General features: G+C 45.9%; 1 protein-coding gene across 2 annotated transcripts; it reads left to right on the forward strand.

Annotated features, from left to right (window-relative positions):
• The first annotated feature begins 22,501 nt into the window (after positions 1–22,501).
• TRIB2 (tribbles pseudokinase 2) lies at positions 22,502–50,909 on the forward strand. Of its 2 annotated transcripts, XM_068993669.1 has the most exons (4): positions 22,502–22,967; positions 23,141–23,396; positions 28,178–28,470; positions 48,469–50,909. In XM_068993669.1, exons 3-4 carry the CDS (start codon positions 28,316–28,318, stop codon positions 48,935–48,937), a joined length of 624 nt encoding a protein of 207 aa, XP_068849770.1. In that variant the 5' UTR covers positions 22,502–22,967; positions 23,141–23,396; positions 28,178–28,315; the 3' UTR covers positions 48,938–50,909. The 2 variants fall into 2 exon arrangements, with proteins under 2 accessions (XP_068849770.1, XP_068849696.1); XM_068993595.1 differs by having other exon boundaries at positions 22,844–23,396.
• Positions 50,910–72,089: the final 21,180 nt, after the last annotated feature.

Below are 72,089 nucleotides of genomic sequence, written 5' to 3' on the forward strand. Positions count from 1 at the left end.
GGGGCCATTTGAAGATCACATATCTGGTAGCAATCATTCATGCAATTCTCAGGACATGACCTTCCAGATTCAACTTTGATACATGTAAGCAGTGCAATCACCATTCATACCTGACTGTGACCCTTTTCATTTTAGATGACACTGCTCCATGTGTCATTTCCTTGAATTTACAAAGTCACCTGTGAGGAAGATAGAGCAATGTCACAATTCTCCTGAGATTTATGTAGAAAAAATAGAAAAAGAGCCATATTTCCCTTTTTTACGTTTTCTGCGGCCTCATTTTAGCCTAAGTACAATTTCATAGGAATAACAGTATAAACATTAGATTCCTTCTCTGCCCAAGGCTGTTGAAGTTCAAAGGAAAATGAAATTGTGCAAACTTGATCAATTGAAAGGAAATTTTATTGTAAGGATCATCTTTTCAGCCTAGATATACAGGTAACATCATCCTGCCAGACTTCATAGGACCAGAGATGAAAACTAAGGCTGTCCTCTCTTCCCTCCAAGGGCTACCTTGAATTTCTTATTTCTGCTTTTCTTCATCTCCTGTTTGGTTCAATTGATTTCCTCCAGGACCTGCCATGGTAGGCAACCGCTAGCTCTCCACACACAACTGCATAGCTAGAGCTCTACCACCATTGGGTAAGTAGTTACAGGGCTTCATAAAAACACAGAAAACATAGATGACTCAACCCTTCCTATGAATGGGTTCCCTCGGGACAAAGTGTCATCGTCCATCCTCGGCTACGGATGGGGCAATGAGAAGTTTTAGAACAACGTTGGAAAATTAAACATCTAATTAACCTCTGTTAATATTTTCCATGTGCCAGACACCGGGCTAAATATTTAATACATATATTTTAAAATTTGTCTAATTGACAAACTTGTAGATAGCGTTATTATTCTTATTTTACCAGTGAAGTAACTGATTCACTGACTTGTCAAAGACTGCAGGTTAGAAAGTTGTGGAGTTATTCTTTTTGTTCTGGGCAACTGGTTCCAAAACCATGCTTTTATTCCCTCTGCCACATTGCATTTCATAATGTCTAAATGCAATACTATCTAAACCTTAAGGAACCATTTTGAGACATTTATGGAGCTTTTACTTTTGAGGCCAAAGTTTATGTGGATCCCTAAATGTCTGCTGCTGCTGCTACTAAGTCGTGTCAGTCGTGTCCAACTCTGTGTGACCCCATAGATGGCAGCCCACCAGGCTCCCCCGTCCCTGGGATTCTCCAGGCAAGAACAGTGGAGTGGGTTGCCATTTCCTTCTCCAATGCATGAAAGTGAAAGTGAAGTCGATCAGTCATGCGACCCCAGGGACTATAGCCTACAGGCTCCTCTGTCCATGGGATTTCCCAGGCAAGAGTACTGGAGTGGGGTGCCATTGCCTTCTCCGCCATAAATGTCTAAGAAGTATTTTTTTAAAAAAAACATTGAGAATAAAAGGAAGACAACAGTGAGACACTCATATCACACATTCACACCCAGTGATTAAAACAGTGAGGCAGTATTATAAGGTGCAAGGTAATAAAATAAAGATTACAGAAAACAACCCATCTTATCTATGAGTACTTAGCATATGATGAAGCTAATAATTCAAATCATCAGAGAAAGAATAAATTATTTCCAAAATGAGGCAAAAACATTGCCCAAGAAAATAGAGTCATATTTCACAACATACAGAATTTTAAATTTTAAATTCTGGACACATAAAATATATATGTCATTTATTTAATACATATTTATGAAATATCCCTATTACCTAATGCTATACGTGGCAAGCACTGACTCATATCCAAAATGAGTCTTATGTCAGTTTTGTCATTTCGATAAAACTGATTCTCTTTGAGTCTAATTTTTTCACTCACCAAACATTTACTGAGCACTTTCTCTCCGTCATGCACTAGGATTGCAGTCAATCAGCACAGTCTCTGTCTTTATTTACCACCTCTGTTATTCTTCCATGTTCCCCATAGTACCCAGTTTCATTTTCAGAGTTTTGAATAGTCACTATGGCTGAGAACTTTACTGTATTGTAAAGCACACAGAAGAAAAAAAAAAGAGGAAAAGGAGAAAGAGGAGATGGAGAAGGAAGAGAAAGGGAAAGAAGAAAGAAAGGGAGGGAGGAGGGAGAAAGGAAGAGAGGAAGAAAGACAATTGATTAGCTCTTGCATTTAGGAGAAGTATATTCTAATTGCAAAGGTGCACAAACAAGTTACTTCACTACAATGTGATAGATGCTAAAAGTGATATAATGACTGGCTGCTAAGGATGCACAGAGAAAGAGCGTTTAGCTGGGATGTAGGGATCCCAGGAAGATTTTCTGAAAATCATGATGCCGGAGCAGCGTTCTGAAGGCCAACAGAAGTCAACCATTGGAAGAAAAGAATAGGTACAGATTGACTAAGCACATACTGAATTGATTGAATAAGTAATGAATGATTGATTGAATGGATCAATAAGTAAGAGGATGGAGGGATCAAAAATGTCTGTGAGTTCTGACCTCTCGACTTTTAATTAGCCATTGGAGAAAAGAGATAGAAACAGAGGGATCCAATTATTCTCCCAGAACAAATCTAAAGAGAACTTCTCTGTTAGAACGCTTTTGGGTGCATGTAACAGAATATAGGACAAAACAAGGCATACATAGTAAATGAATCTCTACAGATGCAAATTCTTAAGACAAGAATTTGGTTGTTTCACAGGTCAGTTACACATCAGGCCTCTGGGCAATGTCTCTCTAGTTGTCTTGTATAAAAACAACATTCCCGGTGTGTGTTTCCTCCATTCTCACACTACTCCGCCACACTACTCACTTCTGACACTACATGCATGGAAAAGTCCACACATCAAACAATTCTGTGTCACTAGTATTAAAACTTGACATTTTTTACCTGGAACTTCTGAAGACAGCATCAAGGGATCCATCCCACGAGATTGCACTCCTCCCACCAGACACACACACACGCATACTTCAGACACTAATTACAAGGCCACGCTGTTATCTGTGCTTCTGATCAATACTCTACAAATTAGAGGTCCCCACAAGCCCCTCTCAAGGATTGATTAACTTATTAGTGTGGCTCACAGAATTCAGGAAACCAGTCTACTCCCTAGAATTGTCGTTCAGTCTCTAAGTCATGTCTGACTCTTTGCAGCCCCACAGACTGCAGCACATCAAGCCTCTTTGTCCCTCACTATCTCCTGGAGTTTGCCCAAGTTCATGTCCATTCAGTCAGTGATGCTATCCAACCATCTTATCCTCTGCCACCTTCTTCTCCTTTTGCTTTCAATTTTTCCGAACATCAGGGTCTTTTCCACTGAGTTAGCTGTTTGCATCAGATGGCCAAAGTATTGGAGCTTCAGCTTACTAGATTACCATTTTATAGCAAATGATATTAAAAGCAACTAATAAACAGCTGGGAGAAGAGATATGTAGGGTGGGGACCAGAAGAGTCCTGAGCACAGGAGTTTCTGTCCTCATGAAGACTGGGGTACATCACTCTCCAAATACAAGATTGCCTTCTGGTTTAACCTGGAAGCTCTCTGAAATGTCCTTTTGGGGTTTTATTTGGCAGCTTCATTACATAGACATAATCGATGAAGTCACTGGCCAGTGATGACTGAACTCAATTTCCAGCCCCTCTCCTTTCCCTGGGGGTTAGAGGATGCAGCTGAAATTCCTAATCCTCTAGTCAAGGTTGGTTCCCCTGGCACCAGTCCCCATCCTTAGAGGCTTTCCAAAAGTCACTTCATTATCATAAACTCAGGTATATGAGAGTGGCTTGATATATGCAACAAAAGACATCCACTTCACAGCTATTATGCAGTTTCAGCAACTGAGAACCAAAAGAAACATTCTAACAAAAAATATCCTTCATTCCATTAGGCATGACTGTATCACATGACCCTGCTTAGCTACAATTAAGGCTTGAGAAAAAAAGCATCTGGCATTTCAGTCTCTTCAGAGGGAATTGGATGTGACCATCATAGAAGAAGTGTGTTGCTGCTGCTGCTGCTGCTGAGTCGCTTCAGTCGTGTCCGACTCTGTGCAACCCCAAGGTGAATACTAAAGAGAAGAATTGCCAGCACATACCTGTGATACCCTCTGTATCCCAATAAGACACATATGTACATCAGTTCCTAAATATGAATAGTAAGGGATAATCATTTAGATGTATTCTGTAACTTATACTATGTCTTATACTTCTCTTAGGCACAGGATTGGTCTCATAATAAAAGAAGTGCCTTTCTGTTAAAGGGAATATAGATAGCAATACAGAAAACATCTTTTCTTGTCACTGGTCTTCCACCTATGTCAACTTTGAGGAAATCAATGCCTCAACTATAAAGATGGTGCTGAGAGCAAGGGAACATCGATTACATGCTGGGCTCTTTACCAGGAACGTGACACGCATCGTCTCATTCATTTCTCACACTGACCCTATGAAGCAGCATTAGACCGGAACTGAGGCTCACTGGATCAACTTTTGTCTCAAGTTAGAGAGCTGAGTGCCGGTAGAGCTGGGTGTCCATCCATGGCTCATTAAAGAGCATCCTTCTGTAAGAACATCCACCTGTCAGGAGGTGATTTCACACGTATTTAAACATGCTAGGCATTCTTCTTTTGCAAGCACTCCTGCTGGGAATCTCAGCACTGAGGAAAGCAGGAGATGTCTCCTTAAAGCCCCCTCTTCCCAGATGGCTCAGTGGTAAAGAATTTGCCTGCCAATGCAGGAGCCTCGGGAGATTCAGGTTCCATAATTCCATAGACAGAGGAGCCTGGTCAGCTACAATTCATGGGGTCACAGAGCTGGACACAACTGAGCAACTGAGTGCACACACGCACTTACTTATTCACTTTTTATATCATGGGGTCTCACATAGTAGGGCCCATCTTCCTAGTTCAGGATATTTACACAGCTTGTGCAATGATAACCATCAGTCATACTCAAAACAACTATGAGAACAAAAAATACCAAGGGTTTGCCTGAGCTCTGCACAATCTTTCATCCGAAAGATTATGTAATTTGTTTTGAACCTACACATTCATTACTCATTCAGCAGATATTAACAGAGCATGCCCTGGACATTTATAGATGTTTATAAATGTGGATCTGTGATCAGCCTTTAATTTACCAAATATTTCCTGATTTTCTACTATGTGCCAGATGTGGTGATAGATTCTGATAGGTTAAAAAAAAAAAATCAACAAAACCTGGTCCCTGCCCTCAGGAATTCTGTGACTTGAGAATCATTCTTCAATCACTCCAGAAAAATAAATTAAAAATGTGTGCTCTGCCCTTTTCCCTAATGCAAGAGCATAATTACATGTATAAAGTCATAGAGTATGTGCTGATATTTCTGTTTTCACCCACTCCAGCTGCATTCTTCAGGCTTCTTTGTGCTGTTCCAGCCCCTGTGGCCTGTTGGATCTGAATTCCTTTGCCTGATGGCACCCAGTTGGGTTTGGCCAATGAGACTCACCAGTGGGAAACTGCAGCAGGGAGGGGATAAGACACAGCAGAAGTCATTTCTTTTCTGTTCCCTCTTGAGTCACCACTGCGTGTGTGGGAGGGACTGTGTCTGCTGGGGACTATGGCTCCCACTGGGTGGCCTCCTCCAGACCCCTGGGTGGGTTCCTCCAGGGTTCCAACTCTTCAGTAGGCGCCAGTAATACTGCTTTTCCTTTGCATCCTTTTTGCCGTGAGAGTGACAATGGCTTCCGGACTTTATGGGTCTCTGGGTGCCTTATTCTTTCTTATTTATTCTCTTAACCTGGCACAGACAACTGTAAAGAGTCTCTGTGTTAACATTTCCTCATTTGAAACATCTGGGGTAAATGCTGTTTCTTACTGGGACCCTAGCTAATCAGAATATCAAAGCTGACCACATTTTAGGAATCATCTAATCTCCTTTCCATTTTACAGGGACAGAAATCAGGTCCAGACAGCATGGCACTTGAATGAGCTTGCCCACGGGAAGAATAAAACCAGCTCACCTGCCTATCCTGGCTCCTGCGACAATGCACCCCAGACCACCTCCTGGCCTCGTTTCCTCTGTAGGGTCTGATCTTCCAAGTTTTGGACAGTGTTCCCTTCTGCCAGTGTTGAATGCTGCAAGCTAAGGACATGAATGAACTGAGTCATCTCCACAGAGCTTCATTAATTTCAAGGCAATTTAAGATTTCTGAGTCATAGGTTTCAGCCACTTAGACTTTCCCAGCCGGTACTGCACTTGCCCACACGCATTTTTCTTTCAAGATCGCATCTGGCTCTAGCTGTGTGGCTTGCCCACTCTTCATCAGTTTCAGAGAGAATCTAGCCTCATAGAGTGATCTGTGCTGGGCTTGCCTTTTCCAATTGCCGTGTGCAGTGGAGTTTGCATGAGGACTTAATGGAATTAGCCGTGTGCAGCTTGATCCAGACTCTAACCACCAGAGACACGCACATTTCCACATTCTAAAGCCAACACCATATTTCACCCAGCCTCCCAAGGAAACTCAGTTCTACCATATGGTGACTCCACTCTCTGAATAATACTTAGCAACTTGATGAACAAAGAATGAATCATATCTTAGCCATCTTGGCCAAATATTGTTTCATATAGCCACGGCATTAGTAATATATATGTTTTCTTTTCTTTTCTTTTTTTTACAAGAGGACTTCCTGCAACGCCCACTGGAAATGAAGACCTCACTGGAGGGAGACTGTACCATCAAAGCGTTCTCGCTCATTAGCGTTCTTCAATTCCATATTGCGTTGTGCGTATGATACATTCAGCTTGTCTGCTTTTTCATTTCCTTCAGAGCAGCTGCTGGGATTGAGCAACAGTCTCCCGGGGTAACACAGCAGGGAATCCTGGGGCATTTCCCAGACGCAGAAAACAAAGGATGTGTATCCAAGGGGAGGTTTAGGCTGGAGCCTTTCCCTACCATCAGGGAGAAGTCAGTCTCAGGATCTGGGGGGGAATCTTAGCAAACCTCTGTGTGTGTGGTGGAGGGGGGAGGGGGCGGTGGGGGAAGGGTGGTAGTGTGGTTAGGTGATCTTAAGAAAGTCACTTTCTTTTTTAAAATTTCTTATTTTGTATTGGGGTGTTATTATTATTATTATTTTTGCTTTTGTTTAGTTGCTCAGTCATGTCTGACTCCACGACCCTTATGGACTATATAGCCTGTCAGGCTTCTCTGTCCATGGGATTTTTCAGGCAAGAATACTGGAGTGGGTTGCCATTTTCTCCTCCACGGGGTCTTCCTGACCCAGAGATCAAACCCACATCTCCTGTTTGTGTCCTGTATTGCTGGCAGATTCTTTACAGGCTGAGACATCCAGGTAGAACTGATTAACAATGTTATGACAGTTTCCAGTGAACAGAGAAGGGACTCAGCCGTACATATACATGTATCCACTCTCCCCCAGAGGCCCCTGCCATCCAGGCTGCCACAGAACATCGAGCCGAGTTCCATATGCTACACAGTAGGTCTTTGTTGGTTATCCATTTTAAATATAGCAGTGTGTACATATCCATGCCAAATTTTCTAACCATCCCTTCCCCCCAACATTCCCCCCAGGAATTCTCTAAGTCTGTGAGTCTGAAAATCACTTTTCTTTCGGAGACATAGTTACACAGGGATAATAAAGAACCTTTGACAAACGTTTGATAAACTGGAAGACAGTAGGCAAAGGCTACCTCAGCCATTTATAATGTGCAAGCACTGTTGAAGCCTTCTAGGTGCTAAAATAGATAACCAACAGGGACTCATTGTATAGCACAAAGAACAATATTCAACATTTTGTAATAACCTATAAGGAGAAAGAATCAGAAAAGAATATAGATAAAAAGCTGAATCACTTTGCTGTATGTCTGAAACTAACACAATATTGTCAATCAACTATACTTCAATTAAAAAATGTAATCAGAAACAGCAGTATAAGAGTAGATACAATCCATTATTTCAATGAACTAACCAGTTGAAAATAGGAATATGCAGGGATTATTTTAATGAAATATGGCTCAGCTAAGATAGAGCTTTGCACAGTGGAGAGTCAGCTCAATCTGAGAATTCCTGAAAAAGCTGGTGCCTAAGATGAATCTTGCCAAGATTTATGGAGATGAGAAAGGGATTCCAGACAGTCAAGAGCCTGAGCTGTAATTACTGGAGAACAGAGTGCATCAAACAGAGTGGCCGGAAATAAGGCTACATTAATAACTATGAAGAGATATGTTATAATTTTACTACAAGCACTGGTGTGTGGGTGCTCAGTCTCTTAGTCCTCTCCAGCTCTTTGAGATCCCCATGGATGCCTCTTCTATGGGATTGTCCAGGCGAGAATACTGGAGTGGGTTGCCATTTCCTCTTCCAGGGAATCTTCCCAACCCAGGGATTGAACTGGCGTTTCCCAAGTCTCCTCCACTGGCAGGTGGACTCTTTACCACTGTGCCACCTGGGAAGCCCACAAGCACTGGTGGTTTTTGAAAATCAAGAGAGGAATTTCTGGGAGAGCCCTCAAGGTGTGGTAGTGCCTTTCCTCACATCCACGGCAACACTTGGGTTCATCTTCATGGGAAGTAGTTTGCTGTAAAGTGCTGATCTTAGAATTAAAGGAAAGGAACCATCCTAATCCACTATTGTCTGAATGGAATTGCATTTTCTCATCAGGCATCCAATGCTGTGACAAGAACAGAACAGAGGAGAAAGGAGAAGGTGTGGCCCTTCCCCTTGGGGAGCTCCGGATCCATTGAGAAAAGTCATGCTCACCTCATATAATTATGGCAGATTAATCTGAACTGCGGTGTCAGAGAAGACTCTTGAGAGTCCCTTGGACTGCAAGGAGATCCAACCAGTCCATTCTAAAGGAGTTCAGTCCTGGGTGTTCTTTGGATGGAATGATGCTAAAGCTGAAACTCCAGTACTTTGGCCACCTCATACGAAGAGTTGACTCATTGGAAAAGACTCTGATGCTGGGAGGGATTGGGGGCAGGAGGAGAAGGGGACGACAGAGGATGAGATGGCTGGATGGCATCACCGACTTGATGGATGTGAGTCTGAGTGAACTCCGGGAGTTGGTGATGGACAAGGAGGCCTGGCATGCTGCAATTCATGGGGTTGCGAAGAGTTGGACAGGACTTAGTGACTGAAATGAACTGAACTGAACTGAACTGAATCTGAATTCACTGTACAACCATCATTCCATGTTTCCATGCCCATCAGGAAAGAGGATATTCCCTTAGCCAGATGCATCAGAAGGAGGGCTTGAATGCAATCTGTGTTTATTATGTATCATCTGACAATAGGAATTATTTTACTCCTCTGGGAAAGATTTCCTAGAGGAGCTGCCTAGCTGACCCAGAAAGATGACTATACTACCTCATTCCAATTTTCTATTATATTACTGAGCAAAAAACTGACCTGATACTTAATGGTGGAAAACAACCACCACATTATTACATTATGATTTTGTGTGGCAGTAATTTGGGCAGCTGGCATAACTGTGTTCATTCAGTGGTATTCTGTTGGCTACTGGTCTGGTCTGGAGGGATCGAGATGGCTTTCATTCTCCTGCCTGGAGCTTTGTTAAGGTTTGGCTACACTGAGCCCCGCTCCCTTTCCATGTCATCATGCAAGCTTTTCTGTGGGTTTTCTCCAGGAGGGTAGTTGATTGGATTTATTGTATGGCAGCTCAGACCTCCAAGAGACTAAGAAAGAAGCTTTCAGGCTTCTCAAAGGCAAGACCTAAAACTGAGTCTGCATCACCTCCACAATTCTTTATTAATCCAAACAATCTCACACAAGTTTATATTCAACGGCAGGGCACTAGAACCCACCTCCTATTGGGAGGAGTGTCAAGACTCTGTAGCAGTAGTAGTGTTAGTAACTCAGTCGTGTCCAACTCTTTGTGACCCCATGGACTGTAGACCACCAGGCTCCTCTGTCCATGGAATTCTCCAGGCAGGAATACTGATGTGGGTTGCCATACCCTTCTCCAGGGGAATCTTCCTAACCCAGGGATCGAACCTAGGTCTCCTGCATTGAAGGCAGATTCTTTACCATCTGAGCTACCAGGGAAGCCCCCTCTACAAGACTCTGTGTCCATCTTTAGTTTGGTACATTTACCCCTCACTGAGGTCATTTCATGTATGTAATGCAATCTTGGTGATTTATGGCCCAACTAAACATGAGACAGGAAAAGAAAAGCAACCTCAGATGAGGAAATAAGGCTGTCTATGAGAGACATCTGTCATTATACTATGAGTTCCTATATGATCAACTATGCTCTGCTCCAGACCTAGTATGGTGCTAGAAACATGGAGAGTGATCCATCAATAGAACTCAGCTAACTGACAGGCAATTTTTTTTTTACTACATTTCTAGTTATGTGAGTGACTTTCTCACAATGAACCTTCCAGGAAAGGTGCCAGGGGAATCTTATTGCAAAACTAGCAGTTTATTGGGTTGACAAAGAGAATGTTCAGTTAAGGAGATTTTTGCAGAACACAATGGGATAATTCTAGTTGTGAAATGTGGACTTAAAAAGGAATCATTTAGAAATGTCCAAGAAGCATTTGAAGATTGGATGACAAGATGTAGCCTCTTCCATTCAAACACAGACTGAGGGTCAAGGGTGGGCACAGAAGTCCAGGCAGATGTGGGACAGTTTCAGGTCTCCCTGCCCAACTCCAAAGGTCCATTACACCAGGTTTCCAAGAGACTGATCCAGAAAACAGTGGTAAGACCCACCGTGCATCCATCACTGTCCTAGCACTGTGGTCATAGTTCAGTTCAGTTCAGTCGCTTAGTCATGTCCGACTCTTTGCAACTCCATGGACTGCAGCACGCCAGGCCTCCCTGTCCATCACCAACTCATGGAGCTTACTGAAACTCATGTCCATCGAGCTGGTAAAGTCATCCAATCATATTATCCTCTGTCATCCCCTTCTCCTGCCCTCAATCTTTCGCAGCATTAGGGTCTTTTCCAATGAGTCAGCTCTTCACATAAGGTGGCCAAAGTATTGGAGTTTCGGCTTCAGCATCAGTCCTTCCAATGAATATTCAGGATTGACTTCCTTTAGGATGGATTGGTTGGATCTCCTTGCAGTCCAAGGGACTCTCAAGAGTCTTCTCCAACACCATAGTTCAAAAGTATCAGTTCTTCGGCGCTCACCTTTCTTTATAGTCTAACTCTCAAATCCGTAAATGACTACTGGAAAAACCATGGCCTTGACTAGACGGATCTTTGTTGGCAAAGCAATGTCTCTGCATTTTAATATACTGTCTAGGTTGATCATAGCTTTTCTTCCAAGGAGGAAGTGTCTTTTAATTTCATGGCTGCAGTTATCATCTGCAGTGATTTTGGAGCCCAAGAAAATAAAGTCTCTCACTGTTTCCATTGTTTCCCCATTTACTGTGAAGTGATGGGATCGGATGACATGATCTTCGTTTTCTGAATGTTGAGCTTTAAGCCAACTTTTTCACTGTCCTTTTTCACTTTCATCAAGACGCTCTTTAGTTCTTCTTCACTTTCTGCCATAAGGGTGGTGTCATCTGCATGTCTGTTATTGATATTTCTCCCAGCAATTTTGATTCCAGCTTGTGCTTCATCCAGCCTGGCATTTCTCATGATGTACTCTGCATATAAGTTAAATAGGCAGGGTGACAATATACAGCCTTGATGTACTCCTTTCCAGATTTGGAACCAGTCTGTTGTTCCATGTCCAGTTCTAACTGTTGCTTCTTGACCTGCATGCAGATTTCTCAGGAGGCAGGTCAGGTGGTCTGGTATTCCCATCTCTTTAAGAATTTTCCACCATTTGTTTTATTCCACACAGTCGAAGGCTTTAGCATAGTAACTGTGGTTATAGAAGGAAATTAAAACATGGTGCTATATCTCCAGGGCCTCCGAGTCTCCAGATGGAAGCATTCTCTGCCCATCCCTAGATTCCAGGGGAATGTTTGGGCATCTTGAGGTAGATCAAGATGATAGGGGGCAGAGAGGCTGAGATTGCCATTGCCCAGCCCTGGAGCCACCATGCCAGAGGGAAGAATTCTTGAAGAATAGCAGAAGTTGTACACATTCTCTCAATGTAGGCCAGCAGCTGCTGGCTTCCACCCCTTCCTGCTAAACAGAATCATATTTACCCCAAGAATCTGGCATCCTGCCCTAGAGAACAGAAAGGCAGACAGCTTCTAAAAAGGCTCCTAATAATTCCTGGTCTTCACACCTGCTGGAATCCTCTCTTGTTCTGTGGGATGGCCTTGGTGACTTGCTCTTAACAAGCAGACTGTGGCAAAATGATGTCACTTCCAGGATTAGGCTACAAAGGACTTGGACATCTGTCTGGCTTGTCCTCCGTCTGGGTCTTCTCCGGTGTTTGCTCTAATCAAGCAAGATGCCATGCTGTCAGCTGCCCTTTGGAGAAGCTCCTGTGATTCAGACTGGAGGGTGGTTTCCAGTCAATATCCAGGGAGGAAATGAGACCCTCAGTCCAACAGCATTCAAGGACTTGAATCCTATCAATACCTAAAGGAGTGACCTTGGAAGCTGAAGCTTTGGGGGGCAATTTGCTGTGCAGCAATGGTTGAATAACACAAGTATATAAAAAAAAGAAGAAAACATAACTAACTCAGCTCAAGATCTAATGCTCTTCCTATTCCATACACCACGTGCTTTCTGGCTACTGAGGATCTTTCATCTTGAGGCCAGGGCAACATCTGGTCAGTGGCATGAAGTCCTAGCATTTAGCTCAGCAGTCACATACCCCCACTGTCTGACCTTGTCTCCCAGTTGTCCTCTGTACCCATAGGGGGTTGGTCCCAAGACACCTCCCCAACTGCCCTTCAGATACCAAAATCCACAGATGCTCTCTCTATATATAGTTTTTTTTTTTTTAATTTGCATATAACCTATGAACATCTTCCTGTATACTTTAAATCATCTTTAGATTACTTTAAATACCTAATACAATGCAAATGCTATGGAAATAGTTGCTGATGCAGGCAAATTCAGATTTTGCATATTGGAACTTTCTGCATTTTTTTTCTCAATTATTTTTGATCCACAGGTGATTGAATCCATGCATGTGGAACCTGTGGATATGAAGGGCTAACTGTACTGTGGCAGCGCTAGTCCTCTCTACCTCCAGGCCCTACACAGAGCTTCATTCTCCTGTTCACAGTTCTCACCACACGCTACAAGGTCTGTACTATGATGGCGCCATTTTAAGGAAGCAGAAACTGAGGTTTAGAGATATTCTGGAATTGACTGAAGGTCACAGAACTACTGAACTTCAGAAAAAGTGCACCATATACACTTTCCTGACCTCTTGAGTGATGATTGGTTGACTTTTGTATCTCACTCTTTTCTAGATGCAGTTCCAGAGTCTGTCATGGGTCAAGGGCTGTGGTCACTGAACAACTGTGCGGTTTAGAACACGGCTTACTTCCCTGTAGCAAAATACCCTAAAATCATATTTGCTAGCAGACTCTTTTGTTATGCAAATGAAGATAATGAAGCCTGAGACTTGATGCTTACCTCATATTTAGAACAAGGGACTGTATTTCTTCAACCCTCCTCCAGTTTACACCCCACCCAGGATCATACACCATCCCTCAGGTCCACACGTACGGATGGACCCATTTTCTAAAGTGTTGGGTTTATGGCTAGGAGTTACCTATCCAGTGAAAAACAAGTCTCAACCTTTCTCAAAATGTAAAAGATATAAAATTTCATGTTTTCCCAAGGGATACAAATTAGATATATGGGAAAAATACTATGAAATCAGTTAGTTGTTCACAGTTTTAACACTCAAAGCACTCTTGTATATTTGAATGTGAATTACACAGATATGAATGGGACATATCATTCATTCCATCTATAGCTCACTGAACAGACTGCCCACATAACAGTGAGTTTCCATACTGCACACGCTCTGCTCTAAGCCCACCTGAGGATCCAAGGCTCACAAGGTGGAAACCACCATCATATAGATACTGCTTTTTTTTATTAAAATGCACTTTCCTGGTTTGCAACCATCCAGTGAAACCATCAAACAAAGTTCTAGGTAAGGACCTTCAAATTGTTTTAAAATTAAAACAATATTTGGACACAGAAGGAAACAGAGGAGAGAGGAAAGGAAAGGATGTAAGGGCAAGGCAGAGGAGAAGGTGGTGGCAGGAAAGAGAGCTGTGCTGTAAAATATCAGAAGTACTGGGTTTGTGGAATTGCACTGAGGGACCAGTGGTTAAGAACAACTGCCTTGCAATGTAGAGGACACAGGTTCGATCCCTTGTCTGGGAACGAAGATCCCACATGGTGTGGAGCAACTAAGCCTGCCTGCCTCAACTACTGAGCGCATGTGCCACAACTAGAGAGTCTGTGCGCCACAGTGAACAATCCCGCAATGAAGATCTTGTGTGCCACAACTAAAAGACCCGATGGACACAGACAAACAGTACTGGCTTTGTGCTCATGAGCTAATTGCCTTGAGACTCAGTTTCTTCTGCTGAGGTTTGTAATGAAATCTCCTTTATGGAGCTATTGTGAGGATTAAATGGCACAAAATACATAAGAATCTTTTGCAAATTGGTGAGGCTATGGCACATATTAATTCTTAATAGACCTTAATCTGAGCAATCAGGGCTGTCCAAGGTCATGTGACTAATTGACCAAGTTGGGGCTCAAATGGGATAAAAGCTCAATGTGTCCTTGTTCAGACCCTGGTCTACTGGTGACCAGCTTGTTTTTCCCAAACTGAAGGTGGGCTTTTAAAAGCTGAAGAGGGATGTAAATGATCATTCAGTTCAGCTTATTCTCTTTGTAAGGGGGGTATCAGTTACCTCCACTCCATGAATGGTAGGGGATTGAAGTGTCATTCAAAGGCCTAAAACTCAGAAACAGAGTGCGGTGCAGGGGGACAGAGGGTGGGAAATCATCTCCCTTGACATTTGTCTGTGTGCCAGGTATGGAAACACACACTAGACTTACCAGAACACCCTTCAAACTGAATCTGTTTTTACAGTAACCTAGCACTGTAGATAAATGTAAATTTGTAGCACTTGCTGGACGAGCTGGATTATTTTTACCAGTTTTCACTTTGCTTTATTAGCTGCTCCACAATATATAACAGGATGGCAGACACTTTGCAATATTCAGAAAATTCCCATATAGTAGGTAACCCATCCTCCTCTAATTTAATTTAAAAGCAACAACAGCAACAAAATTCTCCTATATTCATTTCACTTGTAAGCAATCAACAACTATTCCCTTGGATGGGAAGAAAAACAACAAAACCAGGGCATGGGGGAAAAAATTGTTTCAACATGCCAATTTCTTTTGTATTTATACACTGGACTTCTGCTAGTAGACCACTTATCCAAAGAGAAAAACAGACCCCTTACCTTGCCATGGTAAAACAAACAAATACAAAGTCACTTTTTAATAGGTCCTGCTAGGAATCACCTTGGACATAAACAATCATTTTTCAAAGATAAATTGTTTAGAACAAATTGAGAAAATAATCACTATTATGGAAGGATTACAGGTGAGCCATTCAAGCCAAAGGTTTAGACGTCTAAAATAGCCTGATGACAGGCAACGTGATGTATGTAAACCTTATTCATTTCCCTGCCCCATTCTTCCCTCATACACACACACAGACACACACACACAGACACACACACACGTGAGCAGCACAGCCATTGAGTAATGGGCAACCATGGAGAAAGTTAATGAGTTTTGTTGGGTCCTGGTCCTGGTTCCTTCATCAGAAAAGTGGGGGTAATAATATCTATTTTGATGAATTTTGTATAAGAAGCAGAGAGAAAGATAGTGGCTGGTGTAGTGCTCAGAAGGCATAATTGAAGTATAATTATTATTAAAGTTAGTAAAAGAGAAGACTCTCAAAGTAATGGGGCAATTTATGACATAAAGCTTGGAAGCAAGCCACAGGCTTCATACCACTGGAAATGCATCTCTCCATCATGCTGCTGCTGCTGCTAAGTCGCTTCAGTTATGTCCGACTCTGTGAGACCCCATAGATGGCAGCCCACCAGGCTCTCCCATCCCTGGGATTCTCCAGGCAAGAACACTGGAGTGGGTTGCCATTTCCTTCTCCAATGCATGAAAGTGAAAAGTGAAAGTGAAGTCGCTCAGTTGTGTCCGACCCTCAGCGACCCCATGGACTGCAGCCTTCCAGGCTCCTCTGTCCATGGGATTTTCCAGGGAAGAGTACTGGAGTGGGGTGCCATTGCCCTCTCCATCATGACTGTATCCAAAGCCCAGGGTCACAGTGAACTTGGCCAAATGCATCTCTGAGGAGTGCAGCAGTGAAGCTGTGTACCCTCTCCCCTGGATCTCTCCCTTCCTCCTTACACAAAGGATGATGGAATCTCTTTCTAGAGTTAACTTGGAGGAGTAATTAGGGGCACTTACCTTCCTGGTGACTGGTACTGACTCTGATGCTAGGTGATCTGGAGATACTGTCATCAGGAATATCTGGATTACAACTCATGTCTTTACACCACAAACCTCCTCATTCTTGACGAACCACATCCACACCACCTTGATTCTGAACAAATCATTTGTAAAACCTGAGGCAGCCATAAAACCAGATAAGAGAAGCAGGGAACATGATATGAACGTGAAGCTAGAAGGAATACCTTGGAAAGGAGTAACTTCAGGCAAATACAGAGGTCCTAGTCATCAAGCAGGTGTCATAGACACCCATGTCAAGTCATTGACATAGACATAGCGTCCACAGAGTGGTGTGAGTGGCCAGTGGGCACGTAACCAAGAGAAGTGGGAGACGAAGTTGCTGGGAATTTCTTAAATTCCAACTCCCTTTATCTATGCCCAGATTTCCAGGTATGGCCAAGAAGATCGTGTTTTGCACAATTCCAAGGGTGACACTCAAAAAGACCTCAGGGGGGAATGGAACGTTCTGCATTTGTGCACATCAGCATATGGTAGCCACATCTACAATTTGTCCTGGAAGCTTGTCACAGATTTTTGAGCTTAGGTATGAAGTGAGAGTTAAGAAAGAAGACTATCATCACCCATGGTATATATCAGCCTTCAGGTGACATAGTAGTCTCAAGAGTTGTTATCTGATCAACCAACACATCACTTAGTTTAGGGCTTCACACTTAGCAGCTACCTACTGAGCATTTACTAGATGAATGAACTAATGAGTGATGAAGTGAATTACGGAGCAGTTACATGCATTTCAAGATAGAGGACTTTCCGGAAAACATGCACAGCAGATTAGCAACCTATGGCAGCTGGATCTGACTGTTCTACAGAGTGGACTGGTTAATGTGTTCTGTGCTCAGTCGCTAAGTCATGTCCAGCTCTTTCCAACCCCACAGACTGTAGCCCACCAGGCAAGAAGAATACTGGAGTGGGTTGCCATTTACTCCTCTAGGGGATCTTCCTGACCCAGGGATTGAACCTGTATTTCCTGCATTGGCAGGCAGATTCTTTACCGCTGAGCCACATGGGAAGCCCAGGGACTGGTTACTATCCCTCTGTAATTATATAATCCCTAGTTTAATTGCTGTATCATCTTTTATCATAGCTACATAATTTGTATTTAACCATACCTACAACTGTTATTTTAACAACTCCTATACATTTTATTGATATTTTAGGCATTTTCTCTATTATTATTATTATTATTATCATTGAAAGTTGAATTGCTTCCTGTGGACACATTCAAATAATGACAATAGTAATATTTATATTATATGCAAGACATTATGCTAGTTCCCTTATGTGCTGCTGTTCAGTCGCTAAGTTGTGACTCTTTGCAACCCCAGGGACCGCAGCCTGCCAGGTTTCTCTGTCCATGGGAAATCCCATGGACAAGAATACTGGAGTGGGTTGCCATTTCCTTCTCCAAGAGATCTTCCCCACCCAGGGATCAAACTTCCATCTCCTGCATCGCAGGTGGATTCTTTATCACTGAGCCACCAGGGAAGCCCATTTTATAATTAAAGCATTTCAAATTCATCTAAGGTCATATACCTAAAAAGTGAATGAATGAAGATTCCCACAAAGATCTTCCTATTACATTTTTTTTTTTAATCTAAGAAGAATTACTGTGAATTCAGATAAAAAGATTTAAGGCACTAGGTATAAATTATGTAATTTATTCTGCACTACAGTAGTTTCCAAAGATCATGAATTTGGCCTTTAAGAATCAGCAGGACTGTGGCCACCATATAATTTCATCAGAAGTCATGAATGTACCATCAGTCATGCATAGCATCCATTGCTGTGCTATGCTTAAGTCTCTCAGTCATGGCTGACTTTCTGTGACCCCATGGACTCTAGCTTGCTAGGCTCCTCTGTCCATGGGATTCTCCACGCAAGAACACTGGAGTGGGTGGCCTCTCCCTTCTCTAGTTCATCTTCCTGACCCAGGAATCCAACAAGGGTCTGCTGAATTGCAGCAAATTATCAGCTGAGCTACCAGGGAAGCTCACAGCATCCGTTATGTACCACTATGTTGACCATTTTCTCAGTCTCTCCAGGAGACAGGGCTTTCTTTTTCCTTGGAAGCCCACTGATATTTACTTCATATAACCTTCAGTATGATCTTTCTAGAACCCCAATCAACCATGTCAATTCCCCATTTAATGGCAGCTTTCACTCTGCATCTCATCTACTTTGGCTGGTCTGTCTGTCCCTTCTCATTCTAATCCCAGTTCACTCTCTCTGCCACATGCCTGGCCGCTGCTCCTAAGCTGCCAGTACCAGAGCCATGAGAGTTACTAGAAATTTCAGAACATCCCATTTCTTTGCTTCTGTACATTCTTTCTCTCCACCAGAAATGCCAATGACAATCTCTTATTTATCTTATTGTATGACTCACAGAACTGTTTCAAAATCCATGAGGATAGGAAAAAAATTCTTTAAAATAATTGTATCTCAAAACTCAGTATCTGATGCATAGTAGGTTTCAATTAAATATTTGCTTTGGATAAATTCAGGGTGAAAAAAATCACTTTTTCTGGAAAACTTCCTGAAGCCCAGGAAAAGGGGATGCCTTGATCTCTAATAGCCACACTGTTATACAATGAAATGATGTATTTCCAAGTATTTCTCTGAAGCTGGACTCCGAGCTCCTGGGTGGCAGAGACCAAATCTTACTCATATTTGGATCCTTAACACCCATCCTAGGCCGGGCTTATAGTAAACCACCATAGATTTCCTGGAATTGAAAAATATAATTCTAAAGCAGTCATGTGAGCTGAGCTGGACGGTTGTTAGGCTTCTCATTTTACAGCTGAAAAAAGGGGTAGCCAGGGAGGAGAAAAAAAAATGTCTTGACTCAATTTTCATTGGATATCAGAGGCCCAGACAGGGCTGGAACAGGGTCTCCTAAACTCCTAGTTATAAAGCACTGTTGGTGGCCACTGGCAAGGGAGGCTGGTGCCTTTCTTTCTGACTCCTTAGTGGAGGAACAGAGGCCTGTTCCTGAGATGAGCACCAGCAGAGGAGCCTCGATGGGCCAAGATTCATGAATGGATCCTGCTCACCACTCGTGGTGACGGCCTGGGGGAACACACAAGTCGCCCTAGTGTGGGGGACTGAGTGCCAGGAAGGTCTTCCAGAAGTCACTTGGTGAGAGGGAGTCAGAAGACATGGGAGCACTTTCTTGACCCTTTTTTCAAACCCAGTGGCCCTGTGGTGGCCTGTCATACAGTCTAAGTTCTCTTCTGCCAACCTCCCAGGAATGGCTTATCTCTGGAGTTTGTGTATAATCATAAATTGCAAATATGCTCCAGTGGTCATAATCCTACAGAGCTCTCTTTTTTTGACTCAAAAGTGTCCTACCAAGGACTTCCCTGGTGGTTCAGTGGTTAAGAATCCACCTTCCAATGCAGGGGATGGGTGGAGGGAACTGATCCCTGGTTGGGTGGGTGGGGAGGACTGAGATCCCACATGGTGCCACAACGAAGACCAGACACAGCCAAGTAAATGTTTTTTTTAAGTGTCCTGCCACGGGCAATACATGATATAGTCCGCTTTTCCTCCCAGACTAGAAAATATGCATGTGCCTGCTCAGCTGTGTCCACTCTGTGCGACCCTGTGGACTGCAGCCCACCAGACTTCTCTGTCCATGGGATTCTCCAGACAAGAATACTGGAGTGGGTTGCCATGTCCTCCTCCAGGGGATCTTCCCAGCCCAGGGATGGAACCCAAGCCTCTTAAGTCTAACCTGCATTGGCAGGCAGGTTCCTTACCACTAGTGCCCACTGGGAAGCCTGAAAATATGCATGCTGCTGCTGCTGCTGCTAAGTCACTTCAGTCCTGTCTGACTCTGTGAGACCCCATAGACAGCAGCCCACTAGGCTCCCGCATCCCTGGGATTTTCCAGGCAAGAACACTGGAGTGGGTTGCCATTTCCTTCTCCAATGCATGAAAGTGGAAAGTGAAAAGTGAAAGTGAAGTCGCTCAGTTGTGTCTGACCCTCTTGGACCCTATAGACTGCGGCCTTCCAGGCTCCTCCGTCCATGGGATTTTCCAGGTAAGAGTACTGGAGTGGGGTGCCATTGCCTTCTCCAGAAAATATGCATACATGGGTATAAAAGTTCAGAGTATTCTAAACTCCCCTTTCTCAGCCCCTTGGGTTTGTTTGTTTTGGTCCCCAATCAGATTGCTTGGTTTACCAGGATACATTAGATTAAGGCCTGGCAGTCCAGGCCTCTGTTCAAGTTCTAGCCTAAATCAGAGGATTGGCACCTCTTATGGAAATTGGGAATAACTGGAGTGAACCTGCAGCCCTCATCTGATTCCCAGTGCCAAGTGCCTCTGTGGTCCACGTGTGTTGAGGGAGGAAACTTAAAGAGAACAAGAGAAAGGGACTCGGACTGAAGGGGCCCCAAGCTTCGCAGAAGGTATGCGCCAGCATTGTTTGCCTGGGCCAAAGCCCTCTGGGCATGTCTTGGGAGCGGAAGAATTAGTGATTACCTGCGGTCTGAGTTAAAAGATGTCTTTGAGCTGGTATTTGGCAGGCAGAAAAATACTAAAAGCCTGATGGTAGGTGGGGGGTGGAGGGGGACACCAACTAAAAGCAAGCAATCTGTTTTTTCTTATACGGGGAGGAGAGTGTTGGAAAAAGATAATGAAACTGATTTTTGAAACTCGGTGCGGCAAGCACATCTTCAAGGAAAAGAGCTATGTGAGCAGCGGTGTCCGAACGCTCAGAGGATGCCCGGCTTGCTGGGGAGGAGCACCCAGGAAGATGAACGAGTTAGGAAGTCCACTCACTAATCCGTCACTGATGGAGCTTCTTAGGGACTTGGCGGCGGGGCAGAAGTCGCCCCGCCGCCTGCAGCAGGGCGCGCAGTTAGCCGGTGGCGGCGCCGGGACAGTCCCTCCCTGGTAGGGTGCGCTACCTCACCGGCTCCGGGCCCCGGTTGGATAAAGCACTTTGTTTACCTCACCCGGGCTGAGCCATCCTGGGGGGGGCAGGGGGAAGGCGAGCGCCCGCGCCCGGAGCCGGGAGCTGCAATGGCAGTGGCAGCCGCCTGCGGGCGCGGGGAGCTGCCAGAGGAGTGGCAGCGGAGAGGCTGATTGATGGGCCTCCGGCTCAATGAGGGGGGGCCCCGGGCGTGGGCGGGGCGGGGCCGAGGCTGCGCTCAGCCAGTCGCCGGTGCCGCCGGGTGGTGGTGGAGTTGGGGGGGAGAAGGGGGCGGAGGCTCAGTGGAAATGTGTCGGTGACATTGAATGGTGAGACCGAGCGCGAGCGAGGCGCGCGCGCGCACACACACAGCCCCGCTCGCTCAGAGATCCCCGGCCACGTAAGTAACTATTAATACCGCCTCGCCGAGAGATGCGGGCGTGCTGAGCTCGGGGATTGGCCTCGGGCACCGTCGGCCGTCCCCTTCCATTTCCAATACACGTTTCTCTTAACCTCCGGGTGGGGGGAAGAACAAAAATCAAAGAAGAGAAGCCGTCAATTTTCTCCAAAACAACCCCGCCAGGCAGTTTGGGTTGAGGGTAAGGGGTGACGGAGCGGTGGCAAATTATTCCAAGGCGCGATCCAGTGAAAAGAGCGAGAGAGGAGACGGCGTGGGTTGACTGGGCTGGAGGTGCATCCCTTTCCTGCGCCGGGAGGACCCCCCGGAAGCTCGTGTCGGGGACACCGGAGACCATTGATCTACCCTCGTCCTTCCTGCGCGCACTTCTCGCTTTCTCCGGAGGCCGATCCAGAGCGCGAGGGAGCGGCGACGGCATGAGCCGGTGCTGACCTCCGCCCGGCGGGCCAAGCCCTGGGCTTTGTCGCATACCTGAGCCCGGCCCGCAACTCCGTGCCCGGCTTTTGCAATCTTTTGTTGGCAGCGCTGACCGCTCTAAGTTAAATGCTCCCTTGCTATTTTTTTTTTTTTCTTTTTGTCTGTTTGTTTAAATTTTGGAGAGCTCTAGCGATCTTGGAAAAGCCTCAGACGCCATCTACAGTTAAAACGTAGGTAATTACCCTCTCCGGACCCTCTCCGGCAACCTCCCCCCCCCCGCCCGCCTTCCACGCCCCCCACCCTTTCCACCAAAAAAGGGGGTGCAGCGCGGATTCAGTCTGCGGTGCGGCGCGAGCCGGTACCCGGGCTTGTTTCCTTTTCCTTTTTGTTTGGTTTCTAACGCGCCGAGACCAAGCGGCGGCCGTGTGCGCTCCCCGAAGACTGCACAAACTACAGCGAGGCTCCTCCGCCCCGTCTGCTTCGGGAGCCTGCGTGGGGACTGCTTCGGGAACCCCAGAGCTGCAGCTCCTCACCTTAGCAATCCGGTTATAAGTCCAGATCCACGTTGCAAAAGGAGCGAGCGAGCGAGAGAAACTAAAAGTGCGAAGATTCTGCAAATCGCTGGCGGCTTTGGGGGTAACAAAAGGACCCGAGTTGCCGCCGACCGAGGACCCCCCCGGGAGTCGGGCTCGGAGCAGACGAGGTGCCCGGCGGCTGCCGTTTGGTGGGTGCTTCTAACTCTTTCTCCACGTAGCCCCCTTCCCGTCCCTCCCCTCTCGATCCCTTTTAACATCCGTGGCACGGAGGCGCCTGCAGCCGCACTCGCCCGCGACTCATCTCTCCAGCGGTTTTTTTTTGTTTGTCGAGTGCGATCCCCACACTCATGAACATACACAGGTCTACCCCCATCACAATAGCAAGATATGGGAGATCGCGGAACAAAACCCAGGATTTCGAGGAGTTGTCGTCTATAAGGTCTGCCGAACCCAGCCAGAGTTTCAGCCCGAACCTCGGCTCCCCGAGCCCGCCTGAGACTCCGAACTTGTCGCATTGCGTTTCTTGCATTGGGAAATACTTATTGTTGGAACCCCTGGAGGGAGACCACGTTTTTCGGGCCGTGCATCTGCACAGTGGAGAGGAGCTGGTGTGCAAGGTAAAGAGCCCGGGGTTTGCTTTTGGCTGTTTTGTCTTTTGAAAAGATGCCCCGGCCTTTGGGAGGGGGCGGGAGGTTGCCGAGCCCTGCGGTCCGGGGGAGGGAGATTCGCCTGATTAATTATCCGTGGGCTTGTTAAATGGGGTTCTGAATTTATTTGTTCGCGTTCGACTAGTCGCGAAGTTTTTAGAGCGTTGCAGACAATGGGGCGGGCTGCGGCGGGGGCGTTCTGGGGAGAGCCCGCCGCGGAGAAGGCGGCGGGACTGAGCGGGGGCCACGGCCACGCGTGGTCCCTTAGGCTCGTGGAGCCCCTCTGCGTTACGCCGGGTCCCGCGGCCCGGGGATTTCTCCCTGGGTCCAGCCCCCTCCCCTGCCAACACCGTGTAGGGAAACCCCCGGCTAATTTCTAGGCGCTGATGCCTCGGTTCCTTTCGCAGCCATTGTTCTCAGCAGCGTGCAGGTGTGGAACCTTTGTTCCGTAGGTGCCCTTTAAAAGAGACGCACAAAGGTGTCCCCTCTGGCTGAGCCCAGGGGCCCAGCGCGGGGAAGGAGTTTACAAAGAGCCTCCTTTCTGCCTGGAGCCTTGAAAGGAAGGTTGGGGGCGGAAATCAAAGCCACCAGCGCACCTCTGGGTATTGGAAATTGTGAATCCTTAGGGTCTTTTTCTCTTGTCTCTGTTTCTTCTCATCTCCAGCTTTCCTTGCCTGAACTCCCCCCCGCCCCCCTACCCATTTGCCCGCACTACCTACCCCCCAACCCGCCCAACATACACCTTTGCCTGTAGGGTTTAGAGGCCAGCATTTGGAGCCTTGGGGATTCACAGTGCTAATACAGAGATGGGTACTTCAGTTTCCTTTTCGTCTTTGACCCTGAACTGGTTTGTGTCTCTGTGTCTTTGTGTGCGTTCACAGGGCTCCAAGACAAGGGGATGAGCAGGGGAATAGTTGCAAAAGAAAAAAAAAAAAAAATGAAGACGGTAGAGCAGGCTACCCAGGAATGGGACATAGATGAAGAATTCATTGTCACTTAATTTTAGCTTAGCTTAGTGTCGGTTTTGTTTGGGGAGGGGTTAAGGAGATAGTTCGAAGTGGGGATACCCCTCCCTTTTGAAACGGGCACTCTGCATAACTGTGCTACAAATAATGCACCACATAGGCTGCTTTGTGAACTTGCTTTCTTTCACATGGGACTGGAGTATTTCATTGTGAAAAATGGGTTTTGTGGAGGGTCTCCAGTCTGTTGTGCAGTTGTTCAGTTGAGACCTCAGGGGGAAATCAGAGACTCTTTAAACACTACTCTCTGCTTGGACTGAGCATTTGGTATTTTGCACCTTCTCCAAGTTATTGAGACTCAGAGCAGCTATTCCCAGTTAACCAAAATTCAGTAAGCTATTCAGAGCTGGGTTGAATTCTCAGAAGACCTACAACGTTGTACAATAGGGTAGTCATCCTCTGAAATGAATGAATTCCACAGAGCTGCCACTCTCATATGAAATATGCACAATCACCCAGCAGTGTGTTTTCACTCCTTTTGCTCAACTTCAGTAGAACATTTTAATATTTTTCAAAGGCTGGAGATGCTTTTAACTAAAAGGAGTCTGCCGCCAAATTCTGTAAGAACATCTTGCCCTGTTATTTCTTTGTTTAAAGACAGAGGTGACTCTGGCCCCTGCTGTTTCTTTCTCTCTTCAGATTTTTTTCAAGACATATGTCACTTTAGACTGACCTTACAGTGTCATTCGTAGACTTGCTCTCTGGCCTGAAACTGTACTTAATCTGCTGGTTTAGTTATGGCAAAGATTGAATCAGCCCCTCACCAATTACTGTGCTGCTGCAAGTGGATTTAAGTGCAGTATCATTGTTCTGCTTGACAGAGGTCATCCCTTTAAGACACAGCAGCTCTGTTTGCCTGCCTTTTCACCAGAGGTGATGTGGGTGACTTCTTATGCAAGCATAGCTGCATGGTTGTATATATCCTGGGAAGCTCCAAGTGGTTTTTATAAGGCTGCTTCTATGAACTACCCTCATAGACACACTGTGGACTCTTGGCTTACTGCAGGCTCAGTGAAGTCTACACATTGAATCCAGTTCCTTTTGACATCTTAGAATGTAGAGTTCCTGTCTCCTAGCTCTGTGTTGACCCAGGAAAAAAGTCTTTGTAACAATAGATCCAGGGCAAAGATGCTACTCACAGGAACTCTGTGGAATTCTATAGGACATTATTTTGGGAGAGAGAGAGACTGGAGCGTCATTTAACCAAAATAATCATGCCTGTTTATTGTCTTCCTGTGTCTGTGTTAAGCTAGGCAGATGAAAGAAGGGGACTTTAGGGTGTCCTTAGCTTATCGTTTTCATGGAAATGCTTGTAGTCACTGTGCAGATTGACATAATTACTATCTTGGCAAAATGGGCACTTTTTTTTTTTTTTTTTGCAAATACTATGAATGATGGCCTAATCTCACTGCCTTATCTGATCTGTCACATTATATAACTAAGGATCTAAATTAAACATTTAAAAGAGGCTGGCACTGAGGCTTATGGCTTGATTTTACACTTGAAGGTGATGGTTTAAAAACCAGTCCAAGCTCATAAATGCCTGTTACAGCTAGTAATAAAAGTTTGGTTCCTACCCATTTGGGAAAACATAAGTACTTGCTTTATTTTGCATATTATGTCCACCATCTTGGAATTTGGTCTCTCCTACAAAGGGTATGGCTACATTTTGAAGGTGCTATGAATATGTTTGACTTTTAATTTTAATGTTCATTCAGTTTTTCAGTGGGACAGGATAATAGACTAAGGGTACTGAGCCAAAAAAAAAAAATCACCTTTTATTTTTTTAAAAATCCAACTCAAAGCAGGAAATATGTTATAAATAATCATTACCCCATGAGCATTGGCTACAGAGCCTGCAGCCTGGTGCTTCAGATCCCAGCGTCCTCCTTATATAACGCAATGTTTACATTAGTCACTGCAAAGCCTTTATTACTCTGGGAAATTTCTGAGGCTTTCCTGGGTTTCTGCAGTCTGGGTGTTAAAGTTGACTCAAGCATTTCAGATGCCTAATTGAACGGACCTCTGAGGTCACTGCTGGCAGGTCATCATTTGACAGTATCAGGGTATGATTTGTGGTCTCTGGGGACACGGAAGTATTCATTCTTAAATTCTAGGTTATAGTGGCAGCAGCTGCGCTGCTTTCCTGAGATGCCTCATTATGGTTCATTCACAACGTTACTTTGCTTCCTCACCCGCGTTCGCACCAGCCCTCCCGAGGTTCTTACAGGGCCGTTTGACTCACAGATTTGGGGGTTTTGTTTTTTGAAACGAAGAGAGGCTTCACTCAGGGATTCTTAAATAGCAGCCTATGTCCCTGACTGGGTTATGGAAAGCTTGTAAGTCCCCTTAAGACAAATCTATTATTATTGTACAAGCTTTTGAGAATGGGCATCGTCAGCTAAGAGGGGCCAGAGCTTTCATCAGATTCTCAGGTAGGGTCCAGACCTATAAAGGTCAACAGTGTTTCCAATCAGTGTCTTCAGTTTATGAAAAGGAGGGCAGCCGAGTGATCCTGAACGCTTTATCCACCTCCTCCAGATTATCGGTGGCCAAGCCAGGATTATATACTCAAATTAGATGGTTTCTGGGCCAGTGTTTTTCATTCCCCTCCACGCACCACAAAATGATGATCAAGAAGAGTGTGTTCTAACTAATGAAAGAGAGACCGAAGAAGCTAAATGATGGTGAACTGTCAACATTCAGTGTATTGTTAGAGCAATGTTGGCTCTCCATGCTTCCCAGCAAGGAACACCCACACCCGCCCCTCACTCTTGCAGACACGGAATAGACTCATCATACCCGCATTCCCCGGGCAGATAGGAAAGCCACATTCCAAACCCAGAGACTTGTATCCCTGATTTAGTGGAGGTCTTGAATGAAAATGTTTATTTTTTTTTTAACCTGAGAAAATCTCTGTAGTGTTAATTCTTATTAGATCTGTTCCCAAAAGGTATTGAGGGTGGATTTGCTTTCGAAATAACCCCACATTGAGGTGGCATTTCACAGGCTCATTTTGATTCATAGAAAATCATTGCATAACTGATTCATTGAGCTAGATATGTGTGGAGAGAAGAGAGAAAGGAGCGTGGCTGCTTTCTTAATCAGGACTGTGTCCTTTCTTAGCTCTGCCGCTGGGGGCTTGATTTGACTTGTTATCCAAGCCTCGATTTCCACATCTGTGAGATGAAGGTACTGAATTACGTAACCTTCAGTCTACACATTTAATCTATTAATTGCTATTATGTTGTATACTGCTATGCAATCCAATTCTGTAGCAAAATTATTTTATATATGGTTGCTAGAGCTGTGTAGTGTTGGTGTATGGATGCTTTTTTTTCCTTTGAAGGTAAGTAAGGTGTTGTCTGTGCAGCTTGGGATGTCTCAAATTTTGCCTTAATTTTTTTATAAACAGAGGCGATTAGGATAGAGAGAAAAACATAACAAAACTTACCATTTGTGTATTGCATTACATCTTGCTAAGCATTCTGACCTTCATTTTCTCATATAATCCTCCCAACACTATGAGTCAATCACTTGCCCTTTTGCACATGAGGATTTGGAGGCTCAGAGAAGTCAAGCGACTTATTCAGTGCTGTACAGCTGGAAGGCAGGGCCAGTGTGATCAGGGGTTCAAGCTCAACCCGTGTCTACGGGAGGCATCTGCATTCTGTGATCTGGTTGTATAGGAGGTATCTCTGACTCTTGATATTGTTCATCCTGCCCTAGGTGTTTGATATCAGCTGCTACCAGGAGTCCCTGGCCCCCTGCTTTTGCCTGTCTGCCCACAGCAACATCAACCAAATCACCGAAATTATCCTGGGGGAGACCAAAGCCTATGTGTTCTTTGAGCGGAGCTATGGGGACATGCATTCCTTCGTCCGTACCTGCAAGAAGCTGAGGGAGGAGGAGGCGGCCAGGCTCTTCTACCAGATTGCCTCGGCCGTGGCCCACTGCCACGACGGGGGGCTGGTGCTCCGGGACCTCAAGCTGCGGAAATTCATCTTTAAGGACGAAGAAAGGTGAGTCTCCTTCCTGTCCAGGCCCATTTGTTATGCCAGGCTGCTCAGAGCAGCTTGCCAGAGAGGCTGGAATGGACATTCTTGGACTGCCTGTCGTCCAGGTGAGGAGGAGGGACTGTGGAAGGACAAAGGGAGAAATACTGCAATGTTTTAAGTGCCCCTGAGAAGCGGTTTGTTGCTCCTCTAAGAGATGGTTATCAGAGGCTCACAAGTGCCAGGATATTCTGTGATCCTGTAATTAATTTTGTTTTGGTGTCATGAACTCTGAAGGTGGCTGCCGGCCTCTGTGGCACTTTCAGCGTGAATAAGGCAAACTTTTGAAAATTCTGCCTTCAGTAGTGTCCATGCCTGGCATCAGTTGTTTATCATTCATTCATTCAAGAGATACTCCCTAAATCTGTTCCTAAGTTTGAATCACAAGTCTCAGGACTATGAATATCAAGATGCATTAGCTAGTCAGTGACCTAATACGGGAAGTGTTACTGGCCCACATACAGGTATGTGCTGGGTCAGATGGGAAATGGGGGCTGGGGTGTCAGTTCTAACGAGGACTTGAAGAGTCAGGAAAGTTTTTAAAGGAGAGGTGAATTTGGAGCCAAGCTGAATGTGTTGTAGGTGATATGGGAAGGACTGGCGTTCCAGGTGAGGAACCTGCCTGGACACGTGCCTGGCTATATGAAAGTCTTGGTTGTTTTAAGAGACAGCTGGACAGGAGGCTGGGCATCTGGGCTTCATTCATGGTCCTTCCATTAACTCATTACATCATGTTTAGCAGACCCCCACTGGGACCCTGCTTTCTGCTCCAGCTGACTTTGATTGTAAAAAGTCTTTCAAGTTCCTTTTTTTTTTTTTCTTTTTAATAATGTGCTTTTTTAGAGGAGTGGAAGCAACTGATGCATATTCATTGCTGACTATTCCAAGAATTACTGCAGGGGCTCTACATACGTGATGTCATGGAATTCTTGTGACTGCCTTGGGCTTTCCTGTCTCCTATTAGCAAAGTGTTTGGTGAAGTGAAGGTTCCATTGTCACAGTCCTATTCAGGGTCATCTGACTACAAAGCTAGGGGGCATCATTCATTCACTTGCTCAGCACACATTCTGCAAGTACCTTCTATGCATCTGGTGCAGATTTGCTGTCAAACCTTTCCACCTTCCAGTTAGATTAGCCCATCTATCCCAGTGGCCTGTGATGTTTTTAGGTGACTGCTTATGGAAGCCTGATGGCATCCAAATGAGAGAGATCTAGTGATGTGTGCTCTGGTTTTTCTATCTTTGTGGTCCAAGCTAATCTGGCAGTAAATGTCTGGGAAGCATTTGGGGATTAGCACAGGTCAAAGGGCCTGTGGTTACTTAGTCCAAATGGAGTAATTTCATGAGCATTTATAATCCAGCAGAGTAGACAAAGTGCAGAGGGCCACTGGATTTCCCAGACCCACGGAAGTTGGTTATTGTTCCATATTTTTACCCATAAGGGAGTACCATGGGCCTCTGTGGTGATTAATATCCTGGTCCCCGACAGTGGATGGCTTTTACCTTCATTAACAAGCTAAAGAAGGTAGGGGCACTATTTGAAGATCTAGAGTGTGGGAGTGCTGGTTATCTTTCTCTTTCTGCTTACCTCCATCTGCCCTTGGATCCTGGAGACCCAGGTCCTCATCCTATTTTTGCACTTAACTCCTCTCTGTGACCTTAGATTGGTCCCTTCCCCTTGGCCTCAAGTTCCTCATCCTTTTCTTGTCCTGACTCTGTTGCCCTGGCTCTAAGGTATTCCTGAGTTCAGACACTCAAGTATGTGCCACTTTGAATATTCTCATATACACCTGACTGAAAGATATACACCTGACTCCAACGAGATACTGACAGAGATATCCTTTTTGCCCTTCAGTGTTCTATCTTCCTTGAAGATCTAATAACTAACTAAAAAAATAAGAGGTATTATTTAGTGACCTATTTAAGAACCTTCTGTGGTGGCTCAGTGGTAAAGAATCCACCTGCAATGCAGGAGACAAGGGAGACACAGGTTTGATCCTTGGGTTGGGAAGATCCCCTGGAGGAGGAAATGGCAACCCACTCCAGTATTCATGCCTGGGAAATCCCATGGACAAAGGAATCTGGCGGGCTACAGTCCGTGGGGTCACAAAGAGTTGGACACCACTGAGCGACTGAACACGTACACACGGGATAATGTTATCTTTCAATACTTAATTCTCTCTGCAGGTTGGAGAGGTGAGTATTAGCATGTCATTGGGTAGATGAGGGGTCCGAAGTGTAGCTGGAGAAGTCTCAGTTACAGACACAAAAGAACAGAAGACCCATTCTCTGTTAAGTCAACTCTCAAGAAATTCATTTGGCACCACAGGGATTCAGGACAATCAATGCCCTCTCTCATGGGGATCCTCAATTTTAAGCATCATCTTTGATGCTTTGTCTCTGTAGAGAGGAATTGCAGGCATATTGGCTAGGATGTGGGGTGGTAGCCCGTCAGGTCCTAGCACAGCGGTGGTAGATATAGATGCGCCAAGTGGGTCCGAGTAGACTGGATGTTCCCGGGTCACAGGCTATGGGAGCAGAAGTCTGCGTTAGAGATACTGTACTTCAACCTGTTTGTTTTGTCATCAGCGAGCAGAGCCCCAGAGGTGAGTGAGGGTGCTTGTCCAAGAGTCCACGCTATTCTGGAAGCAAATGTGGGCTGAATCTGTTGGGAAGATCCCCTGGAGAAGGGAAAGGCTACCCATTCCAGTCTTCTGGCCTGGAGAATTCCATGGACTGTATAGCCATGGGGTTGCAAAGAGTCGGACACGACTCAGCGACTTTCACTTTCACTGACCTCCTGTTTGATGGTGCGAACTTCTCCCCCAGGACTGCTTGTCTTTTATGGGGATATGTGTAAGATAATTCATGTGTGATGGCAAAGCCAGAGTCCTTGATGTCACAGGGGCCGAGGAAGAAATGGTCACACATAGGAAACTATGATGCTTGGTCTGGAGTTACGTTTGGCTTATGCAGAAGAGTGTGACCCTTTCTAGAAAGAACTAGAAAGAAGTATCTGGTGTGAATGTGAAGCCAGGACACCACAGAAGCAGGTGGTGTCACGTTCAAAGGTGATGTCAACGTTCAGTCCTGAGCGGGGGGTGGGGGGATGAATTGAGCCATTGGGATTGATATGTATGTACACTGTTGATACTATGTATAAAATAGATAACTGATGTGAGCCATTGTATAGCACATGGAACTCTGAATGGAAGGGAAATCCAAAGAGGGGATATGTGTATGTGTATAGCTGACTCACTGTGCTGCACAGCAGAAACTAATACAACACTGCAAAGCAAATCTACTCCAACAAAAATTAATTTTAGAAAAAGCTCAATCCTTTTTAACTTTGAAGAGCATTTTCCTTCTGAAAAAGACAGTGTAAATGACAGGTAAGAAGCTGGCCATCGTCTGTTGCCACCTATCTGAGAACCTGAGTCAGAGCAGCCCTGCCCCGCAAGGGGCCGTAGAGAAAGGAGAGCCCCTTGCCCCAGGCCATAGGCGAGGCAATGGGCCACACAGCAATAGGTGACCTTGCTCAAGGTCCCACAGTCAGTCTGATGATGGAGGCAGCCTAGAAATCCTGTCATTTCCTTCCAGAGCTCTTTCTCTGCCCTGATCCCCAGGGAGGCCCCAGTGGATTTGCTTTGAGAAGGTTGCTTTCCTTTTCAAGGACATCTTATACGTTTTCATCAGTAGGCGATAGGACCTTTCTCATTATCACCCAACCATCAACTTTTGGTAAAAGATGAATAATGCTTAGCAGCCTTCTTTCATCTTGTTTGGGCTTTAACCTCTCCATTTGGACTGTAAGGCTGGTTTTGTCACTCAGGATATTCTAGTTCCCAGGGGCCACTGAGTTTCATGGCAGTCTCTTCGTTGGCCTGCTGTATGGAGACCACTTCTGTATTTCTGAGAGGGACAGGAGCCAGGGGCTCTGGGATCTCTTCTGGGCCTTGCTGCTTGCAGCCTTCACTTTTGGTCCCAATCAATTGGACCTAATGAATAGGTATTTCAATAGGACGAAAACTTCTTCCTCTCATAACAACCTGGAGGTATGAGAAACAACCAGTTGGATGTGAAAGGCTTTGAAAAGTTAAAACAGTGGAATCTGGGTCTGTTTTCTGATTATTAAGGCATTGGTTCTGTGATGCCCGGGGTGGGGGTTGCATAGAAGAGACCTTAGGAAGCACTGCTTTATTAAGCTTCAAGCCACCAGACATCTCTTTTGCACTCGTCTGCATCAGTCTCTCTCTCTCTCAAGGATGTGCTTCTTGTTCTTTGATGATCTTGAAAGTGATCAAAGGGGAAAGCATTACATAGTAAAATTGGCTGATGCAAAGAGCCGACTCATTGGAAAAGACCCTGATGCTGGGAAAGGTTGAGGGAAGGAGGAAAAGGGGATGACAGGATGAGAGGTTGAATGGCATCACTGACTCAATGAACACGAGTCTGAGCAAACTCCAGGAGATAGTGAAGGACAGGGAAGGCGCATGCTGCAGTCCATGGGGTCGCAAAGAGTGACCAACAGGTGGTTCAGAGAGAGACCTGACTCTGGGTTGACTTCTTATGCACAGAGTTTCCATTCTAAACCATCTGTAACTCTCAAGCCCATGGTCATCCATGGAAACATGCGTAATAGAACTGTCATCACCCTTAAGTCCAGCTTCCTACAAGTGGTTTTGCACACATTATACATGGATGACACCTGATATTCTATGAAGACTTAATGCTAGGGTGCCTTCTGCCTCTGTGTTGAATCCGCAGCACCTCAGATTCTTCTGCTCCTGTTCTATTTGTTTACTGTTACTTTATTTACTTACTGGCTGCGCTGGGTCTTTGTTGCTGCTGGGCTGCTCTTTTGTTTGTTTGTTTTTGCAATGCAGGGGCTTCTCTTTGCTGTGGCTTCTCTTGTTGCAGAGCATGGCCTCTAGGCTCATGGCTACAGTAATTGCAGCATGCAGGTTCGGTAGTTATGGTGCTGAGCTTGGTTGCTTCTCGGCAAGTGGAATATTCCCAGACCAGGGATCGAACCCATGTCCTCTGCATTGGCAGGCAGATTTTTATACACTGTACCACCAGGGAAGTCCTATTTATTCTGTTTATTTGAACTAGATTCAAATTCTGTCTCTACCACTTGTTAACTACCTGATTAAGTCATTTCATACTTCTGTGCCGCACTTTCTTCAAAGCAGAAATAATAGTTGCATCCCTAGAGGGTGGTTATGAGAGTTAGATGATCCTGTGACTCACAGGCAGGGCAGGCGCTCACAGTCAGTAGCTGGTCCGAGAGTCACCCATGGGGCTTCCCAGGTGGCGCTAGTTGTAAAGAACCGCCTACTAATGCAGGAGATGTAAGAGATGTGGGTTTAGTCCCTGGGTTGGAAAGATCCCCTGGGGAAGGGAATGGCAGCCTGCTCCAGTATTCTTGCCTGGAAGAGTCCATGGACAGAGGAGCCTGGAGGGCTACAGTCCATGGGGCCACAAAGAGTCAGACACGATTGAGCACACCAACTACTTAGAGTCATTGATAAAATGATACCCTTATGGGAGAGCTTCCCTGGTAGCTCAGTTGATAAAGAATCCGCCTGCAATGCAGGAGACCCCAGTTTGATTCCTGGCTCGGGAAGATCTGATAGAGAAGGGATAGGCTACCCACTCCAGTGTTCTTGGGTTTCCTTGGTGGCTCAGCTGATAAAGAATCTGTCTGCAACTCTTTGGGGCTCTGCCTGCAATCCCCTGGGTTGGGAAGATCCCCCGGAGAAGGGAATGGCACTCCAGTATTCTGACCTGGAGAATTCAATGGACTGTATAGTCCATGGGGTCTCAAAGAGTTGGACATGACTGAGTGACTTTCACTCACTTAATGGGAGAGCAGTTCCCAGAGAATGGAAAATGTAGCAACCATGTCCTTGAAGGTTGAGCCCTTGGGATAGAAAGGTTAGATTTTAGCCATATCCTCCCCTCTCCTTTGTTTAATTATAATCGCTGGATGCGTATTAGGAGGGCAACTGACAGGTCAAGTACATATGGTGTGGAACCTGCTGCTCAGAAGGGCTAGGCGGGTCACAAGCAGTGGGAAAGGGAAGGTGGACGAGGGCACTGGCAGGGTGGGAGAGAAGGGCTGATTCCACCCCTCCAGGCCTGGACCGGCCATGGCGCTCCCACCCCTGTTTTGCTGCCTCTCCTCTGGGCCGGGATGTTTCTTTAGGGCTGAGCCTCAGCCACACTGTTTGTGTTTTGAGGAAGTTAAAGACCTACCCTAACTGAACTCGCCCTGGACACACCCTTTGCATCCCCAGTTCCTATGGTAAAATCTGAGATGGTCTGTGTGTAGTAAAACGTAGTCAATGTGATGTAGTAAAATCTGAGTAGGATTGAGGCCTCTAATCTGAGAAAGAGCAGTGCCTGAACCCCCAAAGGCTGCACCCGTGTTCTCCAGCCCCTCTCATCCTGCTCTGGGATTAAAGGGGTCTCCTGGTCAGGTCTTCTCCTTGAGGCCCCGGATTTCAATCCCAGCCTCTAAGGGACAGGGCTGATTGCTCCGCTGGAGTCCATCCCTCTCTGGATTCCAGTCTGTTTCTCTTGCACTTCATCAGTTTAACGTTGACAAGTTACCTAACCTGTTCTGCCCCATTGGCTCATCATAGACTTTGCTCATGAAATTAAATGAATTAACGAAAGTGAACCTGTTGCTTGGTGCACAGTCGGCCATCAGCTGCTCTTAACCTCTCCTGGACTTGATTCATGTCTGGGCCTCTGGGTGACAGCTGGCCAGCCTGGTCAGCTGGATAGCTGACCTAGAACTTGAAGAGCACTTTAAGCTGCTGCAAGCTGCGGCTGCAGGGGGGCCCCTGAAGCATGTAGGGGTGGGGGAACATGGTGCCTGCAACTGTCCCCATTTGCCAGCCGAATCTTGCCTGTCCCTTGGAACAGGGCTCCTTGCCACCCTCCCTCCCCAGCCCCAGCTCCCTGCCGCCAACCACAATTCGGTGTTGACATTTTTTGCCCAGAAATACCCCCATGTGAACGAGACGGCTTCTGAACATGTTTCTTCTTCGGTTTTAAGATCTTTATCTCTTGACGTCACAGGTCTCATTTCCTCTGCTTTGTGGAAGCTGATCAGCGCCTGCTTCTGCCGGAGGGGAACTAGGACCCTGTATAAGAACCCGGGGGATGGGGGGCGGTGTTTCCCTGGAACAAAAGCCCTCTTCAGGCGGCACCGGGGGACTTGCACCTCCCTGCAGGGGGAAGGCCTCTTTCCTGCCACACCAGACGAGGTCAGTGCTCCCTTCCCCAGGCAGGTGTTGGTATGTGTATTAGTTCTCCCTTTAGATCTTTAAGGTTTTTCTTGTCTCCAGAGACGCTCCCATATCTAATAAAGTACAGAGGGCATTGGAGTCCTGGAGGCCAGACTCTGCTTTCTTTCATTAATAGCAATATATATTAAGTTGTGGGCTTCCCTGATGACTCACGTGGTAAAGAGTCTGCATGCAACGCAGGAGACTCAGCTTTGATCCCTGGGTGGGGAAGATCCCCTGGAGGAGGAAATGGCAGCCCACTCCAGTATTCTTGCCTGGAGAATTTCATGGACAGCGGAGCCTGGAGAGATACAGTCCATGGGGTTGCAAAAGAGTTGGACACGACTGAGCTTGTACTCCTACGCATCCACTGAGTTGTAGGTTTGTTGAATTTTAGGAAAATTGCCATTCTGCTTTAAAGGCGATGGAGCTCCTGGAATTCTCTTGTTCGTGTTGACCCCTTGGATGTAATCAGGCACTGTCCATCCTTTGGGAAAGCTCCTCCCCCTTCACTCTTCTCGGGTCGTGTCAGGAGCTCTCACACTTGGATCTGTTACAGCGTATTTCCTGTTCTCCTCTTACTATCCGTGAGCATCTCCAGACTGTCCTCATCTCCTCCTAGCCTGGGAGCTCATTGAGGTCGGAGGCTGTCTCTTGTGCACTGCTCCTGGAGCCTGGTGGGCATTGAGTGAATGAGAATTCCTTTTATGGACCAGGAGCAAGCTCAGATTGGGTTCTCATGTCAGAGCGAGAGAGGCAGGGAGTGTATTCATTTAATGATCATCTCAGTCATTGCCCAGATGGGAGCCCAGAAAGACTGAGACTTATGAATCTCCCTTGTAGACACCTTTTTTAAAAACTGTATTTTTTACTGAAATACAGTTGAATTATAATGTTGTATCATTGTAGACGGGCTTCCCTGGTAGCTCAGACAGTAAAGAATATGCCTGCATTGTGGGAGACCCGGGTTCCATTCCTGGGTTGGAAGCTCCCCTGGAGAAGGGAATGGCTACCCATTCCACTATTCTTGCCTGGAGAATCCCATGGATAGAGGAGCCTGGCGAGCTACCCCGGACCGGACCATGCCTGCAGCCTATGGTCACAAAAGGTCGGACACGACTGAGCGACTAACACTTTTTCTTTCATCATCGTAGACACCTTTTAAAGAGAACTGTTTTCAAAGGTCCCCGTCAAGTAACAGATAAACCCATCATTCCCATTCTGATTTAATGACTTATGCAAAAGTGACATTTACTTAAGACACCATTATTTATGTCATGGTGGGTGTCTTTTTATTTATGAAGTCCTTCAGGTCATGATTAGAGGGGAGGGCTTAGAGATGGACTAAATAGTAGTCTATAGTAGATATTCTTCAGCAGGGCTTCTGGCTAGGGTATTGGGGCTTAATAAATTAGCTGATGGGCTAGACTGGGAACCACAGGCAAGTGGAGCAGAGAGCACAGTGGTGAGATTTTTTTCGATTCCTCCATTTGGCCTTTTGCCCTTGGCCTGCCTTCGCTGACATGGGTTGGGGATAATGAACTTCAGGGACTTGGGATACCTGTCGTTACTGCTCTGCATAATCCTCTGCAGCTTGGAGCCTCATATTCCAACAACCTGGAGATTTGTGTATTTGTTCAACAAATATTTATGGAGTACAAAGGATTATATGTGCCTGGCACTAGTCTAGGTGCTGGAGATACTGAAATACTGGATGAAACAGAAGCCCTGCTCTCATGGGACTTATATTTTAGTGAAATAATATCTAGGATCCACCATGTACCAGGCCCAGTTCTAACCAAAACACATAAATGAACGAATTTTATCCAAATTAATTACTATAATTATTTATTTATTTTTTATTGGAAGATAACTGCTTTACAATGCCATGGTGGTGTCTGCCATACATCAACTCAAATGAGTCATAATGTTATATATACATATATATATATATATATCCCCCCTCCCTGCAGAGCCTCCCTCCGTCTAGAGGAAGGAGAGGGTAGAACAAATTGAGAGAGTAACACTGACATAATATACACTATCCTTGTAAAACAGATAACTAGCAGGAAGCTGCTGTATAAGACAGGAAGCCCATTCTGGTCCTCCGTGATGGCCAAGAAGGGTAGAATTACTGTATTTAAATCAAGTTATTTGATTTAAATCAAGCTATTTGATTTGAGGTCCTGCTATGTTTATCACCATTATACAGATAAGGAAATTGTGGCCTGGGGTTGTACAGCCAATCAGTGCAAATCTGGGGGTGGCACCCAGAGAGAGAGACCTTAAGTTCTCAAATGCCATGTTAGCTACAGAAGCTAAATGCCAGGTATAGTGCCACCCTTGTACTGGACCCACAGAAGGAATTTTCTTATGCAGTTAGGCAACTAGTGAACCCACAGGGACTTGGCTGACTGGAGTCTAAGTGAAGCTCAGTCCTCGGTTTTCTCGGAGCGGTCTTGGCAGAGATAGACTCGGCCACCAGTTAAGCAAACCTCACAGGTCCTTGTACATCCTGCTCTTCCACTTATGGAGTGGGTTTAGGTTCTTCTGCAGGGCTCTAAGCTGGGGTCCATTTATCTTTTCATCCCTCATACCTAACCCAGGACTTAGCATTATACATACTTAGTGAATGCATGACAGTTGACCCAGTGGGGATATGACTAGCCCCATATATCCTGGAGTCATAAATATTATAAGAAAACCCCCCTAAATATACTGATGGTAGAAGAGAGTGGATGGAAACACATTTCAAGCATCCCTTAGCCAGTGCTCTTGGGAATTTCTCTAAACCATGGACGAATCCAGTCTCTCTGAAATTTCTCTGGATTCTAGATATTGCAGTTGTTAAGCAGAGTCATGCCTAGATGCCCTGAGTGCGAGACAACATGTTGGAGCTGAGGGCGTTGGACACACGGGGATCACACTGTTTTGCAAACGTGAATTAAGCACCTGTCATGGCACTGCTTACGGTGCTCAGTATTGGGGATGCAAGACTTAACAACAGAGAGTCCTCACCTAGTGGACGACAGTGCAGTGGTTATTTTTAACACCACATCTGAGAGGAAGGGTGTGTATTAGAGAGCTATCTGGGAGCAGGAAGAGGATATTCCAACAATGGAGTGGGCTACAGAGAAGGACTGCGTCAAGGAGGAGCTGGGCTTCTCAGGGTAGTTCTGAGAGATGCAGGAGGGAAGGAGAAGGGTCCAGAAAGTGTCAGCAGTGGGTAAGGAGGGACTGCTCGGGAGGGTATTGTGAGGTGGGGCTGGAGATGAAGGTGAAGAGAGGTCTAGGGCTTGGCCTCACGTCTGGGACCTTGAGGACTTCCCAGGTGACACAGTGGTAGAGAATCCTCCTGCCAATGCAGGAGACTTGGGTCAGGAAGATCCCCTGGAGAAGGAAAAGGCAACCCACTTTTGCTGGAGAGTTCCATGGACAGAGGAGCCTGGTGGGCTACAGTTCATGGGTTCGAAGAGAGTTGGATATGAGCAAACACAGACAGGCTGGGACCTTGAACTTGATCTGAAACTCAGCAGGAGCCATTTAAAGTTTTGTCTAGACAGGGCAGGGACCGGTCAGGTTGTGATTCTGGACGTGCATGTGAAAGACAGACTGGGGACGGACATGGACTTCAGGATCCTGAAGCTGAATCACGACCCAGGCCATGGGATTGAGAGGGAGGGCTAAGAGGGGATTTAAATCCAGCCCTCTTACCTTTACAGACAAAGAAATCAGGAAGGGAAGGCCCTTCCCCAAAGTTCTATAAGGTGTAAGTGACACAACCAAGAACAGAACTCAGACTTCTGACTCCCTGAATTTGTTCAGTCTCTGCCTAGACCACGTGGGGAAGCCACACATCAAACCCCCGACCCAGGTGGCCCAGTGTGTGACCAGCTGGGCCAGGTTAACAGGGCTGCTGGGGGTGGGGATGGAGGGGTTGGAGGGACTGGCCTGAACCTTGCCCCGCCCCACCAATGAGGTATGGAGAGGAATGTTCTGGGCCCTGAATCATCCTGGGCAAAAAAGGCAGGAGCAGCACCTAGAGGTGCCTGGCTCTCCCTGGAAGGATCTGGGCTGGGTGAGCAAACGGGGCAATGTGGTCCAGCATGGAGTGAGATGGCCGCCTGGGAAGCTTTCCTGAGAGGTACAGTTGATTGACTTGGGTTCGAGGGAACCTCGGGGATCCAGGTCTCGGCGCAGAGCAGTGAGAGGTGGATAGAGTTTTGACGAGGAGTCCCAGCTGCACCACCTCCCTTGGAGTTCCTGGCTGTTATTATGACAATGGAAGGCAGGCTGCCTGGGTGTGGGGTCCTCCTTCAGGGCGGGGGTAGGGTTGCAGGAAAGTCTTGGAGGTGGAATGGCTTCCCTGTTCCCACCATGGCCCTGACGAGTCGGGCACAGACGTGCACCTGCATGTAGGTTTCAAGGGCTTTTGCATCCTGGCTGGGTAGCCGGCGCCGTGGAAACACCTGTCTGCTAGAGTCGGCTTGGGCTCCTCCTCCCAACTGTGCTGTTTCTCAGCAGGTGGCTTTATCTTTCCAACTGCACATTTCTCTGTATAACCAGTGCAGAGTGTGGGATGGTATTGTAAGGCAATCGGAGGATATACTGCCTTCTGGAACTTACCAGACCTCCCCTGGGTCCCCTTGCCCTTTGACTTCTCTTAGCCCACCCTGAGTGGCTCCCTTACTGTTTGCCTGCTGTTCTCTGGCTAATTTGTGAGCAGCTCGACCTAAAGTGCTGGGTCTGTTCCCTGAGTCAACGGGACCTGGGGCATCAGTGGTGCTCAGAGGTGACTGCTGGAAAGATCCATACACACAGGAAGCAGAGGCTCTGAGCAGTGATGATTTACTGGGCAGTTTAGTGGCCTGTGGAGTCCCCGTGGTGCCTGCCAGGCTAGCACAATGCAGCTCATGCTGCTGGGGTGGGTGGGTGGGTGGAGCCTTCCTCCGGCCTCCCAGCAGTAATTCCAGCTGGGACCCTGGCCTGACACCTGGATTGGCAGCCAAGGGTAGCTTTGCAGCAGTGGCCAGAGCAAGGTCAGGCCTGGCTGCAGCTAACCTTTCACCCTTGGTCCTTCTCCTGTTTGGACCCACCCCTCGGAATGGCCTTTGGTGACTTCTGGATTCCACTGGCCTTAGGCCCCCGGACTTCCCATCCAGGCCAAGCCCACTTGGTCTGGCTGAACTCCCAGCCTGACCCCAGCCTGGCCCACCCTGTCCTGATCTCTTCCTGTTGGGAGCCCAGGGTGGGGTTCAGGGTTTAAAAGCCAAGCCTGATTGGCTTGTGTACGCCTTTTTTTCATATTTTGGGTGAAGCACATGGAGGTTGAAAACTTGGGTTTAAATCCCAGCTCAACCACTCACTAGCCAGGTGGTCTTGGACAAGTCACATCTGCTTTCTGTACCTCAGCTTTTCATCTAGTAAATGGGCAGGTCCCACCACCACCATCCACTTCGTGAGCTATAGCACTTAGACTGTGAATTGTAATGGTTTTGTACGTGACCCAGTGCTAAATAAACCTGGGGCCATATCTGTCTCCATAAACCCAGGGTCTTCCTTTAAGAATTATTTTGTCTTTTGTTGTTCAGTCTGACTCTCTGTGACCCCACAGACTGCAGCATGCCGTCTCCCTGTCCTTTACCATCTCCTGGAACTTGCTCAAACTCATGTCCATCGAGTCGGTGATGCCATCCAACCATCTCGTCCTGTGTTGTCCCCTTCTCCTCCCGCCTTCAGTCTTTCTCAGCATCAGGGTCTTTTCCAATGAGTCAGTTCTTCCCATCAGGTGCCCAAAGTATTGGAGCTTCAGCTTTAGCATCAGTCCTGCCAGTGAATATTCAGGATTGATTTCCTTTAGGATAGACTGGTTGGACCTCCTCGTTGTCCAAGGGACTCAAGAGTCTTCTCCAATGCCACAGTGTGAAAGCATCAATTCTACCGTGCTTAGCCTTCTTTACACTGAGTAAATCTGTGATATTGGCACCAGGGTGTCTTTTGGAGGGGCACTGGCATTAGAATCCTCGTGATGTGGATCAGAGCTCAGTTGTTTCAGTTATTCCGTGTGTGACCTAAAACGTTTCATTCTCTGTGCCTCAGTTTCCTTAATCCTTAGGAAGTTGGCACATATCATAATATTTGCCTTTCAGTTTTGAAGGGTTGCAGTCTCTATAGCTTAAAAGTTAAAGGAAAGTTATAAAATCAGGAAATTTGAAGCCGGAAGAGCCCTTTGCGGGCCATGTACGATAGGTTCTCGGGCTTCTCAGGTGTCACAGTGGTAAGGAACTCACCTGCCACTTCAGGAGACACAGGTTTGATCCCTGGGTTGGGAAGATCCCCTGGAAGAGGAAGTGGCAACTCACTTCCACGGACGGAGGAGCCTGGCAGGCTGCAGTCCATGGGGTCACAAGAGAGTGAGACATGACTGAGCACGCACACACACACACGCACACACACACACGACTGGTTCTCATTGTATAGAAGAGAAACTGAAGCTGAGGTCGATTTAGTGACCCAGAGAGAGCCACTCAAGCCTCCGGGAAGCGTGGGTAGGACATGGGGTCAGAGCTTTCAAGGCTGGTTCGGCTGCTCCGTGGGGGTGGGGCGTGGAACCTCATGCACCCTGCTGGTTCTGGCTTCCTCACCTGGCTCAGCATCTGAGGACGTAGCCCTGGTGCTGGGCTGAGCCTGCTCCTTCAACACAGGCTGCCCCGTGTAAGCGTTGTTCATTCAGAGGTTGCAAGCAAAGCAGGCTTTTCCCGCCTACGCCATGGACAGGTTGCCGAATGCACACAGAGATGGCAGCTTGTCGGCCAGATCAACCCTCCCTGGGGCCCGTGACTCAGGGCTCCCTCCTCCAAGAAGCTGCAGGAGATAACCACTCTCATTTGCAGCTCTTTGGTCACACAGATCTCTACCATTCTCCGTATTCTCCGTGAGCCGTCTCTAGTCTTAACCACCTCCATGAAGCCCATTCTGATCAACTTGGTACTGAATAATGTGAGCAGGAGTGAGCTGGGCACATATTTGTGGGAAGAACATTCTAGACAAGAGGGAAAAAAAAGTGCAAAGGCCCAGGAAGGAATGGGGCACAGAATTCACATCCATTTCATTCTGCCTGTGGCTTATTCATCTATCTTCCCTCTAGGCTTTGGGGCTGAAGGGGGCGGGGGAGAGCTTATAAGGTCAGTTAGAGTTTCCACCATTTTTTTGCAGATTTACTGTTCTAGGTTCTTTGACAGATACTGTACTTGCACTGTTTCATTTACAACCTTCACAAAAACTGAGACTATGGGTGTGACTTGTCTGAATCTACAGTGCGTAGTTTCATTTGAATAACTTGGACCGTCACCGATGTTCCTGCTGTTTCATGAAAATTGATTTCTCTGCCTGGAAATTCCTAAAGCCCAGATTGATCAAGGGGCCTCAGAAGCTGAATGATTGTTTTCATTCACTTCCTCCCACTCTGACAGGTGCCCGGGCTCTGCCAAGCCTTCCCGCAACATTCCTGAGACGAGAGGGTGAGGCCCGCCCCCTATGCCCAGGGGTGGGGAAGCTGAGCCCCAGAGACCTTCTGAAGGGCCCTGTAGTTGTGTCGTGCATCGGTGGGGACCAGAGGTGGAATTCTAGCCCAGCTCGGGCCCGCGACCCCGGGGCACCCCGGAAGGTCCTTGTTTACAGATGTAATCCAGACTTCTTGCCTCGACCTTTGCCTGGGAGTGATGTAAACAAGTTCAGGATGTTCCCAGAGGCAGGCAAGGTCAGAAGAATGCCTGCACTGCTGCATTTCCTCCCCATCCTTTCCTAGGCTTCTTCCTACCCCTGAGGGATTCCTGCACGCCTGCGCAGAAGCAGCCGGCTGCCGGGCCCTGGGGCGCATGCGTGCTGCCCGCCTTGAAGGCCCCTCGCTGACCCAGCCAACCTCGGTTGGTTTCCTGCGCCAGGTGCTCAGGTGATGGCGGCTGACCTGAGCTCCCAGCCCAGCGAGAGGCGAGCACTCGGCCTTTAGCTAGCCTTCCCGCCAGAGGAGCTGACCTACCCTCTCTGAGCATTAGGTTCAGTGTCCACGCAAAGGAAGAATAATTCATGCCCTGGAAATTGACTTTATATATTTTGAAGAGAAAATAAATGTAGATACCCACTCACGCTTCAATGCATAGACGGTGTTTGGTATTTTGTACTTAGTATTTTTGCCTAAGCCAGAATTCGAACCCAGGTCTCTGGCTTTAAGACCCTGAACTGGCCTGGCTTCCTTGTGGCTGTGTCACCACAGGCCACACTGAACCCGATGTGACCACAGCTCCAGACCCTCCCGCCGGAGGCTCAGCCTCTGAAGGCAGGGGGATGAAGCGGCCCGTGGATCAGCTTAGGGGCAACGGAAATGCAGCCGCACGTGGGTGTTTTTTATTTCTATATTAATAGCACTCAAATTCATGAGGTGTTTGCATGGCTTTCAAGCCCTCTTTTTGAGTCGGGGGAGGAGAGACGTGAACTCCGGGAAAGGGGTTAATGACAAGATGGGGACCTTAGGCATGGGGTCTTGTCTGTGATGTGGAGGAGGGTTCTAGAAGAGGGATGAGGATGAAAGTGGGTCACTGCTGCTCGTAGGAGGGGGTGTGGGGATGATTGGGTGAAGGAGAAAGTCAGAATCTAGGGTTGTGACCCGGGAAGGAATGAGAATGAAAAATGGCTTTAGGGTTGGCTTAGCATGAACTGCTCGAGGTAGTTAAGTCTATCTTCGGAAAGAAGCCACAGCTCCCTCCCAGCCTTACTCCAAAGGCACCTGAGATATTGTACCAATAATTTATAAAGCTGGCCCTCCATATAGTCTTCACTTTTCCTCCACTTACTCCTAGGAAAGTTTCCCTCCTTTACCCAGGGCAGGGGCCATTGTTCCTTTAAAGGTAGCACACAGATACTCCTGGGGTCTACAGCTTGATAGTCCCTTTCATTCTTGGATTGAGGGACTGAGTGTCTGTTGGGTGCCAGGTACAAAAAAAAAACAAAAAAAAAGTCTAGGGGCTGGAGTTACCTCAGGAAGCACAGGTGGTGTTTTTTATACTCAGAGTGACCAGCCACCTGCCCAAGGCCCCTGGAGGTGAAGGATGAGGTGATGACCCTGAAATGACCACGGGAATCTTAACACATAGAGTATACCCACAGAACTGTAGACATGTAAATACCTACAGTTCCAGGTGGTAACGAAGGGGATATGGCATTGTGGTGTGGGAGTGCTCCTTTGGAACAGGAGGGTCAGACAAGGTCTCTTTAATAAAGTACATTTGAAGGAAATGGCAACCCACTCCAGTACTCTTGCCTGGAAAATCCCATGGATGGAGAGCCTGGTGGGCTACAGTCCATGGGGTTGCAAAGAGCTGGACACAACTGAGAGACTTCACCACCAAGCAAAGACCTGCAAAAACTGAGTTTTGCAGAAGACCATTCTGGACAAGGGGCTGGAGGTGAGGGGTGTGTGCAGAGGCCCCAGGAAGGACTGTTGTTGGTTGGTATATGTGAAGAATGGTGCAGGGGCTGGAAGGGAGAGGGGTCGCTCGGCCAAAGCCTTGGCAAAGATGGGCACCCACTTGAATGAGCTGAGATGGCATTGGAGGGTTTTGACAGAGAAACCCAGCTCCAAAACCAAATCTGATTCCGAGTCTCATTCCACTGGACCATCACCCCTTGTCATACAGATGCGAGGGCTTATTATTATTATTTCCACTGGGATGATTATCCCCACAGCTACTCTGCTGCCCAGGCTGTGAACTTGAAGGTGGAGAGCCCAGTGGGTCCCGAAGCTGGGCAGGAGCAGCTGCTGGTGAGGGTGGGGCAGGGGAACCTGTGGTTAGAACCCACCTGAACCTGTGGTTTGTGCCCCGTCTTCTCCACCCCATGGGTTTTACCAGCTCACCTCCAGTCTTCAACCATCTAGTGGGGCTGGTGTGAGTCAGCGCCACCTGCCACCTTAGATTAGAAGAAGCAGAAGGAAGAAGAGATTTGCTTTTAATCCATTCAATTCCGGATCAACACATCCAGACCCTTCCTATTTTTACAGATCGACTAAAGGGGGAAGAGAAGGGCACATACACTACAGATTATAAATAGAATATGGGCGAGCAGATAAAGAAGATGTGTTGCAATGTACTACATAGAAGCCCAGAATGTTAAAATTGGCAGAGACTTCAAGACTGTCTTGTCCAGATGGACACACAACTGTGTGCATATATCAATACTTAATGCTACTGAACTGTAAACTTAAAATGGTTAAAATAGTAAATTGTATCTTATATATATTCAGTCAATTCAGTTCAGTCACTCAGTCTTTGCAACCCCATGGACTGCATGCAGCACGCCAGGCCTCCCTGCCCCATCACCAACTCTCAGAGCTTGCTCAAACTCATGTCCGTTGAGTCAGTGATGCCATCCAACCATCCTCTGTCATCCCCTTCTCCTCCGCCTTCAATTTTTCCCAGCGTGAGTCTTTTCTAGTGAGTCAGTTCCTCAAATCAGGTGGCCAAAGTATTGGAGTTTCAGCTTCAACATCAGTCCTTCCAGTGAATATTCAGGATTGATTTCCTCCAGGATGGACTGGTTGGATCTACTTGCAGTCCAAGGGACTCCCAAGAGTCTTCTCTAACACCACAATTCAAAAGCATCAGTTCTTTGGTGCTCAGTTTTCTTTATTACATACATTATACCACAATTTAAAAAATTAAAATAATAATAATTTAAAAAGACTGTCCTGTTCAACACTCTGCTTTAAGGTTGAGAACAGAGAAGTTTAGTGACTCACTCACAGCCACACAGCAGGTAAGAGATGTAGTCTGGCCTGGACTCTTCTCCCCTAGCTCCTAGTCTAGTACCTTTTCCAGTGATCGCAGGTATGTTTCCTTGTTGATGGAAATGAGAACAAGGAAGAAGTCAGTCACCCTTTGGCTTTGGAAACTCCTGGACTTCAAATATGGCGTCTGAGAATCCGTGCAGGGTTTTAGCCGACCTTATGCTCTACGCAGCTCCCAGCAGTGCTCCTTGGGTTAATTTGAGCCTCACTTCCCTTCTATGGCTTTCTGAGGAGCTGCGGTGACAGTCCTGCAAGGCTAAGACCTACAGTTGGAGAAAGAAAGAGAAACAGTAGTGGATGGATCTGGTCATAAACTCTGATTTAGGACTGAAGCCTTATTGTGGCTTCTCCAATTCTCCTATTCTCTCCTCATTTGTGCCTCATGACACCTTAGGGCAACAGGGGCGATGCTTTGGTGGGCACTTTAGAGATGAAAGAAACAACGGATAGGAATGCCACTGACCTCCTAAGTGCTCATCGGTACCACCTGTGTGGTCCCAACCCCTAACTCCAGCCCCTCCTCCCTGCCTCAGGTTCCATGCATGGCATCATCTGTGTGATGGAATGGGATTAACTGAGTTGATGGGGCCTGAGAACTGCAGGAAATTTGCAGTGGTGGAATTCTGGCCAAGAGAATGGAGGAGGGTGTTGGTTTTAGGCACTGAAAGGTAATAACACCTAACTTTGCACTCAGAGAGCAATGAGGCAGGGGCACAGGGATTCTTCAGAGGTCTCTGGGACAAGGAAGGAATGCGAAGCTAGGAGCTTGGGGGTACTGAGCATATATTTATTTGGTACTTAATGGTGATATCAAGCCCTTCTGTGTAACCCTGAGTGCTAGGCTCTGGAGACTGAGTTCAATGAGGGATTTCTATACCTCTCTTCTTCCCATCATACCTAGGAGGGTCCTGCATTCATCAGTGACCTCAGTGGTCCTTAACCGATGGGGAGAAGATTCACACACACACACACTCATGTACCCATGTGAGGCAGAATCACATATGTGTGGCCCAAGTGAAGAATCTAGGTAACCCAAGTAGCTTGCATACTAGGTCCAGGACCAGACCCTAGGAGTGTGATGGGCGGGACAGGACACAGATTCAACAGGAAATCTTGGGAAGAGGGTGGGCTTGGAAAGAAGATGAGAATATTGGCTTTGGAAGGACAAAGTGATGGATTGCATTTCTAGGGAACATTTTCTGGCTCTGCTTGTGTCCTAAGAGAGGCATTTTGGTGTGGAGAGAGCACCAGGTTGACTTAGGAAGATGTGAGGTCAACTTTTTTCTGTTTCCCAACCAGATGGCTTTGGGTAAGTTACTTAAATTCTCTGAGCTTCCGTGTTCTTCTCTGTAAAATGGGTTAGGAAAATCCTCTACGTCTAAGTAAAGGAGTGTTGAAAGGAAGCAAAACTGTTGAATGGAAGATCCTGGCTCCTGTGTTGTATTATGTTAGTCACAAGTTTGCTGGAAGCTATGGACAGAGACTGTGTGAGTTTCCCAGCTGGTTGGATCTGAGTTCAAATCTTGTGACTCCCCATCATTACCATTAAGTTGAGGTGGTAATAATCTATTTGTGATTTGTCTACCTGCTGAAGATTTCAGTCCCCCAGTGGATCAAAAGTTTCAGGCAAATTCTTTGCCTCCTGGCTCCCCAGCTCTGGAACAGGGTCTCGCCACCTAGAAGGTGCCCAGTAAACAGTGTTTGGCTGGTCCAATGAATGAATACGAGGCTTTGGAAACGTTCAAACGGAAGCTGCGACATAATGGTGGGATTCCTGGGGCTCAGAGCATCCTTACAAGCTCATGTTTTGCTCCCTTTCTTGCAGGACTCGGGTCAAGCTGGAAAGCCTGGAAGACGCCTATATTCTGCGGGGAGATGACGACTCACTCTCCGACAAGCATGGCTGCCCAGCGTATGTCAGCCCGGAGATCTTGAACACCAATGGCAGCTACTCGGGCAAAGCAGCTGACGTGTGGAGCCTGGGAGTGATGCTCTACACCATGCTGGTTGGGCGGTACCCTTTCCATGACATTGAGCCCAGTTCCCTCTTCAGCAAGATCCGGCGTGGCCAGTTCAACATTCCAGAGACTCTGTCGCCCAAGGCCAAGTGCCTCATCCGGAGCATCCTGCGGCGGGAGCCCTCGGAGCGGCTGACCTCCCAGGAGATTCTGGACCATCCTTGGTTTTCTACAGATTTTAGCGTCTCGAATTCAGGATATGGTGCTAAGGAAGTGTCTGATCAGCTGGTGCCGGATGTCAACATGGAGGAGACCTTGGACCCTTTCTTTAACTGAGCTCATGCCCCACGGGGACTTAGCAGGTACCAGAAGCGAGAGAGAGGGCAGCGGAGAGGAGTTCTTCCAGGGAACACGTATCGCCTGGCTTGGTAGCAGGAGGGACACGGACACTCAGGCTTCTTGGTTCAAAGAAGGAAAACCGTCAAGGAGCTGACTGAACATGTAGCATGGGGGCCAGAGATGCGGGATGGAGGCGGGCTCCAGGGTCCTGTCGGGCGGGCAGGAGCCCCCTGGAGCTTCTCTCGCCCGACGGAACCCCCCCCCCGGGAGACCACCCCTGTCAGCTGGGCTGCTTCCGCCTATCCCCCTTTCCATTTTGTTCCAAATAGTTGCAAATCTTGATAGAATCAAAACTCTGCCTCAAACACACATCTTGGCATCGCACTGTTAGCATTTAACTTCTTGTCATGATTCAGGGAAGGTACCATTGGCCAAGGGTTTTTTTTGTTTTTTATTTTCTTTTTAAACAAGCCAGCCACCTATCTGATAATTCATGGGGTTCATTAAAAAAAATTCGGTGCACACAGACTGATGTGAAACCTGGGTGCTAAAACTAAAAGAAAATAAAAGTCCAGTTTGTGTCTCCTAATTGCGCTCTTCAACTCATTTCTTCTAAATAAACTATTGAATATCCTGGTCAGGAAATGACACGTTTAGTGCTTTGCTCCCTGAAGTGGGGGGGAAAAAATCAAACCTGTCCTTTAACCCAGTATTCTGTTTTCTGTCAATTGGTTTGTGGCAGGAAGCTCTTAGAAGTCAAACTTCCAGATGCATCATTGCTATCATAGTTTAAAGAAAGAAAAATGAAAGGAAAAGAAAAATTCAACTCTTTAATTTTATTATTATTATTATTTTTTTTTTTTCTGGTGAATGACGAGGGCTGCATCACAGGCATGCCTGTTTGCTGAGATGTTAGTGATGGAGTGAGATTCCAGATGCTGTTGGAGTCTGAAGCTCTTGTAACGCTCTGATCTCAACTAAACATTTTGTCTTTGCTTTATTGGCAACTCATGAAATGAAGCAGGTTGTCCCACATGTATGAAATACAGGGCAGCTATTGCATTTTCTTTATGGAATATGATCCTTGTAGCTTGGGAGGCCCTCTGGTTTGGACAAAAACCCTCAGTTGAGACAAACAGGAAGGAAAATAAGCTGAAAGCTAGGCTAATATAAACAAAAAACAAAAAATACAGCTCTCTATCCCCATATGCACCTTTGTATTTTTCAAGAACTCTTCTATTTATTAAGGAAAATGTCACATTGTGATGTATTAAGCCAGTACTTCAATTACGGGTTAACTTGGGTAACATGTTACATGCTGTAGTTAACATTTATATATATTTTTTTTCTTTGTTTGAGTATTTCTGTCCCTGAAATAACCTTTTATTTGGCTTTTCTAGATAGCTTTACTTGATTTTGAGTGGCAAATGTTTTTCTTTTCTTTTCTTTTCTGTTATGGCTCTTCTATATTGCTGTATGATACAGAACTCTTTTGGCATCAATATTTGTGTTTCCAGTACCTCAGTTGTTCGGATTTTACTGCCTGTATATGTTTTGTGAAATGGTCATGTTTTTGGGTAGGTGACACGTGGACTCTAGTATGTAAATGTTACTTGAATCTGTGCTTCATTATAGTATGTGGCATGTATGTGCAGACCTTGGATGCTCTATTCCTACTTAGCAGGAACCCGGCCTCATTCCCAGGAGGGCGGCTTAACCATTCATCGTCAGGAGACAAGGAGGCCATGGATTTGCTCTGGATTCTATTTTGATAATAGGAGATAAAAAAGGAGAGAGGGTTTTTTACATTCTGAAGATGGGGCTGAGTCAAGAAGGACCTGTTTTTCTTCCCTCTCCCTTATTTTTTAAGTACCTTGTTGGAGGAAAGATTGGTGACATGCATGGTGGGAATCTATGGCCTCTGGTGCTTTGTCCTGTATTCGGTTTAATGTTTTTGTCCTAATCTCTTCAATCAATAAAATTGTGCGTATTTAACTAAACTCGTGGGGTCTGGCAAATGATGATTTTTCTGCTGTCCGGGATTTGAGGCCCACCAGCCTCAAACTCTAACCTCCCACCAGCCAGGAACTCACCCATTCTCTTAGGTCAACACTCCTTTGTGAGTGAATCACTATCACTGTGTATACAAAGCAATATACATGGTGTGGGCATGTGCTGGCTGATTTAGGTGGAATATCTCACTGTATTCACACTTCCGGAGGCATGCATTATGTTCCTATTACAGGTGAGGAAATCAGCCCAGACAGTTTATAACCCGACGTGAAACCACCTTTAGGTGAGTGAGGAGTGAACCCCAAGTCCAGTGAATCCCAAGCTGGCTATGCTTTCTAAGATTTTAAAGCCCAGAGGTTCTTAGGGCAACTGTAAAAGTAACTGGAGGAGTGAGACTTACCTCGGTCTCAAATAATGCAGGATTCCACATGGTTCCCAAGAAAAACAGTTTCCCCTGCAAACCTGATTGGAAATCATCAAGGAGGAGACCACCTGGCTCCCAGAAGTGAATGTCCTGCCAGCAGCCTTTCTCTAGGTCAAAGATCCACGTGTTAGGGTTATCAGAGATAGGTGGGCTCTCAGCAATCCTATGCACTGTAGACCTGATTTAAAAAACATACCTCCAGCCCAGAGAGGGTCAATTCAATCCTGAAGCGTTTATTCGGTGCCTCAGTCATTTCCGTGCAGGTTGGGAAAACAGACATGGAAACAGACAGACAGTAGGCAGCAGCGCGTGGTGAGTAAACAGGTTCATGGCAGCCCTTAGGTTGGGTGCCCCACCTGACTACGGCTGTCAGTTTGTGTCCTGGAAGGGGTGGCCACTGAATCAATCCAGAAGGACTTTGGGTATTGAAGGAAGAGAAACAGTACTACTCTAAGCAGAGGGAACTGTGTGAAGAATCTAGTCCTCAGTGCCAAGCTATGGATGGAGTTCATCAAAGTCCTTGCAAAGGTGTGGTTTTGTGGCATTTGGAAGGACATATGGCAGAAGAGGAGGCTTCCTAGTCGACTGGTCCCATCTTCTAAATTCACAAAGAGCTTATCATCCAGTGCCATCACCTCTGTATCCCCAGCAGCACCTGTCCCTGTGCCTGGCACATGGTGAGTGTTCAGTAAACAATGATTCATTGATGTTTAATTTGATCTTCCCGAGTCAGGGATCAAACTGGTGTCTCTTGTATCTCCTGCATTGGCAGGGGGATTCATTACCACTAGTACCACCTGGGAAGTCCATGCTGAGGGCCTCTATATGTTGCTAAATTTCTTTCCAGCCCTTCTAAAGGGTGCATCATTAGGAAACAGGCTTTGCAAGGACTGGAGCCCACCAGAAGTGGCTTTTGCTAGGACCCAGAAAGGCTGATCCAAATTCTTTGCTCTTTCACTGCCTGTGATTAAGCAGAAGTGGGCCTGCTGCCTAATGAGTGCCTGTTTGAATTGCGTTCTGTCAAACCTTCCCATGCGTGGTTGCTGGGGGGAGAGAGTTGTTGGCACACACACTTCCAGCCTCTAGATGAAAGCTCCCACCGTGGTAGGGACCAAGAATCAGCAAGCTTCCTTTTTCTTAACATTTCAAGCCTTAGCCAGCAGAAATCTTTATTCGAGCTTGCCTTTGGGGATAGATACTTCAAGCCTTTGCTACTTAACCCAGTCCTGGGGTAGGGCCAGGGCCCAGGCCACTGGAGTGGAGGCGGAGGCTGGGGCGGGGGCGGGTAGTGAACCAGGCTCTGTGTCCTCACCCTTCCATTAGCCATGACCGGGTAAATCACTTTTATAAGGACCAAGGGTGTTGTGAGGATTAACTGAGATGAGGTGCGGCAGGTCAGAGGCTTAGTCCTGAGCCAGGCTGACCCGGAGACTGTGGTAATAGCAGCCAAGGGCATAATGAGGTGGAGTTTTTACAACTGGGGATGGCCCTGGAGTCAAGAATTTATCAAGTGCCATCAAAAAGAGGTGACAGGGACCCACTGAGCCCCCTCCCCTGCCACAACCAAAGCAGCTCCAGCTTTCACAGTCTTAGACGTGTCTAGTTCTCACGTAGACGTACAGGGAGGAGGATGAAGTTTCGGCTTCCAGATGTGCTTGAGAATTATTGTCAAGTCTAGGTCTTGATTAAGAGCTGCCAACACAGCTTTGGTAAAGCAACCAAGGTCCAGTGAAGTCCAAGGCATTTCCAGAGCCCACACTGAGAGTGGGTAATGGACTCTGAACTGGAGGACCAAGGTATGAATGAGCTGGGTCTGTGGGTCATCCCTTACAAACTTCAGGGGATTTATTATTCACCCAGCTCTGTTCACTTTGACCTTAGGTCCTTCACAGTGGCCTTTTCCCCTAACTCAGTCCATTCTCCTCTGTGATTAATCTAGTGGCCATTATTTAATGGGTATCAGATGATCCTCTGAAATAATTATAATGTATATAATTATAATGAAATAATTATGTGTATATCAAGATATCAAATGTCTAAGCCAAAGTTTTGTTACTCATCTGCCTTTAGATACTTCCATATTTACAAGTCAGGTAATTGTCCAGTGTTGTAACAGCAGATAAAGGCCAGGTAACTCCCAGGTAAATGATTCTCAGACAGTAAAGAATCTGCCTGCAATGCAGGGGACCCAGGTTTAATCCCTGGGTCAGGAAGATCCTCTGGAGAAGGGAATGGCTACCCATTCCAGTATTCTTGCCTGGAGAATTTCACAGACAGAGAAGCTTGGCGGGCTACAGTCTATTGGATCGCAAAGAGTCTGGCACAATTGAAGCAACTGAGCACACACACACATACAGCTCAACTTTGGAGATGGAGTCCCTTGCTGAGCCCGAGGATGATTCCTGTTGGGTCTGTTGTTTCTGTGACCTTGAGTCCTTGGGTGTGTATGTCTATATCTGTTCACCCATATCTATACCTATACCAACTCTACCAGAAACCAAACTTTGAAACAAATTAGAGACAAAGGAAGGAGGAAATAGGAACCCACACCACCTGTTCAATCTATTGATAAGCCTTTCAAGATAGGCAGCAAGTTTTGCAAATGAGTAAAGGGAGCCTCTAAGAGATTAACTGAATGATGCCATCCAGTTAATGTCAAGTCTTCTGTTTGAACCCTGGTTTCACAGTCTCCAAAGCCACTCCATGCTGTCAGAGGAAACCTTGACGGCTTTCAGCTCAGAGACCTGAATATTAAAGCCTGGAAGTTGTGGCCAGCACCCCCCTCTCCTCTCCCACCGATTGGAGAACGTTTTCTGGCAGCTTTCAGAGGTAAGGGGCTAGAGAAGGGTTGAGAGTATCACTGAGACTAAATGAAGTTTTCACCTTTCCCTGAACTCAATCACAATTTAACCAGATATGGACAGAAAACTTTCAAGGGAATAGCTTTCATTTCTAAAAAAGAAACTTCTAGGGGGAGGGAGGAGGGATAAACTGGGAGTTTGAGATTAACAGATACACACTACTATGCATAGTACTATGTGTAAAATAGATAGGAACATGGAACAACAAGGATCTATAGCACAGGGAACAATATTAATTATTTTGTCATAACCTATAATGAGGGGCTTCCCAGGTGGTGCTAGTCATAAAGAACCCTCCTGCCAATGCAGGAGACATAAGAGACACAGGTTCAATTCCTGGGTTGGAAAAACCCCCTAGAGGAGATGATGGCAACCCACTCCAGTATTCTTGCCTGGAGAATCTCATGGACAGAGGACCCTGGATTACTACAGTCCATAGAATTGCGCAGAGTCAGACAGGACTGAAGTGACTTAGCATGCAGGGTGCTGCTGCTGCTGCTGCGTCACTTCAGTCATGTCCGACTCAGTGCGACTCCATAGATGGCAGCCTACAAGGCTTCTCCATCCCTGGGATTCTCCAGGCAAGAATACTGGAGCGGGTTGCCATTTCCTTCTCCAATGAATGAAAGTGAAAAGGGAAAGTGAAGTCATTCAGTCGTGCCCGACTCTCAGCGACCCCATGGACTGCAGCCCACCAGGCTCCTCCGTCCATGGGATTTTCCAGGCAAGAGTACTGGAGTAGGGTGCCATTGCAGGCAACCTCTAATAGGAATCTGAAAAAGAGTGTGTGTGTGTGTATAATTGAATGGCTTTGTTGAAACCAGCACAATATTGTTAATCAACTATACTTCAGTTTAAAGAAAGGGAAAGAAACTTCTACTCACCAAGACTGTGGAAGTTTTTGAATTATGGACATCTAGATGAAATGGAAGGACTGATGCCGAAGCTGAAGCTCCGATACTTTGGTCATCTGATGTGAAGAGCTGACTCATTGGAAAAGACCTTGATGCTGGGAAAGATTGAAGGCAGGAGGAGAAGGGTATGACAGAGGACGAGATGGTTGGATGGCATCATTGACTCCATGGACACGAGTTTGAGCAAGCTCTGGGAGTTGGTGAAGGACAGGGAGGCCTGACATAGTGCAGTCCATGCAGTCCCAAAGAATCAGATATGACTGAACAACTGAACAACAAACAACAGATGAGAAGTTGGTTCTGGGTTGGGAAGATCTCTTGGAGGAGGAAATGGCAACGCACTCCAGTATGCTTGCCTGGAGCATCCCATGGACAGAGAAGCATTGTGAGTTACGACAGTCCATAGGACCACACAGAGTCAGACACAACTGAAATGACTTAGCATGCACAGATGTAATAAAAGAAAACAACAGAGTTTGGAGTTAGAAGGTTTTGGTTCACAAAATCTGTCCCTTGTCTCCTGTGTGATCTATGACAAGTCACTTGTTGAATCTTAGTCTTTTCATACATGAAGTAGGAACAGAGGATTATTGTGAGGATAACTAATCTCTCATTAGTTTCCATGCTGTGTCAGCTGTGAAGTAGTCTACACGTGCTTGTATAAGGACAGGTGGCCTGAGCAATACTACATCTTGTAGGTACTGAAATTAACATTCTAAGGTGGCTTTAAGTGTGAAGGCAAAATAGGACTCAACTAAGTGAGTCAGCAGCAGTGGAGGGTGGCCCCTGGGGTTCCCAACCCAAGGCACAGCTGCTCTATCAATGAGGCGACTCCTCCGAGGCCCTCCCATAGCTCTTGATCCAGGAACCTATGTTCTGAGACCTCAGCTGAAGCTGAGAAGCAGGTAGAGATTGAGGGAGAAAGAAGAAAGGAAACTGAACCATCAGGCTGAGCCTCCTCAGTTATATTCTTAAGGCCTTAATCTCATACACCCTTAGCCCAGACCATGCCTTCAAGATCCTCCAAGACATCATCATAACTCTTCTTAATTCATCCCGTGATGAGTTGTCAACACCTTACCTCTACATGAAGACCTAGAAGACACTATGCTTTCTTCTCCTAAGTACAGGATGAATGATGGAGCCATTGGTAATTTTTCTTTGAAGATGATGTTCCTAACCATTGGATCTTTGAAAACTTTGGTGATGTGACAGGGCCCTGAATCTTCATAAGGTTTATCTCCTACCCATTAGAATTACAAGCACCTTAATAAGGCTAGCCAACTCTTGCTCATCCTTTCTGATCATAATGCTATCTAGGTAATGGATGAACAAGACGCCCTGTGGGAGGTCCAGATGGCTCTGCTCTCCTCAGACTATGTTCTGAGAGAAGGCAGTAGCATTAATATGACTCTGGATCAACTGTGATTATATATTGTTGTCCATTTCACCTCAGGGCCAACTGTTTTCTCTGTCTTTCACGATTTGGATGAAAAAGATTGCGTTTATCAAATCGATGGCCATGTAGCATATCTCCAAGGCCATTTGAATCTGTTCTTGCAGAGACGTGACAACCAGTAACGCATCTCTGATTTAGGCTCATGATTGGTTGAGCTTGTGGTGGTCTGTAGGCATTCCCCAGGGTCCCTCTGGTTCTGTAGGAAGCAGACTGCCATACTAAATGGAAATATGAGTGGGACCATCGGACTCTGTTTGGTGGCACTAATTACCCCCTCTGCCTGAGGATTGTGATACTGTTTGTTATTTTATTCTCCAGACAGGAGTGGGATAGGTGGGAAACCAGTTTCAGAAGACCCCTTTGCTTCCTCCCTGCTGGTTCTTATCCCATACATCGAGACCCAGTGTGGGAGTTATTATATGTGCTCAGTCAAACTCAGTTATACCTTTGGGGAATGGGGATATGATAGCCAGGTATGCCTGCAGACCCAATGGACCCAACGTGAAGTGGGCAAGGACTCCATTCATTACTTGACCCCCACGTCTCCAGTCTAATGTGGAGCCATCATGACCTTCTGGGTTTCTGGGTCTCAGTGTCAGTCCTACCTTGTGTTCAAAGGTCTTCGAAATGGCTAGGTATTCCTGTCTCCTCAGCAACAGCCACCTAAGTAAGTGACTGCAGGCTCCTCTAGGAAAGTCCTGGGGAATCATTACAGACATTTCTTGGAGATAGTATGTGGTCTGTTCCAGACCACCACAATTAAGTAAATGTCACAATAAATTGAGTCACTCACATATTTTGGTTTTCCAGTGCATGTAACAGTTATGTTTACACTATGTGATATGCAGAGTATCATGTCCGACTCTTTGTGGCCTCATGGGCTGTAGCCCGCCAGGCCCCTCTCTCCATGGGATTCTGCAGGCAAGAATACTGGAGTGGGGTGCCATTCCCAGCCCAGGGATGGAACCCAGGTCTCCTGCATTGGCAGGTGGGTTCTTTACCATCTGAGCCACCAGGGAAGTATATTTACATCCTACTGCAGTCTATTATGTATGCAATAGTGTTATGTCAAAAAAATATATAGTACCTTAATTTAAAAAGGCTTTATTGCTAAACTATGCTAAGTATCATCTGAGCCTTCAGCAAGCTGAAGTAGCAACACCAAAGATCACTGATCACAGATCACTGCAACAAATACGTGGTGTGCTTGGTCTCTCTCAGTTGTGTCCAACTCTTTGCGACCCCATGGACTATAGCCCACCAGGCTCCTCTGTCTATGAGATTCTCCAGCAAGAATACTGGAGTGGGTTGCTGTGTGCTCCTCCAGGGGATCCTCCCAACTCAGGGATCAAACCCAGGTCTCCTGCATTGCAGGCAGATTCTTTACTGTCTGAGCCACCTGGGAAGTCCAACAAGAAATATAACAATAATTTTAAAAAGTTTGAAATATTATGAGAATTACCAAAATGAGACAGAGATATGAAGGGGGCAAATGCTCTGATAGATTCGCTTGACTCAGGGCCACTGCAAAGCTTCAGTTGATTAAAAAAAGTGCAATATTTGTGAAGCATGATAACACAAAGCACAAAAAAAACGAAGTTTGCCTCTATAATATACACTTGTTTTGCTGCCACAAGGTCCTTTCTCCTGAGAAATCAGCTCCCTTATTTGCCAAAAAGCCTGAGTCTGAAAACTTCCTTCCAGTTTCCTTATCTTATCTGAAACTGGACAAAGCATATGACACTTTATTTCAGTCATTTTATTACCGTTAGTCTCCTGATCATTCTTAGCTTCCTTTCTAATGCACTGAGGACTCCATGGTAATTCTGGCCTTTTGATTTTGGCAATTAGTTGTTAACGCTTTACCTTTACTGCTTCAGGGCCTCATCATCCCCTTGCTGCCTGTAAGCCGTCTCCATAGCAACCCCTCTTCCTTAGCTGTGACCTCTGCCAAGAGCCAGCACTGAACTTCTTGGTGCTGTCTCTCACCGGTACATTCCTGATGGCCTTGGTGACCTTTAAGCTACCATGAAACATAATCCTTGGGTGGGTCTCCTGGCCTCACATAATACATCTGTTCCAGCATGTTGTTGTCCCTGCGATTTTAATCCCTTTCTCTGCTGTTTCTTCACTAATTCAGGCATTTAGCCTGGCTTAGTGTTGGCCGTTGCTTTCTTCAGTTTTCTGGGAAATCTAAAGGCATATGGATATCATCCCCAGGATCCTTCTTGTAGTGGTGTCAGAGTTCTCCATCTGCTGTAAGAAATTATCGTAAGCTTAGAGGTTTAAAACAATACAAATGTATCATCTATCTCACACTTCCGTGGGTTAGCTGTCAAACACAGGCCTCACTAGGTTAAAACCAAGGTGATGGAGTGCTTCTTTCTTTTCTGGAGGCTTTGGGAGAATCCACTTCATTGCCTTTTCCAGCTTTTAGAGCTTCAGCTGGTAGCTCCCCTCCCCCAGGATCACAAGGTCTCTCTGCCCCCATCATCACATCTTTCTCTGACCTTTCTCTGCCTCCCTCAACTTCTACTTTTAAGGACCTCCATAATTACACTGAAGCCACTTGGATAATCCAGGATAATCACCATATTTCAAGGTCAGCTGATTAGCAATTCTAATTCCATCTGCAACCTTAATTCCCTTTTGCCTTGTGAACTGACAAGTTCACCAAATTCTAAGGATTAGGACTTGGACATCTTGGGGGTGGAGACCACTAATCTGCCCACTGCTGCTGCTGCTGCTAAGTCGCTTCAGTCGTGTCCGACTCTGTGCAACCCCATAGACGGCAGCCCACCAGGCTCCCTCGTCCGTGGGATTCTCCAGGCAAGAGCACTGGAGTGGGTTGCCATTTCCTTCTCCAATGCATGAAAGTGATAAGTGAAGTCGCTCAGTCGTGTCCGACTTAGTGACCCCATGGACTGCAGCCCACCAGGCTCTTCCATCCATGGGATTTTCCAGGCAAGAGCACTGGAGTGGGGTGCCATTGGCTTCTCCATACAACAGATAGTAAGTCATTTAACCAAGGAGCGTGTCCCCAAGTCAATTAAGTGTTCCTTATATAATTTTGTGCTTTAACCCCCAGATCAAGAATCTTTAAAATTTAGGACCGCAAATACCTATTCCCACCAAGACTTTCTGGCTGATTATTGGGGCTGTTTTGGAAGGCAGGTCCACTTCTTTCTTATCAGATGCTGTATGGAGCCATGATGGCACCTTGAGTTTCTGGATTCTGTGTGAATTTTATCACGTGACCGAAGATCTTTGAAATGTTTAGGAAACCGTTGTAGTAGGATTATGGGTCACACAAATACTTAACTCAAATTATTGACTTGGGATCCGAAAGTGGACTCTGTTGTCTTGCAGTGTCTTCCCACACAGGAGTGGTGTTAGCTTTTAATAGGAGCGAGTGCTTTCAGATTCTGAGGCATCAGATTTCTGGGGAGCCAAAATCTCTAGGGGGATTCACCAAGGTGTGTAAGGGGATCCAGATTTTCCCAACCAAGGCCTTGACTTTGGTATAACAGAGCTGTCTTGGCCGTATATTCAATTGTCTAAAGCTCTACACTAAGTATTACATCCTGAGTTTTGAGCCTTTCCTGTTTTCCTACTGAAAGCATGACTTTTGTAAGCTACCAAAGAGGCCCTCTGGTCTTCACACTCAGTTTTAAATTGTTAACTACCCTCAACTTTCCATTGTCCCTCTGAATTGCAGCGCAATCCCACTGTCCTTCCTATGCAAGGATGCTAATCAGTGTCCCAGAACTGACCTCCTCCCCCATCTCAGCTTCCTAGGGCACCCTGGGGACAGTAATGCTGGGGAAGAAGCTGAGTATCAACAATGCACTTCTCTTGGGTCCCCCAACCCCAGAAGTCCTCCCAGACTGCTTTTCCAGATTCCTCTAGAGCCCCAAGCCTCTGCCTCCACAGCCAGGGTGGAAGGGAATCCAGAGCTTCAGAGCCTATCTAGCCCCATAGATTGCTGCTTCCTTCCCAGAGGAGAAGAAGCTGGCCTAAGGATCTAGTCCTCTGTTTCTCCATACTCCAGGTGAAATGTTCCAGGGAGGATGTGCCCTTCACTTGGAAGTCAGAATTTATTTCTTCTTAGTGAGGAATGATCAGAGAACTGGGAAGCCTCTTGGCTCTGAGAATGTAATACCTTAAAGCCATAGTTAAAATATAAGTTCCTTATTCATTATTAACATGAACACATTTCTTTTATATGCCTTCCACTGTACAGGTTCTATCTTTACATATTGCTACTTGGTGGGCAAAGAAACTTAAGAATCATCCAGTTTGGTTCCCCATTTGTATGGGGGAGGAAGGCCACTGAAGGTCAAGGAGGGAATGAAACATTCTAGCTGTTCTCATGACATCATCCTTCAAGACACAGCCCTAGGGTCCCCTCTTTCAGAGAGCAGTGCTTGAGCACCCACCCTGCCCAGGAGCCCTGCTCTACTCTGGACTGTGGTCTCTGGGAGGGCAGGGTTCCTTCTAATGTGTCTCTTTACTCCCAGTGGCCCACATGGGTCCAAGAACAGCCAGTAGTCATCAAATGTGTGTTGAATGAAAGAAGGCAGGTTAGAGATGCCCTCGGGGCCAAACCAGAGAGATGTGTCTCAGGTTCAGAGCACAGGAGTCTAATGTGAATCTCACAGGTCAGATGACTATGCCCAGGAGGGGAGGATAATAAGGGGAGAGGACAGCAAGGAATAACTGGCGAGCTCGAGAAAGCATCCTTTCTAAAAATTACCATTTTCTCTATTACATAGGAGGCTTTGTAATATACTGAATCCAGCTGGCAGCTGGGCTAGAAGGCAAAGTCCTACATCCCTGATCTGACTGAATATTTAAATTCTTTGCACCAGTGAATGGAGAAGGAAATGGCAACCCACTCCAGTATTCTTGCCTGAAGAACCCCATGGACAGAGGAGCCTGCCAGGGTATAGTCCATGGGGTCACAAGAGTTGGACACGGCTTAGCGTCTAAACCACCACCACCACCATACCGCTGAAGGGACAGAAATCTAGAGTACAAGGCTTCCTGAGCAGTATTGCTTCTTTATCACATACTGTGCTGGTGTGTTCAGTCACTCAGTCGTGTCCCACTCTGTGACCCCAGGGACTGTCACCTGCCAGGCTCCTCTATCCATGGGATTTTCCACGCAAGAATACTGGAGTGGATGGCCATTTCCGAGGATCTTGCTAACCCAAGAATCGAATCTGAGTTTCCTGTGTATTGGCAGGTAGATTCTTTACCACTGAGCCGCCTGGGAAGCTCATTGCATATTAATATGGGACCTCTTAAAGGCATCAGCATTCCCACTGGCTTACAAATGCCTTTCTCAGGAAGAAGGGCTTGGAAGTTACATCTCTCACATAAGAAAGGGTTTATTGTTTCTCCAAGAAGGTTATTGACTCGGTGTCCTTGCTGCCCACTTGCCTCCTACCATACAGATGGGCAAACAACACTCATCTATGTGAGTCCCGTGCTGTGGAAAGTCCCAGGGTTTGCAAAGTTGTCAGTTGTATTGGTATTATTACAGCTCAGTCATTCCACAGAGATCTTATACTTGCAAATTTATATTTATATGCTTATAATATTATATTTATAAATTTACTTATGCTACTCTATTTCCTCCTTGAGGAAATAATTATATACAGCTTTAAGGATAGAAACCAAAGAACAAAAGGATAAAGGAGTAAAAAGTGAATAACTTTAACTTTTCTAAGTAAAAATCTAAGATGATCATCTTTAGGATCAAACATGAATTTAATCTGTTCTTTTATCTTCACTTTTCCCATCTCTCTTTTCCCTTCTCTCTCCATTCCTTCCTTTGTGTATTTATTCAGTCAGGTGTTAAGTCAGCAAATATTCCTGATAACTTTGCATTCTGCTTTGTCCAGGAAACAGAGACTTGAAGGACAGATTATTCTCTCCCGTAAGGAACTCAACGCATGACGGGGAAGCTGATAAGACTGGGCCATTGCAATGTCCATTGAGTGCTGTTGGGATGGAGGTAAACTTGAGAAGTTATAAGGCCAGCTAATCCAGCCTCAGGGGAGATGAAGAAGGATTCACTGAGAAAGAATATGGCCCATGAGAGTCCTGAAGAATGAGAAAGAATATGTGAGGCAAAAAAGGTAGATGAGAACTTTCAGGCAGAGTCATCAGAAGGCCCATCAATATACACCATATATATGCAGCCACTCTGCTACTGTGCATGCTTGCTCAGTCGTGTCCGACTCTTTGCGACCCCATGGACTGTAGCCCGTCAGGCTCCTCTGTCCATGAGATTTCCCAGGCAAGAATACTAGAGTAGGGTGTCATTTCCCTCTCCAGGGGCTCTTCCTGACCCAGTAATCTAACCCGTGTCTCCTGCATTGGTAGGTGTGTTCTTTACTGCTGAGCCACCTAGAAGTCCCTATATACATGCGTATATACTAAATATACTGGCCTCCCTGGTAGCTCAGTGGTAAAGAACCCGTCTGCCAGTGCAGGAGACTCAGGTTCGATCCCTGGGTCAGGAAGATCCCCTGGAGGAGGAAATGGCAACTCACTCCAGTATTCTTGCCTGGGAAATCCCAAGGACAGAGGAGCCTGGCAGGCTACAGTCCATTGGGTGGCAAAAGAGTCAGACATGACTTAGCGACTAAACAACACCAACAATTATATCTATGCATGTAGAAATATCCTGTGGTATATTTCTGACTGCTACTGTCCAAAGCTAAACGCAATTGATTATAAAATGCATCATGTCTGAGTAAATAATGTGTATTCATGCGTGTGAGCTTAGTAGCTCAGTTGTGTCCGACTCTTTGTGAGCCCATGGATCATAGCCCACCAGGCTCCTCAGTCCATGGGATTCTCCAGACAAGAACACTGGAGTGGGTTGCCATTTCCTTCTCCAGGGGATCTTCCCGACCCAGGGACTGAACCTGCATCTCTTGCCTCTCCTGCATTGGCAGGCAGGTTCTTTATCACTAGCGCCAGCCTGGGAAGCCCATTCATTAGTCAGCGAAAACACACTTTTCCTGCTATCAAACTCTGAAGATAACTTTTTCCCTCACATGTTATAAAGTGATGTAAGCAATATTTTTTTGGATCAATTTTGCCACAGACATAAATACAGATTTTGCCCAGTTCCATCTCAAGCCACTAAAAGTTCCACGAAGCGTGTACTGGGCACTGACATGGTGGCATAACTTACAATGAAGGGATTTTCATGGGCCTGAGGCCATCTGAGAAGATTCAACAAAAGAAAAAAAAAAAAAAAGAAACCTTTAGATGTAAGCTTTGATTGATTTCCTAGGATTAAAGCTTCTGCCAGATGGGGTTATGAATGATTCTTGCTATTGGATTTGCAGAGAGCTGGGCCTCCACCTCTAGTTTTGTAAGGCTCCTGCTGCAGAAGAACCCAGAAGGACAGCCCTGATTGGGTTGAATCAGCTCAGGAGTGTCTACAGCAGGTCCCATCCCAGACCATCTGCTCAGAGAGTGAAACAGAACTTGATGCACTGGGGCCCTTTTTCCTTCTGGCTCCCAGGTCTCACCCCACGAATGACCTGTTTTCACCAAGACTCACAGTTTACATACTCAGTACTATACCAGTTGGAGAAAACAGTTTCATCTTGGTTTTCAAAAAGCTTACTTGCTCACATTTACTAAAGGAAAACAATTTCACGTGCCTATAGACATAATAGGAGTTGAAAACACGGAAGTGTAGTAAGAAGCTCTGTGCTCGAATCTGGTTTCACCCTTCTGAAGCAGTGATAGCAGATGAGTTACTTAATCTGTGTTTCAGTTTCTTCATCTGTAACTGGAGGCTGATATTACCTACTTCATACCTCTACAGTGACCGCCACAGGGGCAGTACACGCAAAAGATGCAATGTGGCTTCTTCTTATCATCAGATGGCCAGTTTGGGACTCCCTATCTTAATTCTCTTCCTATGAACCCTAGGAACCTCGGGGATCAACATTTGCTTAGAGAGAAAGAAAGGAAGTGTGATGACCAACTGGCAGCTAATGAGTCCACCATGGACTCCCTGGGAGGCCTTGGAAGGGAGTCTGTGTGTTCCTTTTTGCGGCTCAGTGCAAAGGGTGTGCTGGGCTGGGTGGGGTGGGGCCAGGCTGGAGGTGACCTCAGGTGTCCCCAGGCACGGCAGCTAAATCACTCAGGAGAGACCCTATGGAAACAGGGATGGGAGCGCCAGGAGGTGTCGCAATATTATTTTGAGGATTCATCTGCTTAGTATTATAGTTCCCCTCATTTAACCCTCAGAGGTTTTGGACTCTGTCTGGTGTGAAAATTTTTTTCGGTTTAGAAAGAGTTCCGCACATTGCTCATTACTTTAGCAGACTGCACATTGCGAGAGCTTGTTTATCCAGCTAAGTGAGTCATCAATATCCTGCTCCACACTCGGCTGTGGAATAGGAGACTTGAAAGGCAGCTGAGGGCTCAGTTAACTCAGCCCCCTCATTTGACAGAAGGCTCCAAGAGGAGAGGGGCTTGCATACAACTGTACCGTAATAGACCTAAAATACAGGGCTCCTGATTCCCAGTCTGGCATGTATTCCATTAAATGCAACAGACATTCAGAGAGTTTTGGAGGAAATGGGTGGAAGAAGGAATCTTGTTAGATACTCTGCATATTGTGTTGCAATTGAACCTCTCGCAGCTCTGGAAGAAATTTGTATGGAAGAAGGGTATTATAGCAGTTAATGGAGGAGACATAAAGAGAAAATAACTACATCATTTATTCTACATAAAAAAATATTCTGCATAGAAAATATTTGTGTACTGATTCCACAGTCACTGTATTAGACACTGAGATATGAAGGAGAATAAGACAAATACCATCCCTGTGGTCACTGAGTTTGTAATCTCGTGAGCTCTGGGGTCTAAGCTACACAGGTAGTTTTACAGTTGGTTACTTGGTGTGTTCAGATGTCACAGAGATGGCTCAAGGTGTCCTTGAGGCTGCAGGTAGGATCCTGCTGAAGTCACATCTCTGCTCTTCCCCATCCCCTCGTCAGCTACAGACATGTCTCTACAAGCCACGTCCTCTCTACACTGGGGCTTCTGGTAAGATTTCACTTGAAGACAGGATTCTTTTGATTCTTCCACTAAGCTGATTCATGCTGCCTCCTCTTATTCAAAATTCTTCAGCTGTAAGTGAAAAAGCTCAACTGAAATTATCTCGAGAACAGAAACAATAGAATGTATTGGGAATCTTTGGACATCAAGCTTGAGGTTCAGCTGGTTGGGTAACTCAAACATTGGCAGGGCGAGCCGTTCTCTGTTTGGCTTCAGATCAGTTCAGATCCAAGAACTTGAATAAGAACATCAGAGTTTGCTCTCTCTTCCCCTCTTTCCTTATCTCTCCACACAGCTTATCTCTGCTTGGCCTTTTAAAAAGTTTCTCTTAAACTCTGTTGAATTTGCTATTGCTTCTGTTGTTTATGTTCTGTGTTTTTGGCCTTGAGGCATGTGAGATCTTAGCTCCCCAACCAGTCATTGAACCCACTCCCTCTTCCTTGAAAGGCAAAGTCTTAACACTGGACCACTAGGGAAGTCCCTCTGTTTGGCTTCATTAGTCATAAGCTACCTCCATAAATAGCAGATAGTATGGCCTTCGGAAGCTCGCGATCTATAGGGAGGAAACATGTCCTCTCTAAATATCCACATAGCCATCCCTGAGAAGCATACTTTTGGGTCAGTCTAGGTTCAACAAATGAGTGGAGCCGGGGCATAAGGTTACTCTTGATTGTTCATGATGCTCAGGTGCTGACCCTGAGGACAGGGTTGGAACTATGATTGACAGTTCCACCAGCATCAAAGAGAGCAGCGGAATAGTTCACATAAAGAAAGAAGGAGAATGTGCAGGTGGAGAGACCAAAGCAAAGGCAGCAGAGTCTATTAGACCCTTCCTTTCTCTTTAAGTTGATACAGATAAATTCTTTGTTAACCTATCACTTTCTCCTACTAATTACATTTTCTTTTTAATATTGCTGCTGCTGCTTCAGTTGTGCCCGACTCTGTGCAACCCCATAGACGGCAGCCCACCAGGCTCCCCTGTCCCTGGGATTCTCCAGGCAAGAACACTGGAGTGGGTTGTCGTTTCCTTCTCCAATGCATGAAAGTGAAAAGTGAAAGTGAAGTGGCTCAGTCCTGTCCGACTCTCAGCGACCCCAGGGACTGCAGCCCACCAGGCTCCTCCGTCCACGGGATTTTCCAGGCAAGAGTACTGGAGTGGGTTGCCATTGCCTTCTCTGTTTTTAATATTGACTAATTACAAAAAGATGATTCTAGGCAACTCAAAGTATATATAAGAAAGATGAAACTCAAACCCTTGAACTCAAGATAAAAGGCAAAAAGGGATGATCGTAACACTATTTCTAGATGCCTTAGCTGGGAGAAGACATCCACAATTAAGAATAAACTGTTAGCTTTAAGTTTCTAGAGCTCTAGGCAAAGAAAAAAAAAAAAAAAGAAAGAATGGGTGCATGATTCTCATTGTCTAATATGAGAATCTAGTTGCCAAGGGATAACATCTGAGTTTAGTTTGTTATAGACACTTTTGTCTGTAAGGCATTCGTGTAGTTTAAACAATTAAAAAAAAAATTTTTTTTTTGAGCCAGCAAATAATCCTCTTACCAAATCTCTACAGTCCTGATGGTTCTTTTTTAAGTCTTTTGTGGAAAAAACATACAGTCAGCATCTTTTGAAGATGTCATTCAAATGATGGCATAATGCTGCTAAGAGAGCTAGAGAGGGCTGAGGAAGGAAGGACGTGCTCAGGACCAAATGATGCTTCTGAGCTAATAGAAAGGACCAGCTGTAATCATCTTCTCTTCAGAGGGAACTATTTCCTTCTGATCTCAGTAAGAAGATGGGAACCATAAGAGCCAATGTAAATTAGGTCAGTTTCATTGAGAAAGAAGTCAGTTTTGGAAATTTTGATGTCAACAGTGGTGATGCTGGGTGCATTGTTACTGCCATTATTGTCTTATGAACAAGTTATGCAAATAAGCAGTCTATTTCCCAGGTAGGAGATTGCATGCAAATTCCACAAAAAGGCAAAACGAGTTTGGTGCACCTGAAAATTAATGATCCTGAGAGGCAGGCAATGTAAGTTCAATTTCTGGCTCTGGCTTTATTTGCTCCATGGCCCCATCAAAATCCCTTATTAGACTTCATTCTCAAAATCTGCAAAGTACAAGAACGGATTTATGTGAATACCAAGATTTCTTCTGGCTCTAAGTGTCCTTATCTAGATCATATTTTTAAAAATACAGATTCTAGAAAACTATGCCAGTTTGAAGATTGAGTGACAATATTGTTTTCCACATGTAGCTTTTGGAAATTGGTCCTATTAATTGGCAGTAAACTCTCATATTGCCAGAACATCCTTGCTTTTCTGAACAAAACTTACATTTTGCTGAGAAAGATTTTGAATAATGCTCTTAGCAGTTTTCTTTTTATGAATAATCCTCCTCCACAATACACACAAAGCAATGAAAGATCCTGTTTCCCTGAAGTTCCTTTTTTTGTCGTTGCTTCCCTGTATGACATACACCAGCTTCTGTCAGTTACCAAAGAGACTTGTTTCCCCAACCCCACCTTGCAAGAGGATATCCCAAAGTCAAGGTTGGCTTTTCCCACCCCTGGGAAAGGGCTGGAGATTTCTGTCGTGAGAGTGAGACTTAACATTGGAAAACTGGTTCTTCTTCCCTAAATAAGGGTACATTATTTAGAAAACTGGAGAAGGCAATGGCACCCCACTCCAGTACTCTTGCCTGGAAAATCCCGTGGACAGAGGAGCCTGGTGGGCTGCAGTCCATGGGGTTGCTAAGAGTCGGACACGACTGACTGACTTCACTTTCACTTTTCACTTTCATGCATTGGAGAAGGAAATGGCAACCCACTCCAGTGTTCTTGCCTGGAGAATCCCAGGGATGGGGGAGTCTGGTGGGCTGCCAACTATGGGGTCACACAGAGTCGGGCATGACTGAAGTGACTTAGCAGCAGCAGCATTTAGAAAACAGGAATAAAGATTCCATCTAAGATGACTAAAATTCTTCTGGTTCTGCCAATAAGCTAAATATGTAAGAACTGCTAATACTTACATACTGTTTGGCAGTTTACAACACCATTTCATACATATTATTTCATATGATCCTCACGAATAATCTTGCATAAAGTGTGTATTCATCGTGTTTCCTCAATGAGGCAATGGAGGCCCATATGGTTTTTAACTAAAGTGACAAGACAGCTGGTGGGGAAGGAGGAGACCACGCCTGCTTTCAGCTCTCATCCACCCAGGGCAAGGGCGTGGGCTGCTGCGTCACAGGCCTGGGACTCAGTCTCCCCACTGGTAAACCAGGAACCATAACCCCAGTCCACCTCATTCACCGGCCTGAGTGTGTTCTGAGAAAACATGAATGCCATTCAGTTCTTACTGACGAAAACCCAAGTCTATTCCAATAGCTCAGAAACACGGTCAAATATCAAAGACCCGAATTTAGCAGCTTCTAAAGTCCAAACAAACCAAGAAGCACACAAGTGCTGCCTTCTCCTTGGAACAAGGGAGTAGTATTAAGCCCAGAGCTGACCTGGGATTCTATCCAGCGGGGACCTGAGAGGAGAGAAACAAACTTTACATTTGCAGTTTTGGTGTGGTTTGAGACTGCATTTGCAAAAAGAAGTTACTTACGAAGGAGGAGAAATATTTTTGTGGATACAAAAACTGGAGACAAAATAGGAAAAAAAAATCACAGATTTGAAAATCTTACAAAAATAACAAATGAATAATTTGCAGCTTTTCCTCCATTTATTGAAAAACATTGGAACATGTTCTTAACTCAGTGCAACTTGGGTTCTCTTCCTGCGGCTATTACTCATTTAGTCATCTTCACTTCTTTGCTTCTTTTTTTTAAAAGAAAGACATGTATTTGGTGACTTGCTCTTGGCTTTTCATAAGACACCATCTGAGCACCGTCTGTATGTTCTTGCCACCCCAACTTTCAGCCTTCAGTGTCTATTTGTCTCTGCTGTCTCCCAGATGCCCCTCATCCATCACGCATATATTACCTCCCAGACCCAACCGCCACCCCCATGGGAAACTTGTGAGAATCTCTATTTTCAGATCACCATTCATTCACCTTTAATGTGACCTTCTGAAAATTCCGAGGTCTTATTCCTCTGACTCAGAGAATGTCTTCCATCTGACATCTGTTGATCCCTATTGTCTTCCTTAGGGTCGCCAGATTTAGCAAATAAAAATATACGATACCCAGTTACATCTGAATTTCAGATAAGTTAAAAAAAAATGGAGCATAAACATGCCCTGTATATACTTAGGATGTTACATTTGCAGGAGAAGCAGAACCGGAATCACTGTGCCCATTGTACAGAGAAGAAAACTGAGACTCACTGGGGTAAGAGAAGTTGTCCAAGGTTAAACAGCCAGGACATGGTATCACTGGAGTTTGAGCCAGTGGGCTGACCTCTGGGCTGAATAGCATGTCTATGGTACTTGACAGTTTCCAAAATACTTTCAGTTGCATGATCTTAATTAATCTTCGCAGAAACTCTTCTGAAATAGGTGCTATATTTTGTTTGTTCTAGGACACTTCCCCTCACCCCCACCCCCAACACGTTAACATCTCTGAATCCAGGATGTATTTCATTGTCAATAGTGTGTCAGTCTAACTGGCAGCATTTTTTTTTTTTTCTTTCTTAGAAGGGCTTACATAATGGCATCTTGGATTCAATTAAATGCAACATTATTATGTATTTCCTCAGGGAAGTCTGGTCTTTAGCCTAAGGTGGCAGACATGGTAATTAGAACTGTCTTCCCGACCTTCTACTACCCTCATGTCAAAAAGAAATTGCACAGACTTTCTCCCCAAGACACACAAGGAAGCCAGGATGAGTTCAGTGAACTCTAGCTGATACCAGACTTCTAGGAGGGAGATGGAGGTATGTGCTCAGAACTTAAAGACTAGGCAGGTGAGATGAAGAATCTGGCAAGAATAGGGCTTCCCCTCTTTTGTCTAAGTCTTCCGGGGGGGGGGGCACGCCGAGAAAAACAGAGCTCCCTACGATGCCACACAAATGAAAAATTTGAAGAAACTAAAGACAGAAGCCGGCCTCGGTCAAGTCATCCGGCTCAGGGTTCCGCCAGCTGGAGATCACTGCCGACAACATGCTTGCTGCCTGCTCCAAGCCTGGGTCCCGGCCCAAGAGCTTAATGAGTCAGGCAGCATCTCTACTACTGCTTCCCCTTGGAGTCTCGCTCTATAGTCTAGACTGAGCTGGAGGCACTCATTCTTGACACGGGGCCCACATTTCCCAGCATGGATTCACAGAATCTCATTCCAAGTGTTGTATTCTTGGGCTCTGAACAGCTAATATCAGGAGGGAAACTTCATTAGAAAAGAGATACAAATTGTACAGGAAAAAGGAGAAGGAAAAAGGTGATGGCTTGATTGCAAGCAGACAGGTCCGAGACTGAATTGATTTACACTTTCAGAGTTTAAGGGACAACAAGCATCTGCCTGAAAGATGATCATTTCCAAAGAGATGATTTGAAGGCTGCAGAATTGAAGTCATTTGACATGATTCTTTCTTTAAAGAAAAAGCGCCTGTAACTGGAGGTTTGCAAGGATCTAAGCTACAGCATGAAGGCTATAGTTAACAATACTGTATTGCATACTTCAAAGTTTCAAAAAGAGTAAAATGTAACATTTTTCACCACACACACATAAATGATGACTATGTGAGCAATGGATGTTAACTAAATTTATTTATTTGTAATACATACACATACAAAATCATTTTGTTGGACACTTTAAACTCGTACAGCGTTATATGTCAATTATGTCTCAATAAAGCTGGGTATATCAATATAACAAAGAAGCTAATTCTGCATCAGAAGCCTATTTGCAGATTGCCCTTTATACTGATAACAATCAAATGCATTTCACTTGCCTAGGCTTTCAGTAATAAATCACATCACTTAAGCTTCCATCAAGCTTGTAGGGTCAATGTCAGCGTTCTCATTTTAGACACAAAGAAACAGAGGCTCAAAGACCTCTATGACCGTGCTCAAGTTCACAGACTATTCATGGCAGAGTTGGGAGCTGAGCCCGGATCTTGTGACTCCAAAGGCTGCGTCCTTTTTACTCCCTGCCCCCATCGCTACTGGCATCTCAGAGAATAAGAACAGAGATCAAATTTGCTTGGGTGAACTTTGGACAAAGCAGAGGAAAGTTAGATAGAATGAAATGAAAGTGATAGATTCTACAAGGGGCTTAAGAATTTGCCGTGTGTCCTGGAGATACTGACCTGATGGAGTTGTTCTTAATTAGTCGCTACGTCGTGTTTGACTCTTTTGCAACCCCATAGACTGTAGTCCACCAGCCTCTTCTATCCACGGTATTTCCCAGGCAAGAATACTGGAGTGGGC

Source organism: Capricornis sumatraensis, chromosome 1, assembly GCF_032405125.1.
Source record: "Capricornis sumatraensis isolate serow.1 chromosome 1, serow.2, whole genome shotgun sequence".
In the NCBI taxonomy this organism is placed as follows: Eukaryota; Metazoa; Chordata; class Mammalia; order Artiodactyla; family Bovidae; genus Capricornis; species Capricornis sumatraensis.

Coding starts and splice junctions, on each gene's coding strand:
- TRIB2 (XM_068993595.1), top strand. CDS start 23,127: ATGAACATACACAGGTCTACCCCCATCACAATAGCAAGATATGGGAGA. Junction 23,397..28,177: donor GAGAGGAGCTGGTGTGCAAG/GTAAAGAGCCCG, acceptor ATCCTGCCCTAG/GTGTTTGATATCAGCTGCTA. Junction 28,471..48,468: donor ATCTTTAAGGACGAAGAAAG/GTGAGTCTCCTT, acceptor CCTTTCTTGCAG/GACTCGGGTCAAGCTGGAAA.